The sequence below is a fragment of the Chiloscyllium punctatum genome, chromosome 35, assembly GCF_047496795.1.
Source record: "Chiloscyllium punctatum isolate Juve2018m chromosome 35, sChiPun1.3, whole genome shotgun sequence".
NCBI classification, from domain to species: Eukaryota; Metazoa; Chordata; class Chondrichthyes; order Orectolobiformes; family Hemiscylliidae; genus Chiloscyllium; species Chiloscyllium punctatum.
The window spans coordinates 67,355,040-67,427,128 of NC_092773.1; positions in this window are offsets into that span (position 1 = coordinate 67,355,040).

Below are 72,089 nucleotides of genomic sequence, written 5' to 3' on the forward strand. Positions count from 1 at the left end.
ATCAGGTGTCGATATAATAGATCAAGTGAATCCTCAGAAGAGTATAAACGCAGTGGGCGTATACTTAAGAGAGAAATCAGGTGGCAAAAAAGTGGATATGAGAATAACTTTGGCAAATAGATTTAAGGAGAATCCAGCAGGTTTTTACAAATACATAGAGGGCAAAAGGGCAACTTGGGAGAGAATAGGGCCCTTCAAAGATGAGCAAGGCGGCCATTGTGTCGAGGCATAGGAAAAGAGGAAGATACTAAACGAGTACTTTGTATCAGTGTTGGCTGTGGAGATGGAAATGGAAGAAAGAGAATTTAGGGAAACAGATGGCGACATCGTGAGAAATGTCCATATTACAGAGGAGGAAATGATGGATATGTTGAAACGCATTTAAGTTAATAAATCCCCAGGGTCTGATCAGTCGTACCCGATAACTCAGTGGGAAGCTATGGAAATGATTGCTAGGCCTCTTGCTGAGATATTTGCATAATTATTAGCCGCAGGTGAAGTGTTGGACGACTGGAGGTTTGCTAACGTCGTGCTAGTATTTAAGAAAATTAGTAAGGAGAGGACAGGGAACCTTCGATCTGTGAAACTGACGTCAGTGATGGGCAAGTCGTTTGAGGGAATTCTCAGGGAGAGCATGTACATGTGTTTGGAAAGTCAATGATTGACTAGGGATAGTCAACTTGGCTTTGCCCGTGGGAAATCATGTCTCACAAACATAATTGCGTATTTTGAAGAAGTAAAAAAAGTGGATTGATGAGGGAAGAGTGATAGACAAGATGTATACGGACTTCAGTAAGGCGTTCAACAAGGATCACCATGGGAGACGAGTCAGCTAGCATATCGGCAGAATATCGGGATTATCGGGAGAACGAGCTATTTGGAAACAGAACTAGCTCATGGGAAAAAGCCAGAGGATGGGCGTAGAGGATTGTATTCTGACTGGAGGTCTCTGCCTAATGGAGTGCCGCAGGGATCGGTGCTAATAGTTCGCTTAAGTGATTAGAATGTGATATTGGAAAAAAACGGTGGTGTGTTTAGTGGCAAGTCTGGCAATAAAGGAGAGTCCCAATAGATATGTACAGAGGGAAGAGAGGATGAGCAATAGAGAATGCAGGAAGTAAAGCTAAAAAGAAAGTTATGAATCACAGTGCCTTTACAATCTGTCCTTACAATACACAAAATTATATCCAGATAGTTATAAAGTACTTAATCTGTAAACGAAAGGTTATTGCTGGATATGTACGCTATGATAAGCTTGAGCATTGCACCAGCCAAGGATTGAAGAGTGGGCATGTGAACAGGATGTTGTGATAAAATAACTGTCTGTGGGAAGGCCGAGGTCATTCTTGTGCATGGACCGCAGTTGTTCTGCAATGTGGTCACCCAGTCTGTACTTGTCTGTCCTTGACATGCTACAATGCTCCAGCGAATCGCAGTACAAAGTGAAGGAACTACATCTCACCTTCAGACTGGGCATTTTGCAGTCATCTGGACTTAATACTGAGTTCTGAACCTTCAGAAAGTGAAACCACTCCCATTCCCACCCAACATAATTCAAAATACCTGCGGATACTAGAAATATGCAATAAAACAGAAGTTGCTGAAAAAGCTAAGGAGGTCTGGCAGCCAATGTGAAGAACTGACGTTGTCAGGAAATGTCACTCCATCAGAAATATTACCTCTCATTTCCAATTTGTTCACTTTCTTTTTGCTTAACTGTTTGCAATTTCTGTCAAAATGCGCTCTCTCACCCTCACCTCCACTATTGCACTAGGGCAGTCTGTTCTTCCCAGCCTAGCAGTTCGACACACATTCTGCCATTCTCACAGTTCAGTGACTTAATCTGTTCCATCAACACATTTTCTCCCTGAACAATCCAACCCCACCTATTACTGAAACATGACCCTCTCAACACGAACACGTCAGCTCTGATTATGAGCCAGCTGGACTCAAACCGTTAGCTTGCTCTCGCTTCATAGATGCTGCCTGACCTTCAACATTTGTTGTTTTGTGACCCTGCCCAGCGTGTACTATGTGCCCCTGGAAGCTGAACGTGGGCCTCAGTGATACCGAACCTCAGCGGCTCCCAGAGCCCAAATTAGTGTTATCAGCACCAGCGGACAAGCGGGGAGCGTTCCTGGAATAAGAAGCACGTTGTGCGGCAGTATATTGAAGAGCGAAGGTCAGTAAGTTGTAATTCTTTCTCTCTCTCTCTCTCTCTCACTCTCTCTCTCTCTCTCTCTCTCTCTCTCTCTCCCTCTCTGTCTGCCCCTCTCCATCCATCTCCCCGGGGATGCTGCCTGAGATATTGAAGATATGCAGCATTTTTACTTTCTTGGTGAAAGTGAGGAGTGCAGATGCTGATGATCAGTGTCGAGAGTGTGGTGCTGGATAAACACTGCAGGGCAGGCAGTCTCCGAGGAGCAGGAGGATCGGGGCATCAGGGGTTACGTCTAAACGCTCGATTTCCTGCTTCTGCGTATTTTGTGTCTATTCTACGAACTGAACATCAGTGGCTTTAGTGAAAGTGCTGCTTCACATCAGGATGCGTAGTTGAATGCGGAGGTCTATCCTTGGCATTCTGCGTGGGTCCCTTTCTTCATGTTTCATTTCCATCTGCAGTGGAGGGCGACGAGAAACCAAGTATTGCTGAGATTGACTAACTGCAATGGGAAGCTGTGACCATAACTATTCCAAGGGTGTAATTATTAAGCTGAAGGACTCGTACCAAGTTCAGCCATTAATTGTAGGATAAAGCCATATTCGGAATGTGATTTCCATCTAATGTTATGACTGGGACAGGAGCAAGAGTAAAAAGGTCAACTTCACTGCTGTGTTGTTGTGCCAGTTCTCCCACAGCGCAGTTCACTGAGGAGTTGCAGGATTGTCAGGCAGCAGCTGTAATGAAACAGCGGCGTATATCCACAAGAGTGCAGTGTGTGTCTAGGCGGAGACGACATATGTGATGGTCAGAAAAAAAGAACACTGGTCTTAAAGAAAGTATCTGTCGTAGCTCGTGTGATGGAGATGGTGAAAACCATGTCCTGAAGTATCTCACCACACTCACTGTCTCTCTTACCGTTGTGGGACTGAAGGTGGGAGGCTTCCCCGCAGATTAATCGTGAAACGGTTGAGTATTTATGACAATCCAGTAACTTTTCGTGGTGAATATTTCTGAATGTGTATAATGTAAATTACCGGAATCAATGAACCCAATTTCACAACTTACGTCAGCGTTACAAGCAGTTCTAAAGCCATAAGACGTTGGAGCAGCAATTCAGCAACTCAGCCCAAAGAGTCTGCTCCAGCATTCAATCATGTGTACAAGTCAGGAGGCTAGAAGAACACTACAAGCCAGGCAGCTTCAGGAGGTGTAGAATTCGACATTTCGGGCGTAACTATTCTTCAGGACTGAAATAACTTTACACCAAAATGTCGTCCTGAAATAGGGTTACACCAGATACGTCGACTTCTACACCGCCTGATACTGCCTGGCTTGCTATGTTCATCCCAGCCTCCTGCCTGTGCACTCCACTTTGAACTCCAGCATCTGCAGTTCTGTTTTTCTCTGTCCAACATTCAATCATACCTGATAATCTTCTCATTCTCTTTCTCCTGCCTTCTCCCAGAAATCCTTGATTCCCCCAACAATCAAGACCACAAATACCTTATTCTTAATTACACTCAATGAATTAACCTCCACAGCCTCTTATATGCCAATGCTTTCCAAAGTGTAACAACTCTCTGACTAACGATGTTTCATCTTATTTCTGTTGTAAAAGATCTTCCCTTTATTCTCAGGCTTGTGCCACTTGTCCTAGTCTCTCTTACCAAAAAGAAATCCTCCCAACATCCACTCTGTGCAGATCATTTAGTTTTCCGTATTTAGGATTCCGGATGAAGGGCTGTTGCGCGAAACCTCGATTCTCCTGCTCCTCGGATGCTACCAGAACTGCTGTGTTTTTTTCCTGAACTGCAAACTCAGACACATCCAGTATTCTGTAAGTTTCCATTAGATCACTCCTCATTCCTCTAAATTCCATACAATATAGAACATTACAGCACAGTCCAGGCCCGTTGGCCCAAGATGTTGCGCTGATCTGTGGAATCAAAATTAAGCCTATCTAACCTACACTCTTCCATTTTCGTCCATATAAATATCAAATGAACATTTAAATGCCCGTTAAAGTCGGCGAGTCTAGTGCTGTTGCAGGCAGGGCATTCCATGCCCTGTCTACTCTCTGCGTAAAGAACCTACCTCTGACGATGTCCCTCTATCTATTTTCCCTGAAGTTAAAGCTATGCCCCCTCGTGCTAGCCATCAACATCCAAGTAAAAACGCTCTCACTGTCTACCCTATCTAATCGTCTAATTCTTTTATCTGTCTCAATTAGGTCACCTCCCAAACGTCTTCACTCTAAGAAGGACAGTCTCAAGTCACTCAGCCTTTTCCCGGAAGACCTTCCCTCCATACCATGTAACATTATAGGAAATCGACACTGAACCCTTTCCAAATCTTCCATGACTTTCCTAAAATGAGATGACCAGAACTGTGTACAATACTCCAAGTGCGCCCTCACCAGACTTTTGTGCAGCTGCAAAACTCCCCCTCCCTATCAGCTTCTTACTCTCGGAATGACTCACTGCTCTGTTTCTTGAATTACCTGACCAGGGCCATTGCTTTTTACTGTCGTTCCTCGTCGGCTCCTCTCACAGCTAATTGGACCCAGCTTCTCCCTCATACCCTGTAGTTGCATTGAAACAGCTGTAATGCCATTACTTCTGATTCACACTTCTTTCTCTCAAATTGCACTGTAAGAGCCTATAAACGCATTACCTCTTAAAGTTTCCTTGTCCTTAAGCTCCTTAAGCTCCCTTTTCAAGCCTCACTGCAAAAAAAAGTAAATTCAGTTTTACCAATTCTCAGTGGGTATGACAAATCTGCTCCAAAAATCCAACTGACAGACATTCCAATTCCGACCAGATTTTCTAAGCCTTCTGTATGTTAAGATCTCCAATTATCACTTTAACTTTGTCATTCCTGCACATCTTTTGTATCTCGTGGGGTATCTTGCGACCGACGTCCTGACTGCTGATTGACATTCTATACATATTTCCAACAACGCTTCTCACACCTTTGCTGTTCCTGAATTCCACCCAGTCAGATTCTACAATTCTACACCGTCTGACCCTACTTCGTTTACTACTACTAGTTTTATTTAGTTTCTTAATCAGAAGGCAACCCCATCCCCTTGTCCCCGCCTATCTGTGTTGCAGGATGTGTGTCCTTGAATATTTAGTTGACAAGTCTGACCAGCTAGCAGCCATATTCACTTTTTCCTCATTAGAACTTGCTTTGCAGAGAATCATGGAGGTATATTTCACACCAAGCGTTCAAATTAGACATCCTATCATGAAATGAGATTGAGTCAATTCATCAGGTCTTGAAAAGTATCAATATTTGAACGTTTGCCTATTCTGTCTACCGAAATGTTATCAGACATCAGTGTGACCAAGAGAGATCCACTCAGGTGACTGTTCCAGTGAACTGACTGTGGAGGGAGCATTAGACAGTTCCACAGCCTGAAAAACGTCACACCATTCGCAGTGGGGAGAAAGCTTATTCCAGATCTGTGTCGAGGCAAGAAGTCAGCTGATCATTCAATATCTGGATTAGTGGTGCTGGAAGAGCACAGCAGTTCAAGCAGTATCCAAGTAGCTTCGAAATCGACGTTTCGGGCAAAAGCCCTTCATCAGAAATAAGGTCAGTGAGCCTGAAGCATGGACAGATAAGCTAGAGGAGGGTGGGGGTGGGGAGAAAGTAGCATAGAGTACAATGGGTGAGTGGGGAAGGGGATGAAGGTGATAGGTCAGGGAGGAGAAGGTGGAGTGGATAGGTGGAAAAGAAGATAGGCAGGTAGGACAAGTCCAGGCAAGTCTTGGGGACAGTTACTGAGCTGGAAGTTTAGAACTAGGGTGAGGTGGGGGAAGGGGAAATGAGGAAACTTTTGAAGTCCACATTGATGTCCTGGGGTTGAAGTGTTCTGAGGCGGAAGATGAGGCGTTCTTCCTCCAGGCGTCTGGTGGTGAGGGAGTGGCGGTGAAGGAGGCCCAGGACCTCCATGTCCTCGGCATAGTGGGCTGGGAGAGATGAAATGTTGGGCCACGGGGCGGTGTGGTTGATTGGTGCTCCCTAAAGAGCTCTGCTAGGAGGCGCCCAGTCTCCCCAGTGTAGAGGAGACCGCATCGGCAGCAACGGATAGAATAAATGATATTAGTGGATGTGCAAGTAAAACTTTGATGGATGTGGAAGACTCCTTTAGGGCCTTGGATAGATGAGAGGGAGGAGGTGTGGGCGCAGGTTTTACAGTTCCTGCGGTGGCAGGGGAAAGTGCCAGGATTGGAGGATGGGTTGTTTGGGTGCGTGGACCTCACCAGGTAGTCACGGAGGGAACGGTCTTTGCAGAAGGCGGAAAGGGGTGGGGACGGAAATATATCCCTGGTCGTGGGGTCTGTTTGGATGTGGCGGACATGTCGGCGGATGATTTGGTTTATGCGAAGGTTGGTAGGGTGGAAGGTGAGCACCAGGGGCGTTGTGTCCTTGTTGCGGTTGGAGGGGTGGGGTCTGAGGGCGGAGGAGCGGGATGTAGACGAGATGCGTTCGAGGGCATTTTTAACCACGTGGGAAGGGAAATTGCGGTCTCTAAAGAAGGAGGCCATCTGGTGTATTCTGTAGTGGAACTGGTCCTCCTGGGAGCAGATCTGGCGGAGGCGGAGGAATTCGGAATATGGGATGTCATTTTTGCAAGAGGTAGGGTTGTAAGAGGTGTAATCCAGGTAGCTGTGGGAGTTGGTGGGTTTGTAAAAAATGTCAGTGTCGGTGTGTTTGTAAAAAATGTCAGTGTCAAGTCGGTCGTCATTAATGGAGATAGAGAGGTCCAAGAAGGGGAGGGAGGTGTCAGAGATGGTCCAGGTAAATTTAAGGTCAGGGTGGAATGAGACATGAGAACACCTGCACCAAGGAGAAGCCATGGAAATGTGCGGAATCTGGGAAGAGATTCAAGCACCCATACAAGCTGGAAACTCACCGACACACACACACTGGGCAGAGACCATTCAGCTGCCCCAAGTTTAGCAACAGATTCAACGATAAATTCTCCCAATGCAAGCACCAGCAAGTTTCCACTAGGGAGAGACTACTCCCCTGTTCTGAGTGTGTCAATGCATTATCTTGGTTAACAAGCCTCCTTGTACACTAAATGTTTCACACTGATGCGATACCTATCAAATGTTCACAATGTGAGAAGAGGTTGAAAAGCTGACAGCACGTGCAGAGTCAGAAATACATTCACACAGGAGAGAGGTTCTTCCCCTGCACTGAGTGAGGGGAACGAGATGTCTTTTACAACATCATCTGAGACACCATCTAGTTCACACTGGTGACAAGTTGTTCAACTGCTTCCTCTGTGGGAATGGACTTACTCAGTCCTCCCATGTGTTAAGACACTGGCGTGTTCACCAGTGACTGTTGCTGTTTTTGTTCTTTTAAAAAAATTATTATTCCAGATCCCTGGCTGATTGAGAGATTAATGTGATGGAGTTTTGATCCAGCATTCTTTAGAAGCAGGAACCAGATGCAGTGGAACAGAGAAATATGTAGTGCTTTTGATGTAATATGGAAAGGCCAGCAGAGGGTGGTATTTTGTCACAATCGATACCAGAGGAACTGAGCATGAGAGAGGGAGTCTGACATTTGATTAATTATTTCTCCCGTTGCAGGCAGAGCTGAGCACTCACACATGCGCGTGGATACATACACATGCATATCATCATGGTTGATCTTTTTAATTAACTCACGTTCAATTTATAAAATAAACCTGTGTTAGTTAATACAATAGAGCAGCGTTATCTCTGTTTGCATAATGGGTTGACTCATTTGTAAAATTCTCAAAAACTCATTAAAACACACCTGCTGACTTGTTCATTTCTATCCAACTCACACCTTTATTAATCAGTGTGAAAATCGCGTATTCCACTGTTGTATAAGATTGCAAACATTGGGTGCAGGAGCCTGTGTTCCATTGTCGAAATTCACTTGTTTTCCGGCTGCTATTGATGTGTAACGGCAGCTTTGTCCCTGAATGGATTTTACATCTGGGGACAGAATGTGTGAGGTGAGGAGGTGGGAGAGGAGGGGGGACTGACAGATGCGGTCTGAAAAATATAATTGCGCTATTGATTCCTCTGACACCTGCTTTCTCACCCAATATCACGAAGATACTTGTTAGTGTGCTCCATAGCTGGGGGAGGTTTGCCACAGTTAGAGAGAGCTGGGAACTGGCTGGATAAACTGGGACATAGGCCGACTGGGTGTTAGGTTTGCCGGTACTTAAAGTAAGCCTGGCAGCCATATTTTGAACATAAAAGGGAAAGCGTATTATGTGGCAAAAGGAAGGGGGAAACCATAGGATTTTGAAGCTTACAAAGACAAACAGAGGGCGACGAGAATAGATATAAGGAAGGAAAAATCTAAATAAGAGGATAACGTAGCTAGTAATTTAAAGGAAGAATGTAAGAGATTATTTAGATATATAAAGGCATTCGGCAAGCGAAAGTGGACATTGAACCACTGGTAAATGACACTAGAGAGATAGTCATAGGGAACAGGAAAAGGCTGAGGAACTGAACATTGAGATTGTGTCAGTCTTCATGTCGGAACACTCGAACAATATCCCAACAATTCACGAGAGCGAGGGGTCAGGGTTAAGTATGGTACCAATTACGAAAGAGAAGATGCTAGAAAGTCTGAGTGGCCTGAAGGTGGATAAAACATCTGGACCAAATGGATTGTACCCCAGAGTTGTGAGGATGATAGCTGACGAGATGAGGGAAACGTTGTTGGTGATCTCTTAGAATTGCTGGAGGCAGGGCGGGTCCCAATGGCCTGGAACACCGTTAATCTGACACTCCTGTTTAAAAAGGCCTACGTCAAAATGACAGCAAATAACAAACTGATTATCATAAACTCGGTCATGTGTAGATCTTTGGAATCCAATTGTGAAGGATGAGATTTTTGAATACTTGAAAGTGCATGGTACAGCTGGACAAAGTCAGTATGATTTCAGTTAGGGGGGTCATGTCTGACAAATCTGCCAGAATCCTCTGATAAGTAAAACGCAGATTGGACCAAGGATATCTACCTCGGCAGCAAGAAGGCCTTTGCCAAGCTGTCACACAGACGACTGCTAAGTAAGGTAAGAGTCCATGGTATTAGTAGAAATTTGCTATCACGGATAGAAACTTAGCCGGTTTTTGCAACAACCGAGCAATAGTATCATGGTCACCATCAATGCTTCATAGTGCAACGTTTTATTCATTTGAAATGAAATCCACCCAGATGTCTGGCAAACATGGAAAATAGGAATCGAAGTAGACCATTTAGCCCTTCCAGCCCTCTCCTTACTCAATATTATTAGAATAGATCATCCATTCAGATCCCTGTTTCCACTTTCTGCTCATATGTTTCTTCCCTTCATACCTAAGATCTGTGTACAAAATGGTGAGACATTCACCAGTGTCCAAAGACTGTTAGCCTGGGCCTCTGAAGGACCAATCCAGTGACATCCACATGAGATTGCTGAATTTCCTCACTTCTGAAACGCAAAAATATGAACATTAACAAGTGTAGGCCACACGGCCGCTCAAGGTGTTCTGTCATTCGCTAAGATTGTGGCTGATCTGATTTGAACCTCACCTCTACAGTTCTGCATCTTTCATCCCCTTGGTAATCAAGAATCTATCGACATCTGTCCTCAAAAAAAAGAAGAAATATCCACTGACTTTTGAGGAAGACAATTCCAAATTCTCCCAACCCACTTCGAGAGAAATTCTGTTTCCCCATCTCAACATATGGCAACTGAAGGGCGATACTTTCTCTCTATGACACCCCCTCTGTGTATTTGGAACTCACCATAAACTAGTAAGAACACGACCAATGCATAATTAAACTTGCCTAACAACTATATGGGCAGCCAAATGAAATGGCCATATCCTTTGCTGTTGGCTTTTTGGAGTGTTGAAGGCGTGGTGGCATTATTGCTGGATGATTAATCTAGAAAACGAGATGTCCTGCAGACCCAGGTTCAATCCTTGCCGTGGTAGGTGGTCGGATTTGAATTGCGAGATTAATGATGGCTATGTAACTATTTCCGATTTTCGGAAAAACCTACCAGGTTCACTGATGTCTTTCAGAGAAGGAAACCGCGATCCTCGACTGGTCTGGCCTACATGCGACATCAGACCCACATCAATGGTTTCTCTTAACTGCCCTCTGGGCAATTAAGGATTGTCTACAAATGCTGCCAAGTCAGCAACGCTCACATTCGATGGATGAATTAAAAAAAAACAAGGCACTGCACCCACTTATACAACCATGGCACTGCGGAGGTATAAGGGAGCAGCTGGGTCAAATTTACTGGGAGAGGAGCATAGCAGGAAATACAGTAGAACAGAAATTGCAGGATTTTCTGGGACTAATTCAGGAGACTCAGTAGAGATTTATTCCGAGAGAAAAGGACCATGATACAAGAAGGATGAGACAGTCACGGTGGAAGACATGACTTATATCCCAAACATTTAATAGATTGAGCAGGAAGAACTGAGTGTGGTGGCTATCACTAAGGAGAAGATTCTAGATAAAAAAAGAATGGCCGAAGGTGGATAAATTAGCTGAAGCAGTGTTCCAAGGGACGAAGGTGAAGAGATAGTGCAGGCGATATTGGCGATCTTCTCGGAATTGCAAGATTCAGGGAGGTTACAAGTGGACTGGAAAATTGTTAAGGCGACACCCCTGTTGAAAAAGGGAGTAAGGCAAAGATGGAAAATTACAGGCCGATTAACCTCGCATCAGTTGTGGGTACAATTCTGGAATCCATTGTGAACGATGACCTTCCTAAATACTTGGGCGTGTAGGGTAAAATGAAGTAAATTCAGAATGGTTTCAGGCCTGATAAATCTGTTAGACATCTTTGAGGAAGTAATGACTATGTTAAAACAAGGCGAGCCAATGGACGTTATCTACCGAGAATTCAAGAAGGCCTTTGACAAGGTGTCGCACACAAGGCTTCTGAGTAAGATAAGGGGATGTTTTAGAGGCAACAGAGAAGATCGATAAAAACTTGGATGACTGGCTGAAATCAGAGAGTGTTGATGTAGGGGCTTTTGCAGGATCGCAGGCAGTAACAAGTGGTGTTCATCACGTCTCCGTATTGGGAACACCATGTTTCACTTGATACATTAACGATGCAGATTAAGGAACTGAGGGCAGCCTGGCTAAGTTTGCAGATACTACAAAGATAGGTAGAGGGGCAGGCAGCATTGAGGAAGTGGGAACACTGCTGAAGGATTTTGGTAGCTTGACTGAGTGGGCAAAGAAGTGGCAGATGAAGTGCAACGTATGAAAGTATGAGGCCATGCACTTTGGTTGGAAGATCAGAGGGATGGGCTATTTTCTAAATGGGGAGAAGATTCCGAAGTATCAAGTGCAAAGAGACTTGAGAGTTGTAATCAAGGATTCTCTCAAGGTAAACTTGCAGGTATGGTCAGAGTTAGGAATGCAAATGCAATTACAACATTTATTTTCAGACGACTTGAGCATAAAAGTGAGGATATATTTCTGAGGCTCTAAGACTCTCATGAGGCCATAGTTTGAATATGGTGAGCACCAATGGGCGGCATACCTGAGGAAGCATGCATTGGCCCTTCTCCGTGTTCAAAGGGAGTTCACAAGAACCGTCCAAAACGGTCCGAAATGGAATGAAACACTTAACATATGAAGAAAGTTTGAAGATTCTGGTTTATCGTTATTGGAGATTAGAAGGATGGAGGGGTATCAAGTTGAAACATACAGAATACTAACTGGCCTACACAAATGGAATGTTGTGGAGAGATTTCCATTGGTAGGAGAGACCAGGACTAGATGCAACAACTGACAGTGGACAGAAGATCTTTTCGAACAGATATAAGAAGCAACATTTTCAGTCAGAAAGTGGTGAATCTATGGAATTCGTTGCAACAGATGGCTGTAGGGTACAGATCATTGAATGTATTTTAGACGGTGATCGATAGGTTATTGTTATCAAGGGGATCTAGGGTTATAGGGAGAAAGTGGGAGAATTGGCTTTCAAACCTTATCAACCATGATTGAATAGCTAAGCAAAGTCGTTGGGCTGAATGGTCTAATATCTGCTTCTGTGACTTTTGTTTCACTTTTTACCACGTGGACTGCGCAGAAGGTACATATCAGATAACTTATGTCTGTTTCTCAGTGTGAGAGAGAAAGTGGATACTGATTAAATTTTAATTCATCTATCTTGAACCATACATGTAGCATCCCCTTTTATCAGCATCTGCCGTTCATCGAAGACAGCGAGCGCGAAAAACTATCTCGAAAGATATGAACCACTGGAGGGCGAGTATCCACTCCTCAGTCTCCATGTCTTCCGTGAACTCTTCTCTGACAGCCTCTGACTGATTTTTCCATTTTCCATCTCTCTTTGTCTCTATTTTAGTCACTCTCTCGTTATTCTCTTTCGCTTTTTTTCATTAGTTTGAATTTGAGACCCTTACCTCCTCTTTCTGCTTATGTTTTCTCCCCAGTTTGCATGTTTCTGCTTTTCTTACTTTCATCTGTTTCTGTTGTTTTTTTTCCACCCAAGATTTCTCTCTCTCTCTCTCTATTTCAGTCTCTTTCTTTTGTACTGTATTGACTCGTGAAATAGTGAAAAAAAATCTACTTTTTAAGTTTACATTGATGGCTTCGTCTATTATAAGCATATGACTTTTTAGGGGCTGACATAAAAAATGCTCAACTCAGTATGGTAATTCTGGAGGCCCGGAGTTTAGATTCGAAGCCGAAATTGGAATGCAACGCCTGCTGGATTGGATGACCAGGCGGACGACTGGCTGTTAACAAATGTTCACCTGTTCTTTGTGAAGAACTATCGTCGACTAATACACTGCATATATGGAATATTCCAGATATATTTGGTCAAAAATTGGGTTTCGCATTTTACATGACGTCGAGTATTACTTCAATATATGTAAAACTGACCTCGTCTTCATGTCTTGTTATCTATTGAATTTCACTCTTATTCTTCCTTCCATTTTGTGATCAGTGCATTCCCCCTGCCGTGCCATGTTCCCTGCCTTCCTACAGTTCCCCAGCCTTGTTTTGCAGCCTGTACAAATATTAAGGAGTCCTCACCCACATCGACATTTGAAAATATTGCACACCCAAGCATCTGTGCTCCCATGCCATTGGTTCCTCCCCCTCCCCAGCCAGATTTGAATGCCCCCTTCTATTTTACAACCTCGAAATATTGCTGTTCTCCGAGCTGCACGTTTTGCATTTCCACCAAAACTGGATCCAAAATTGTGTCCCCTAGAACTGGACAAGTCATGGGCAAGTCATGAGGCGTTGGACAGGACCATGATTATCGAATGAGGAACTGAAATAACACCTCTGGTGCAGCGAACCTTCTGTAATCCTGTAACTATCATCTTGCTGTGCATTAACGCAGTCGGACACAGACTAATGAGTCGATGCAGACTTATTTACCACTGCCCCAGGGAGTGGGATTTAGTGCAATTTTAGACGCATCAAAACATTTGTTCGGGATGCACAATTGAGGCAGCAAATGCTTGGAAGTGCATTACATTTGGTGTAGAGCGTAAATTTGGGGGGTCTGTGTAAATGGGGGCAAAGTATTTTTCGAAAATGCGAGCAGTTAAGTGATCATGTTGTGGCTGTCCACGAAATGGGTTAGGCAACTGCATGCAACTCTTTGCTCCTTGCTATCGGAAGAATGTTGTGAAAGTTGAAAGAGTTCCAAACAAAATTACAATGAAATTGCTGTAGATGGAAGGGTTGAGCTCTACGCAGATACTGAATAGTTTGTGGCTATCGGGGCATGAGGGGTGATTTTATGGAGGTATAGAAACTCATTAATGGCATGGAAAAGCTGAATAGCAAATGTCTTTTCCATGGGGTGGGGATTCTCAAACGAGAGGCCACAGGTTCCAGATTAGATGAGAGTTATTTTTAAGGGAGCTGAGGCCAACATTTTCATACATAGTTTCGTAACTGGAGCGACTGCCAATGGAAGTGCGGGATGTTCTTACAATGAAACATTTAAAAGGCATCTCGATGGGAATACGAACATGAAGAGTTTGAATGGATATGGGGGAAATGCTGGCAAATAGGACTACATTATTTTAGGATATTTGCTCGTCATGGACGAGTTGGACAGAAGTGTCTGTTTATGTGTTGTACAACAATGACTCTGTGACAAACATAAAAATGCGTTGATATATTTCCAGGTAGAAGCAAACCCCAGCAGAGAAGGACTGTGATAAAATAACGAGATAGATGGGAACAACTAGAATGCTGAGGATCACCCCTTCAGTCTATACATGCTTAACTTTTGTTTGTATCTGTTTGACTTATCCTTACTCTCTCTCCTTCTCAATGTGTGTCCTACTTTCTCCTATATCTCTGTCCCTATTTCTCCATCTCCACTCTTCACTTCTCGTTCTCTTTGTGTCGCTTTTTACCTCTTTGTCTTTCTCTCTCACGGTACCTTTGTCCTGATCCCTTTTTTCTCTCTTGCAGACTTGTGTGGTTCTCCATGTCCCTGTCCCTGTCAATGGGGTCTCTTGTTTTAGGACTGAATCCTGATTGTCACTTTCGGTTCTTTTTCTGTCCATCTCGGTGTTTAATATGATGAAATGCCTTCCTGGACTGGATGCCCCACATCACTGCATACGCAGCAAATCTTGGAGGATGAAACATGAAAAGCTGTGTATCTCTCGCAATGCAAAATTTAAAAAAAACTGGAAGAACTGTGGATGTTGTAAATCAGAAACAAAATGGAAGATGCTGAAAAAGCTCACCAGGCCTGGCAGCATCTGTGAACTAAGCTCAGAGTTAGCATTTCGAGTCAGGTGCATTGGAAAGACTTCATTTAATATGTGTAACGTCAGGAATATTGTGCAAAGGCAATTCATTTCCACATAGAAGGAGGAGCACAATACTTATCCATATGAGTATGTTCCACACCAATGAGTCTCAGTCCAATTGCAACCTTTTTCACAAAAGCCTTGCATGTGTGTTTGTGTGTGTTTCTGAGTGTGTCTGCATATCTGTGTTGATGGTGCTCTTAGTTTCAATGTCTCTGTGAGCTGCTGCCCTTCCCCTCTCCGTCTTTGACTGTATCCTTGAGGGTTCTCTCCCTTCAACATCCCCTGCACAGTGTTGTGTTGAGGCCAGGAGAGATTGTGTCCCTTTCAAAACAAGTTAAATTCGTTGCACCAGTTTGCCTCTTCACTCCATAACAGGAAATTTCGAATAAGACTGCATTAGTGTAGCAGCCAATCGGGAAGCTTGATGATGGAAAATCGGGAGCCCAGACATTAGTTATCATTTATTTGGTGGGTGTATTCTGATAATACCATGTATTCGCCTGCCATAATTTCTCACGTCGAAACGGCTTATATGACTGTTTGTGACATTAGCATTGCTTCTGTAGAATTCTTCGTGAGAAGTGAGACCATGTCTTTAACAGTAAAACATTTTCTTATTAACGTTGCATTTAGCTTCAACCCTCCGAATGGTTTGATTTTAATGGAGACATATAAACTGAAAGGAACCCCCCAGCGGGAAATTATAATCTGTTAGCACAACCCAAAGAAATTGTGCATGTTTGAGAAGCCGCAGGCTTCCAAGCTCACCTCACTCCATGCACTCAAATCATACATCTCTGTCAGGATATGATGAAATACTCCGTACATTCCTGCATTAGTGCAGCTACAGCAAATCCTCGAAGCTTGACAACATTCCACTGGTTGCCACCACATTCGAGTATTCCTCCTACACCCGACCCTGATTAGCAGCAGGACCTACTGTCTACAAGATGCATTGCTGAAGTTTACCCATGATCCTGAGACATCACCTTCAATACACATGTACATTTCCATCCTGGAGGACAAGTAGAGCAGATGCGTGGAAACACCAACATTTACGAGTTCCCTCGAACCCTATCATCCTTATAACTTGGAAATATATCATGTCGTCTTTAGCGTTGCTGCATCCAAATCCTGGAATTCCCTCCTTCACAACATTGTACGTCAGTGTATAGCACATGGGCTATGGCATTTCAAGAAGGCATCTAACGGCCACGTCCTTACAAAGCAAGTAGTGTTGGATAATAAATGTTGGACCCAGCGAGTAATGCCATCATCCTACGAGTGTTTAAATAAAAACTGGACTGGAATTAGTGGGTGACCTCTGTGGGTTGCTCTGAGGAGTTTTATTTTGTTCATAATGCAAGGAATTCAGATACCAGTTAGTTTACTGTGTTTCTGATATTCGCTGTGAAACGATCCCTGTATGTGTTTGTGCAACATCTTGCGGTTTGCAGCATGAATCCAACTGTAATGAGATTTGTGGAATAGGCAGGTAATCATCAAGACTAAATCCTTGAATGACATAATATAAGAAATGTAGAACATAGATTAAACAGAGGAAGATGAAGCTCCCAGAACCGGTAAGGAGTCAAACCACAGACTTCCTTCTGCTTTACATATCTGGGTCTCTGTAATTTTACCCTTGCTATCACACTTTCAGTCTCATCCGAAATTGACTGGTCACTACAATGTGTGTGATTGATCGAGCATTGAGCAACAGATTTAAGGCGAATGTCAGTAAAGGAGTTAAAACTGAATCAAGTCAATTTGAAGTCACGCACTAAGTCTCAGTGAAGTGTTTGTTGTTATGTTGGGGAGGGAGCGTAAGTCGAGGGTTTAGGATTTGAAATGTGTGCTCTTCCAGGTAGGGTCATTACAGGTGTCCAGGACGGAAGGTCTCACCTGAAAGTTTTGAAACTGATGAAGGGCTTTTGCTGGAAACGTCGATTTCCCTGCCCTTCGGATGCTGCCTGACCTGCTGTCACCTGTGTCACCTGAAAGGCAGGGTGAATAAAACTTTCAGGGATGGGAACACCCTGCCAGTGAGTGTGGTAAAGCATAGGTACATTGGACGTTTAGGATTAGAAACACAATGTCAGGGAGTGTGGGGGATGCAAGTTCATATAGTTATAGAGTCCGACAACATGCAGTCAGGCCCTTCAGCCCTAATCAGTCCATGCAAACCAAAATGTCCATTCACGCAAACCTGATTTCACTGAACTTGACCGATATCCTTCTGAACCTTTCCATCCATATGTTTGTGCATGTGTTTTTTTTTCCTAACGTTGTCAATCTAGGGGTTAGGGTAATCTACACTTGTTGTGAAAGTGAGGGCTGCAGATCAGAGTCTAGATTATAGTGGTGCTGGGAAAGCAAAACAGTCCAGGGAACATCCGAGGTGCAGGAAAGTCGAAGATTTTGGCAAAAGCCCTTCATCAGGAATGTCGATTTTCCTGCTTCTCGGACCTTGCCTGGGCTCGTGTGGTTTTCCAGCACCTATCTTATCGAGTCTCTTGAACGTCATGCCTAAGAAGGCGGGCGATGTATGGTTTGTCGTGAATTTGGCGTCTAACATGCTGCCTCAGAGTTTGATTTTTTTTAGCATCTGGAACACACTGCCAGCTAGTGTGAGGAAGGCGGGGTCAATCAAAGGGGTTAGGGTCTGGGCACTGCCTGAGAATGTTGAGCGGCAGGTTTGAGGGGTAAGGGATTGAACGTGCTGCCAGAGAGTGTCGGTCAGACAGGGTCACTCGAGGGGTTATAATCGAGACATGCTGCCTGAGAATGAGTTTGTGACAGGGATGATCGAGAGGAGAAGGTCTGAACGTGCTGCCTGAGAATGGGACGGAGGCAAGATAGATTAAGATGTTCGACTCTGGACCATCCTGCTTGAAAGACCAGTTGGAAGGAATTCAATCAGGAGCGTACGTAGTGGAATGTCGAGAAAAAAATGCAAAAGGACACTCCAAAGGCAATCACTCAGCAGAAATCTCTGACAATTCTTGATGAAGGGCTTTTGCTAGAAACGTTGATTTTCCTGCCCTTCGGATGCTGCCTGACCTGCTGTGCTTTTCCAGCATACTCTAATCTAGTCTCTGGTTTCCAGCATTGGCAGTCCTCACTTTTGCCTAGAAACCTCTGATCGTGCGGTACACCATCTGTACTGACCTCTGACAATTCTGCACACAATCTGTATGGAACCTCCTACATTAGAGCTCTCCCTCGGTCGTGATCCTTCTACAGTGCAGCACTCCATCAATGCTGTACATCTGATAGTGCGGCTGTCTCAATGTACTGACCATCTAACAGTGCGATTCTCCCTCAGTATGTACCCTACGAAATTCTGGCACTAATTCAATATCGAACTTCAGTTACTGTCTTCATCTTAACCGATCTGCGCTGTTCATATTCGCTGATCTGACACAACTTTAATTCTAATCATTTTTATATAAGTTAAAAATGGTTCATTCTGGCCCAAATTACGCACTCCCAAGTGAACTTAATATTGTTACAAGTTATAATTGCGAATTCCTAGATACCTCACACAAAAGTCCTCCATTAAAGCCTCCCCATTCCTATATTCAGATGCAGCATAAACCATAATAAGAACATAAGGCACACTCGCAGGAGTAGGAATAGGCCTTTTGAACCGTTCTGCCATTCAGAAAGATGGCTGACCTTTTCATGGCTTCAGGCCCATTCACCCGACCTCTCACCATAAACCTTAGTTTCTCTACTGTTCTAAACGCTATTTATATTAGCTTTGCAAACGTTCAACGAGAATGTCGCAACTTTTTCAGTGGGCAGGGATTTCCACAGATTCACAAGCATCTGAGTGAAGAAGTTCCTTCTCAATTCGCTCCTATATCTGCTCTCCCTAATTTTGAGGTTGTGCCCTTTTGCTCCAGTTTTACTTGCCAGTAGAAATATCCTCTTAGCTCTGTCCCATTCATTCCATTCATAATTTGATATGTTTCTAAAGGATGCCTACTCATTCTTCTAAATTCCAATGAATTTAACCTCTGACAAATCAGAGTCTCCACATACGTGAACACCCTCACCTCCAGAATAAAGCTAATGCACCTGATCTGCACCACGTCTATAGCCAGTACATCTTTTACCAAGTATAGATACCAAAACTGCATGCTTTACTCGAGGCGGGGCCTCACTATCACACCGTAAAGAAATGAGACATAACTTCATGCTTTTAAACTTGAACACTTTAGCCAGGAAACACAGACTTCTTAAAGCCCTACTGTACCTGCAAACCAACCTTCTGTGAATCCTGCACAATGATACGCAGGTTCTCGTGCACAGCAGCATAATGCAATATTTTTTCAACATTTTAATAGCTTACTAACATGAGTACCTTCACAGTTATTAACACTGCACTCCTTTTGGCAGACCTTTGCGCACTCACATAAATAATCTAAGTCCCTTCGCAAAATTTCACAGTCCTCTGCATATATTCTCTAACACGTATTGTAATGTCATCCTCACATTTTCACACACTACATGTGGCCCCAACTTCAATTCATCCATGTAAATTGTGAATAAGTGCAGTCGCCACACTGACTCCTCAGGCACCTCACCAATCACTGATCACCAACCAAAAAAGAGCTCATTTATCTTCCATATTTGCTTGCTGTTGGTTAACCAATCCCCTATCCATGCTTATTGCTTGCCTTCAATGCCAAGCTCTTTACCTTATCCAGCATCATTTTGTGTCCCACCTTGTCCAATATCTTTTGTAAATCTAGATAAACCACATATCCTGGATCTCCGTTGTCCACAGCGCTCGTAATCTCTGCAGAATTCAAGAAAATTAGTTTTGGATGACCTGCCATTCATGAACACACGGTGCTTCTGTCTAATGGAACAATTTCTATCCAGGTATTTTTCTAATTCATACTTGATCATATATTCAAGTATTTTCCCCACAACAGAAGTTAAGTTAACCTATCTATGATTATCCAACGTCTGTCATAATCCTTTTTTAAAACAGTGTATCACATTTTTTGTTTTGCAAACAGCCAGAACTGCCGTCGAGTCCTTTGAATTTTGGAAAGCTACCACAACTGCAGTTGATATTTCTCTCCCGATCTCTTTTAATACTGTGAGATGCATTCAATTCGGATCAGGAGACCTGTCAACCATTAACTGGCCAACCGCTATCTTTTTCGTGAATATGATCGTTTCTTGGTCATCACCAACCTTAGTTTCCTTGTCAATTGCTGCCACATATTTCGTGGCTGCCACTGTGAAGACTGACAAAACAGTTGTTGAATGTTTCAGACATTTCCTCAAATCCCATTATTAAATCCCCGCTCTCATCCTCCAAATGACTGATATTGACCATAATCACTCATTATGTATTTTAGAATCCTTTGTTTTCTGTCTTTATATTCTGAGCTAATTTATTCTCATACTCTATCATGCTTTTCGTGACAGCTTTTCTTGTCTTTATGTTGACATTTGACGTTTTTCCAATCTTCACGATTCCCGCTGGTCTTGGCCAATTGGTATGTATTGTCTTTCAGTTTGGTGAGAGAAAATAAAACTGCAGATTCTGGATTCTAGTATAGATAGGCAAGAGGAGGAGGCCAAGGCTGGTCATATCAGAAAGGGAGTGATTTGGAAGAATTGAATTGGTTGGTGACTGGATGGTCTGTTTGGCCCCTGCGGACCCAGGTATGATGCTTCATAAACAATTCCTTAACTTTACATTTAGTCTTCCTGATGTAGAAAAGGGAACAAAGAGAGCACCTGATGCAGTAACTAGGTTGGAAGAGAAACTGTTGAAACTCTGTCTCAGCTAAAAAGACTGTTGGGACGCTGAATGGCGGTGAAGGAGGTGATGTACTGGCAAGTTTTGCATATTTCCTGGCTACAGGCGAAGTTACCTGAGGGATGGCCGGGGGTGGTGGGGGCATCTGTGGGGAGAATGGCATCCAAACAACATCAGATAGAGTTGTCGAGATTTCGGGGGTAACCAGTCTTCACGACTGGAGGTGGGTGTGAGGTCAATTGCAGATAAAGGGGATGGTGGGGTATTGAGGTAAATTGTCTGCCTTTGCATTGCCTTGAGAAACGGTATCATTATTTTTTGCGTTTACACGCAGTTAAGCAATTTGACCACTTCCAAGATGTCAGAAATAAAGCCACGGTGTATGATGGACTTTCCAGTGGAGGTCAAACAGCCCCTGTGTCTCCACAGGGTTGCAAAATCATGTACAACTTCGAATGCATCTCGACTGTCGATGTAAATATTCATTGCCTTTCCCTTAGTCAACTTCCAGGCTTCAGTCAAGACAATCAGCTCCGCTGTTTGCGCTGACAAATGAGAGGGGAGTGATCCCACATTGACTATCTCGTAGGTAGTCAATACAGCATACCCAACACAATTCTTGTCTGTCTCCATGACCCTAAGTGCTGACCCGTCCACAAAAAAAAACAGCTCCACAACCGAATTCAGAAGCGGCGAATTCTGCAAGTCTGGTCCAGTGCTGCAAATTTCATTCATTACAGCGACACAATTCTGTGGGTCTCCGTCTCCTTTTGTGGGGAGAAGGCTAGCTGTGTTGAGGAGGTTGCATCGCTTTATTGTAATGTTTTGCATCTCTAATAACACAGTATTGTATCTGAGCCAACATGCTGCCGACATGTGCGGTGTCTTCTGCTCGGAAATCAGTAGGGATACCGCATGTGGGACCAGTCGGGTTAATTCATCATAGCCAATTATTTCCTTACCTCCTCCAAGAGCTTTTTTCAGCTACGCCACGGCTCGCAGGCATTTCGGCAATCCTGCCGCTACGGGGTCTACGTTAGCCAAAATATAAGCTACCAGTCTCAATTCCGCACCCCCACCCCCGCCCCCCCGCCATGATCCTGCAATAGCACATATATCATGCATCCAAGCTTCTCATCTACCATTGTACAAAAGGCTTGTTTGGTTCCGGAATCTTCAGTACATGTGTAGCTTGGAGTGCCGTTTTCAATTCAACAAAGGCACCCACGACCTCTGGGGTCTACTGCAATGGACTCTGGTTCTGCAATCCTTTGCCATGGGCTGTCAATTAGGGACGCCTGAAGCGTTGCGTAACGTGGGATAAACATTCTACAGTGGGCGCACATGCCCAAAAAGGATGACAATTGTTTTTTGGTGTGAGGTTTTGGAATTTGCCGAGTTGCTTGAACTCTGTCATGACCAATGACCTTCCCATGCTTAGATATTAAGTGACTTAAGAACTTCACCTATTGCTGCATAAATTGTATTTTTCCATGACTAGCTTCGTGCTGTTCCGAGCGAGATGACAGGGCAACGAAAGGGCATCTCTCTCAAATTGTTCCTCTGTTGGTGCTGCTATTAAGCAATCGTCTACATACTGCAGAAACACTGAGCACGGGTTTAAAACAAGAGTCTCCAGACTCATGCGTAGAACCTCATTATATATGGTGGGGGGGACTCACTGTAACCTTCATAAAGTGGCGTGCAGGTATACGTAATTCCTTTGAATGAAAAAAAAAATGAACCTGAATTGACTATCTGCATGTCGCAGTACACAAACAAGGCATTTGCTAAATCCACAACAGAGAATCATTTGCTCTCCGTGGAATTTAAGCCCATATACTACTAGAGTTGGGAACATTTGTGGCGTGTGGGGCAACAGCGTTATTAACTACCTGCAGGTCTTGAACAAACCTCCATTCTCCCAGTTCACCTGGAATGTTCGCCTTTTTGACCGGAAAAATGGGGGTCCTCACCGGTGAGTTTTCACACTTTATTATCAATTCCGCCTTTAGTAGGGTTTCAAATACTGTAGTAATTAACACAGAACAATACAACGCGGTACAGGCCCTTTGGCCCTCGATGTTGCGCCGATCCAAGCCCACCTAACCTTCACGAGCCCACATTCCTACATATGCCTAAATAATGCCCGTTTAAATGCTCATAAAGAGGGAGAGTCCACCACTGCTACTGGCAGGGCATTCCATGAACTCACGACTCGCTGAGTAAAGAATCTACCCCTAACATCTGTCCAATACCTACCACGCCTTTATTGAAACCTATGCCCCCTCGTAATAGCTGATTCCATACGCGGAAAAAGGTTCTCATGGTCAACCCTATCAAAACCCCTAATTATCTTGTACACCTCTATCAAGTCACCCCTCAACCTTCTTTTCTCCAATGAAAACAGCCCCAAGTGCCTCAGCCTTTCCTCATTCGATCTTCCTACCATACCAGGCAACATCCTGGTAAACGTCGTCTGCACCCGTTCCAGTGCCTCCACATCCTTCTGAGAGTATGGCGACCAAGACTGCACACAATTCTCCAGATGGGGCCGCACCAGAGTCTTATACAACTGCAACATGACCTCAGGACTCCGGAACTCAATTCCTCTACCAATAAAAGCCAGTACGCCGTATGCCTTCTTCACAGCACTATTTACCTGGGTGGGAATTTTCAGAGATCTGTGTACATGGACACGAAGATCCCTCTGCTCATCCACACTACCAAGTATCCGACCATTAGCCCATTACCCGATCTTTTTGTTACTCATACCAAAGTGAATCACCTCACACTTAGCTACATTGAACTCCATTTGCCAACTTTCTGCCCAGCTCTGCAGCTTATCTATATCCCACTGTAACCGGACACATCCTTCCTCACTGTCAACAACTCCACTGACTCTCGTATGATCCGCAAACTTGCTCACCCAACCTTCTAGACCCTCCTCCAGGTCATTTATAAAAATGACAAACAGCAATGCTCCCAATACAGATCCTTGGGGAACACCGCTCGTAACTGCACTCCAAGATGAAACTTTACCATCAACTACTACTCTCTGTCTCCTTCCAGCCAGACAATTCCTAATCCAAACGTCCAACTCACCCTCAATGCCATACCTCCGTATTTTTTGGAGTAGCCTACCATGGGAACCTTATCAAACGCCTTACTAGAATCCATATACACTACATCTACCGCTTTCCCCTCGTCCACCTCCTTATTCACCTTCTCAAATAATTCAATCAGATTTGTGAGGCACGATCTGCCCTTCACAAAAATATGCTGATTACCCTTGATCACATTATTCCTACCCAGGTGTTCATAAATCCTATCCCTTACTCTCTAAGACTTTGGCCAAAACAGAAGTGAGGCTCATCGGCCTATAGTTACTAGGGTTATCCCTACTCCCCTTCTTGAAGAAGGGAATCACATTTGCTATCCTCCAGTCTTCTGGCACTGTTCCTGTCGACAACGAGGACATAAAAATCAAGGCCAATGGCTCTGCAATCTCCTCCCTTGCTTCCCAGAGAATCCTAGGATAAATGTCAAAAGGCCCAGGGGACTTATCTATTTTCAGCCTTTCCAGAATTTCCAACACCTCTTCCCTAATTACCTCAAAGCTGTCCATTCTAATTAATTTTGACTCAGTATTCACATCGGCAACAATGTCCTGTTCCTGAGTGAATATTGACGAAAACTATTCATTCAGTGTCTCCCCAATCTCTTCAGCCTCCACACGCAACTCCCCACTACTCTCCTTGACTTGACCTATTCCTACCCGAGTCATTCTTTTATGCCTGACATACCTATAGAAAGCCTTTGGGTTTTCCCTAATCCTACCAACTAAGTACTTTTCATGTCCCCTCCTTGCTGCTCTTAGCTCTCTCTTCAGATCCTTCCTGGCTACCTTATAACTCTCAATCGCCCCAATTGAACCTTCACGCCTCATCTTTACATAGGCCACCCTCTTCACTTTAACAAGGGATTCCAATTCCTTATTAAAGCATGGCTCCCTCACACGACACTTTCCTCCCTGCTTGACAGGTACATACTCATCAAGGACAGTCAATATTTGCTCCTTGAACAAGCTCCACATATGAATTGCGCCCTTGCCTTGAAGCCTACTTTTCCAAGCCACGCATCCTAAGTCGTGCCTCACCGCTTCATAATTTCCCTGCCCCCAGCTATAACTCTTGCCCTGCAGTGCACACTTATCCCTCTCCATCACTCGAGTAAAAGTCACCGAACTGTGGTCACTGTCCCCAAAGTGCTCATCTACCTCCAATTCTAACACCTGGACTGGTTCGTTCCCAGAACCAAATACAGTATGGTCTCACCTCTTGTTAGCCTGTCTACATATTGTGTCAGGAAACCCTGCTGCACACATTGGACAATCACCGACCCATCTTGCGAACTCGAGCTATACCTTTCCCAGTCGATATCAGGAAAGTTAAAGACCCCCATAACAACCAACCTATTACTTTCACACTTGTCCTGAATCATCCTCGCAATCCTTTCTTCTACGTCTCTCGGACTATTAGGAGGCCCGTAGAAAACTCCTTATAGGGTGACCTCACTTTTCTTATTGCTAACCTCAGCCAAAACTACCTCAGATGGCCAGTCTTCATCAATCTTCCTTCCACCGCTGTAATATTGTCTTTGACATGTAATGCCACACCTCCCCCTCTTTTACATCCACCTCTGACCCTACGAAAACATTTAAATCCTGGAACCTGCAACAGCCAATCCTGTCCCTGTTCTACCCATGTGTCCATAATAGCCACAACATCGAAATCCCAGGTACCAACCCACGCTGCAAGTTCACCTACCTTATTTCTTATACTTCTTGCATTGAATTATACACACTTCAGGCCATTTTGCTGTTTACAGGCACCCTCCTTTGAGATTGATGCCATGTTGCTAACCTCCCTACACTCCAGGTCCTGCACCCTAAAGCTACAGTCTAGGTTCCTATGCCTCTGCAGATTAGTTTAATCCCCCCCCAGCCAAGAGCACTAGCAAACCTCCCCCCAAAGATACTGGTGCGCCTCAGGTTCAGGTGTAGACCATCCTGTTTATAGAGGCCCCAACTTCCCCAGAAAGAACGCCAGTTATCCACATACCGGAATCCCTCCCTCCTGCACCATCCCTGTAGCCATGCATTTAACTGTTCTCTCTCCCTATTCCTCGACTCTCTATCACTTGGCACGGGTAACAAACCAGAGACAACAATTCTGTATGTTCTAACTACGAGCTTCCAACCTAGCTCCCTGAAAGCCTGCCTAACATCCTCAGCCCTCCTCCTACCTATGTCGTTGGTGCCAATGTGGACCACGAATTCGGGCTGCTGCTCCTCCCCCTTAAGGACCCGGAAAACACGATCAGAGACGTCACGTACCCTTGCACCTGTGAGGCAACATACCAAACGTGAGTCTCTCGCGCCCCCACAAAACCGCCTATCTGTGCCCCGAATTATCGAGTCCCCAATAACTATTGCTCTGCTCTTCACCACACTTCCTTTCTGAGCAACGGGGACAGGCTCCGCGCCAGACGCCTGAACCCCATTGCTGACCACTGATAAGTCGTCCCCCACCCCCCCCCCCCTCCGACAGGTATCCAAAACGGTATACTTGTTCTTGAGGGGAATGGCTGCAGGGGGTCCCTGCATTGGCTGCTTCTTCCCAGTCCCCCTCACTGTCACCCATCTGTCTGCAATCTTTGGAGTTACTCCTTCCCTAAAGCTCCAATCTATGACCCCCTCTGCCTCCCGAATGATCTAAAGTTCATTGAACTCCAGCTCAAATTCCCTAACACGGTCTTGGAGGAGCTAGAGATGGGTGCACTTCCTGCAAGTGTAATCAACAGGGACGACCATGGCATCCCTCACCTCAAACATGTTGCAAGAGGAACATTGCACTGCCTACACTGCCATCCCTCTAAAAGTAAACTTTAAAAAAGCAAACTAGGTCTAAAGAATAGAACAAGCAAAACGCAGCACTTACCTCCTTATCACAACGGGTCTTCTTAGTACGTTAGAGGAGGAGGGTGGGTGCGAGACACTAGATTACTTACAGTGTGGAAACAGGCCCTTCGGCCCAACAAGTCCACACCGACCCGCCAAAGCGTATACCACCCAAACCCATACTCCTACATTCACCTAACACAAACACGGCGAACAATTTAGCATAGGTCAATTCACCTAACCTGCACATTTTTGGGTTTTTTAGGAAAACGGAGCACGCGGAGGAAACCCACGCAGACACGGGGAGAATGTGCAAACTCCACACAGAGAGTCGCCTGAAGCAGGAATTGAACCCGGGTCTCTGGCGCTGTGAGGCAGCAGTGCGAGCCACGGTGCCACCATGCCGCCCACTACCTCTGTAGTGCCTCGGGTTCCTCTCCTGTGCACTTTTATTGGAAAAAAAACCTACCCAGGTAAGCTTGCGCTCCACCAGCTTCTGAGTCCTGGCTGCCCCTCTGGTCGTCGTCACTTCCTCCTGCTGCTCCCGCTCTTTCTGCGAAGAGAATAAAAAACACCGCTGCCCGCTACTGGTAAGTAATTTTAAAACAAACTGTCTTGCCTTAGCTGTAGCCTTCCGGGTTCGTTTAAACTCAGCTGCTGCTCGCAATTCCTTCTCTAACCTCGAGTTTTAATGGGTATTGTGCTCTGCAAGGACGAGACTCGGAGTTATTCTTATGGATTCACAGCCTCGTATGAGCTCACCATCGTTTTTGCCTTTTGCCTTTTCTCCAGGTACTCCGGTTTCCTCCCACAGTCCAAAGATGCTCAGGTTAGGTGAATTGGCCGTGCTAAATTGGCCGTAGTGTTTGCTGCATTAGTCAGAGGGACATGGGTCTGGGTGGATTACTCTTTGGAGGGTCGGTGTGGACTTGTTGGGCCCGAAGGACCTGCTTAACGAAAGTGATCGGCAAGGTGGCACAGTGGTTAGCACTGCTGCCTCACAGCCTCAGAGACCTGTATTCCATTCCCGCCTCTAGCGACTCTTTGCGTGTGTACTTTGCACATTCTCCCTGTGTCTGCGTGGGTTTCTTCTGAGTGCTCCGGTTTCATTCCCCAATCCAAAAATATGCAGCTTAGGTGAATTGTTCCGTCGTGTTAGGTGTAAGGGAATGGTTCTGGGTGGGTTGCGCTTTATGCAGGTCAGTGTGGCCTTGTTGGGTCGAAGGTCATGTTTCAACACTGTAAGTAATCTAATTTAAAAATTTTGGGTGTGTGACTTCGATGGTAGGAAAACGCCATGTTACATTCCTCGGCTCTTCAGGGTTAGAGTGGTTTACCTGGACAGCCCTAACTGCCTGGGTTAGCCAATTTAGTTTCTTTATATATGTCCACAAATCTGCATTGAGCCAGATTCCCACATCATGTCTCAAAGCCCAATCTTTCGTATTTTGTGCCTTCAGTACCCATGGTCCCAAGTCCACTGGACTCCTTCGCCAGTGACACGTGACGTAAAGAGCCTTCCACATCAAAACATTGGGTGTATTTGCCATCGCAGATACTTTAGATATGTTCACGCTGACGGCAAATCTGTGGTCATTCCATAAAATTTCCACAATAACAACTGACCTGGTAAAACCAATCCGCTGAACGAATCTTTCTCATGTGATTAGTCAGGGCCATCACGGTGTATGTGTGCTGTGTTGTGCAGCATATCCCGAGCAAGAAAATTCGGTGTTAACAGGATTAACATATTTACTTGCTTCCAGGGCAAGTGAATAGCTCACTGAACTTATCGCTCTCTGGCTCAATCACCACTCTTAGACATACATCAGGTAGTTTGAACCATATTTTACCGCCTGCACTGATAAATCATCTTTTTGTATTACCTACAAGCCCGTCGGTTACTTAGCAAATCCAACCTCAGTCTCACTATAAGATCCTGAGGCATCAGATTTAGGTCAGATAATTTACAGTGTGGAAACAGGCCGTTCGGCCCAACAAGTCCATACTGAACCGACGAAGAGCAACCCACCCAGACCCATTCGTCTCCATTCATCCCTTAACCAGACACTAAGGACAATTCAGCGTTGCCAATTCACCTAATCTGCACACTTCTGGACTGGAGGAAACCCACACAGACAGGGTTGAGAATTGCGTGAACTCCACACAGACCGTTGCTGGAGGTGGGAATTGAACACGGGTCTCTGGCTCTGTGAGGCAGCAGTGCTAACCACTGCGCCACAGTGCCGCCCATTTAAAAGACTGAATTCCGATAACAGAAATGAGAATTAAAATGTTGCGCCCTTACTGGTTTTGCACAACGGGGATGCGGTAAATCTCTCTCGTATCACGGCTCCTGATACACCCATAGATTTGAGGACCCTTCCACTCATCTTTACTTGTGTCGAATCTCTGAACTGGCTTTATTTAAGGACTGAATATATTGCCACTGTATCTACCAAAACGGTAACTAGCGTACCTTCCACATATAACGTAGAGATCGGCATTGACATATACGCATCATCGTTTTTTTGAACATATAGTCCAAAGTTGGCAATCTTAGCACTCGATATAGAGATGGGACATGCAAAAGTAGCCATAAGATTAGTAGAAGTGGTTAGCATAAAAGAGTCCTCGTTGCCAAGCATAAAGGAAAGAGGCTTCCCTGTACCTTGTGAGCTTCCCAACTCTCCCTCTGTCTTCCCACGTCGATCACCCTGCTGCCCAGTCTCGATGGCCGATTGAGGCTATTTGTGCGGGTATTGTCTCGCCCAGTGGTGTTTTGCTCCCCATCAAAGCATCCACCAGATCTAGCTCTGCCAACTCCCATGACCTCTTCCTCGTCCGCAACCTCCACCTTTGTCTCTCTCTTTTCCCGCATCACCACGCTTCAAGAGCTGGGCGACCATTTCCACATCCCTCCAAGGGCTGGGGGACCATTTGTGGACTGTCGGTCTCCGAGAGCAGTCATCAAGACCAGGATCTGAAACAGACTAAAGGTACTGCACAGCTTCTTAGGTTGTTATCTGCACGTGTCTGCATGTGCGCTGGTGTTTGTCCACGTATTTGATCTATCTTTTACTTGTGATTTCCTTTCCCTGATATCAGCCTCAGCCTTCCACATGTTATAAGCACTCCAATTCAAAGGTTCTATTTTTGGCTTCCGTTCCTCCTCCTCTCTCTCCTCCAACCGTGACCTCAGTATTTCTAACGGCTTTTTACTAATACTTCCTCCCTCCGGAAAAGCACGTTCCTTGATCCACAATTCAAACTGATTTCCAGACTCTAGGCCATAATTATTTAGCATGTACTGTATTTTTGGTTGGTCATTCCAAGTCCTCTGTGGACCCTCTTTTTGTTTGCTCTTGCTGGAACCCATTTTCAGCTCACTCTCTCTCTCTCTCACAGTACCGTTATATTTTCCCTTTGACTTGCTTTTCACCTCCGGCCGTCCCCTCTCACATTGTGCCCATCCACCTCAATGTCTTGGTTTTCGTAAACCAAGAAACCACGGACCCAATATGTCTTTGGCGTGTCAAACTAAGTCAGTGGTGGCTTCAAGTTAAAACAACCCTTAAACTTCCTTCTCTTAATCATGCTAGAGACGGCAATCCCTTCCCTCGAGGTTTATTAGAATACTGCACAAGAGTTCACTGGACTATCTTCCTGATTTATTTATTCTAGTAAAACGAGTCTCTACATAGGATTACATCAGCCACGACTCTTATCCCGACCCTATTCATTTCGGACCCCAGCGCCGGCTCGATATACAGATTCCCAGTCCTTTCACGCAAAGGGGCTAATTTAGCGCTTGAGATGAAGTGAAAGTGCTTCAAGACGCTGGCGCCTACGCTTGCTGGTGAGCTTCAGAATTTTCCCCAGTCGCGAGGTCCCCATTGGAACTTAAAGCGACTCGACTCAAATGCTGACAAGAGTAAAGAAAAAGGTTATTTCAGACTCTGCAGAGTCGACCCAATACATTTGGCAAAACGCCTCATATAAGGGGAGCCTGAATAGCTTCCACATATTCCCTTTATACTAACCTTTGCTTATCCTTATCAAGGCCAAGAGCTTGGAACATTCGAACTCCTTTCCACATGTACAATTGTTTTTTTTTCTCATTCCTTGACTGTTGATATGATAGTTCACTGGCATAGAGAGACGACAGTGAGTCTGGTTTAACTTTACATTTTTCCCTGACTTTGCTTTTCTGCCCACCTGCAAGACTTTGCAAAGTAATCTTTTACAGGTTTCACAATAAATGTTAATTCTCATTAAAATTTAATGGTTACCTGATACACGTCTTCCACGTTCTGGCACCGTGTTTAGTTTTTTTTTCGTTTATTGGTGAGCTGAACCGAATCCCCAATTTACACATGCTAGAAACATTTCTCTTTTTTATTGATTCAAACCCATTCTCCCACTTAGATATACTCTGTTCCAGTTCTCTAATATATTGGCACTCCCACCAAATTTCACATATGTTTTCATGGCAGTGTCCAACCAATGTCTCACTTTCTGGCGCCCAGAAATTCACCAATTACTGCTATCCTAGTCCAATTCTAACTTTTTTGAAGTGCCTGACTCTAATTCTCCGACTTAGTAGTTCCATGCCTCACTTCTCTGCTGTGCACGTATTCTTCCATTTAGTATTGCTCTACAACAATTCTCCCATCTAGAGATCCGCTGCAAGATTCCTCGAATTTTGAAGTGCCTTCCATCAAATCTACAAATGAACATTCCCACACCAATAGCGCTGAACTGCAAAAACTTTCCCATTTAATTTGCTCCAAACTCTTTAATTAATTTGCAATTTGTGAAAAAAAATTCTTCTAATTTAGCGTCACCGTGTTTCAAATCTACCATTTAATGATGCTCACCAATTCGTCCAATTACTGATACCATGACAAGAAATCTCGCAATAACTGAAGCCGTAGTTCAAATCTACCATTTAACATGCCTAACATCAATTATCATCGTTAGAATATATAACATCGTATTCAGAATATACAATCCCTATCCAGAGCAGAAATAGGCATTTCGGTCCAACATGTCCCCACCGACTCTCCGAAAAGGAATATATGCAGATCCATTTTCCTACCCAATTACTTCTGCTGTATTATAGATGGGATATTATCAGGAGCAGGGTATCTGCTTCCTCCTGTATCATAGAAAGCAAAGTCGCAGAAACAGTGGATTTCATTCCTTTTGTGGATAGGAAAGTAGCACGACCGACTTCTCTGCTTCCTCCTGCATTTCAGAAAGTGAAGGAACAGGAGCAGCGTCTATGATTCCTCGTGCATTATCGAAGTAAGCGGCAGTGGCGTCAGAGGAATTGGCTCAGTATAGTGCTGCATTGTGATATAGTCAAACTGAGACGGTGCAACGTAAGTATAGGATCAGCCGTGAGTATTGAAACTCTTTCAGATGGCATGAGTAATTTCTGTTATATCAGAGTTTCAGTCCTAAGAGTGTGCTACATTGTTCGTGCGTCAGTTCAGTGGTGAAGCCATAATTCCTTGTAATTGGGTCAGAATTGAGGGCGAGCCACACAATTAGAATGTCTGCAGTGCGGCATCAGAACTGAGAGATATCTTAGAAGCATCTGTAAAATGGAGATTAGAGTCTGCATACCATACAATGAAAAATAAACAAATTGAGCAGGATGAAGCTGGGATCGTAATCATGTCACTTTACTTTCTATAAAACAGGAAGAAGCAGAGACGCTCCTCCTCCTACTTTACTCTCCTCGTGTATTACATAAAGTGCAGTAGCAGGAGCAGCGTGTTTGCTTCCTTTTGTATGGTGGAAAGTAAAGTAGTAGGAGAAGTGACTCTGGTTCCCCCTCTATAAGAGAAACAGAGAAGCTGCTCCTGCCGTTTTAATTTCGAGGATTCAGGAGGACGCAGAGACGTTGCTGCTGCTGCTACATTACGTTCGACAACCCAGGAGGAAGCAGAGTCGCTCTTCATGCTACTTTGCTTCATATGATACAGCCAGAAGCAGACGTTGTTCCTGCTACTTTACTTTCTATAATACAATAGAAAGCAGAGACGATGATCCTGCTATGTTCCCTTCTAACAATCAGGAGGAAGCAGAGACGCTGCTCAATTTACTTTACGTTCAATGATATAAGAGGACGAAGAGACGGTGCTGCTGGTACTTTATATTCAATGACACACAGGAAGCAGAGACGGGGCTCCTGCTCTTTTACTTTCTACAACACAGGAAGAAGCAGAGTCCATACACCAGCCACTTTACTTACCTTGACAGAGGAGGACGCAGAGGCGGTGCTCCTGCGACTTTTACGTTTCACAATATAGGAAGGGTATGAGATGGTGCATTAACCAATTTATTTTCCGAGATAAAGGAGGAAGCACAGACGCTGATGGTGTTTCTTTACTTTCTATAAGACAGGAGAAAGCGGCAACAAAGCTCCTGCATCTTTACTATTCATGATACGTGAGGAAGCAGAGACGTTGCTCCTGCTCTTTTACTTTATATAATTCTGGAGGAATCAGAGATGTCGAAATATTCACTTTACTTTCTATGATATAGCAGAAAGCAGAGACGCTTTTCCTGCTAACTAAACTTTCTGTATTGCAGGCAGACGCAGAGACCCTGCAACTGTGACTATCGTTTCCCTGATATTACGGAAAGCAGAGACTCTGCTCCTTCCACTTTAATTTCGACAATTTCGGAACGTAGCTGTGTCGCTATTCCGATAACATTCCTTTCAATGATTCAGGAGAAGCAGAGTCGCTTCTCCCGCTACTTTACTTTCTATCGTACAGGAGCAAGCAGATACGCAATCTCTCCAACTTCCCGTCCTATGATTAAAGAGGAAGTATTGACGCTGCTCTTGCCACTTTTCATTCTAAAACAAAGAAGGATACAGAGACGCTGTTGCTGCTCCATTACTTTCTGTGATACAGAGGAAGCAGAGTCTCTTGGCCCTGCTACCTTACTTTGGATCAGACAGGAAGAAAGCAGACATTCTGCTCCTGCTCCTTCACGTTATGTAAAATTGGAGGAATCATAGACATTGAAATATTCAATTTACTTTCTTTGATACAGCAGGAAGCAAAGGCGCTGCGCCTGAGACTGTAATTTGGATGATGCAAGATGAAGCCGATGCATTGCTCCTACTACTCTACTTTGGATAAATCCAGAAAGAAGCAGCGTCGCTGTTCGTGCAACATTACGTTTTACGATTCCAGAGGAATTGTGTTACCTCTCCTGCTCCTTTTCTGTCGATCATTCAGTATGAAGCAGAGACACTTCTCCTTTTAACATACATTATATCATATAGAACCCAAGCAGAGAAGCTGCTCCTTCCACTTTACTTTCTGCAACACAGCTGGGAGCAGAAAAGATGCCCATGTTACACTATTTTCAATATTACAGGAAAAAGCAGAAACGCTGCTCCTGCTGCTTTAGTTTCTGTAGTTCAGGAGAACGTTGAGCCGCTGCTCCTTCTAATTTGTTTTCTCTCATATATGATGAAGCAGAGGCGCTGCTCCTGCTATGTTAATTTCTATAATTTTGGAAAAAAAACAAAGTCGCTACTCCTGCTGCTTTACTTTCTCTGGTGCAGAACTATGCAGAGATGCTGTTCCTGTTACTGAATTGAATTGAAGTAATTGAATTGAGTGAATTAAATTGAATTGAACTGAATGGAACTCAAACAAATTGAATTGAATTGAATTGAATTGAGTTTATTTTCACGTGCACCGAGGCAAAGTGAAAATCTTTGTGAGTGATACAGACAGATCACGTCGTTAAATCGCATAGATCGAAAGTAATAGTAAAACAGGGGCACAAACAAAACCCAGGTACAGGCGAATGTTATGTTTGTGAGTCCATTCACTATTCTAACAGCAATCAGGTAGAAACTGTTGCCAAACCGGCTGGTGCTTGCGTTTAGGTTTCTGTACATTCTCTCTGATGGGATAGGTTGTAGAACAATGTTGCCAGGGTCGGATGGATGCATACGAATGCTGGTGGCTTTTCCTTGATAGCAGGCCTTGTAGATTGAATCTATGGATAGGACGCTGGACTTTGTTATTCTCCAGGCCGAGTTCACCACTCTCTGTAACCGTCTGCGATCTTGAATGTTACACTTGCGCTACCAGGTAGTGATACATCCATACAGAATGCTCCGGATGGCTCATGTATGAAAGTTGACAAGGGTATTGGCTGTCATGCCAAATTTCCTCAGCTGCCTTCGGAAGAAGAGACGTTGTTGGGCATTTAAAACCAGTGCGTCCACACGAAGAGTCCAAGAAAGCTTGTTGTGGATGACCACTCCCAGGAGCTTGACACTCTCCACTCGTTCCACCTCTGTGGTATTAACGTGAAGGCAGGCATGAGTAACATCGCGCTGAAAGTCAATCATGAGTTCATTGGGTTTGCTGGCATAGAAAGTTAGCTTGTCCTCAGTGCACCATTTTTCAAGTTCTTCCACCTCCCATCTGTAGTCTGTTCCGTCTCCATCTGAGATTCGATTGACTATCGTGGAATCATCAGCGAACTTGTAAATGGCAGTAGTCTGCTTTACATTCTATCACAGAGGACGAAGCAGAGACGGTTCTCCAACTACTTTACGTTCATTGATACTGGAAGAAGCAGAGACTGTGCTCCTGTTTCTTTAAAGCCTAGAATATTTCATGAAGCTGAAACGCTGCTCCTGCTACATTATTATCTATGTAACAGATTGAAACATGGGCGCTGGTCCTGCTAATTTACATTGTGTAATACATTAGTTAGCAGAGACGTTCCTCCTGGTAATATGGTGGGCGGCACGGTGGCACAATGGTTACCAGTGCTGCCTCACAGCGCCACAAAGCCAGGTTTAATTCCCGACTCAGGCGACTAACTGTGTGGAGTTTGCACGTTCTCCCTGTGTCTGCGTGGGTTTCCTCCAGGTGCTCCGGTTTCTTCCCACCGTCCAAAGATGTGCAGGTCAGGTAAAGTGACCATGCGAAATTGCCCGTAGTGTTAGGTATAGGGGTAAATGTAGGGGAATGAGTGGTTGGCAGTTGGTGTGGACTTGTTGGGCCGAAGGGCCTGTTTCCACACTGTAAGTAATCTAATTTATACAATATCGGTGAATGCATAGATGCTGCTCCTAGTACTTTAATTTCTATAATACAGGAGGAAGCAGAGACACTGATTCTGCTGCATTTTTTTTCTGTGCTACAAGAGAAAGGAGAGACACCATTTCTGCTACTTTTGTTTTTATCATCCAGGAGATATTTCAGCTCTGAATGGGAAAATTAGTGGAGTTTATCACGAAATTGAGGCACGACAATTCTAAATGGGAGAACTGCTGAGATGTAGCAATAAATGGGCGAATTGAGTCTGGACAATGTTGAATGGGCAGGTTAGATTAGAGCGCTCTTGAATGGGAGAATTGGTAAATAGGAGAACTAGCATCGCGCAACACTTTCTGCAGAAACTGTTCAGAACATCAGCAAATTGGGGAATTGATGTATTGCAAAACTGAATTTGAGAATTGGTGAAGGGTGGCAGGAAATGTGAGAATCTCTGCAGGGTGTTAATTACATTGAGAAATTGGAGGTGCGCTTGTGTAAATAAGCAAGCAATGAGCAAGATACGTTGTACAAAGGAGAAATATTTGGAGATTTGATAGAATTAACTGAAAAAAACATGAATAGTGCTACATTTCCTGTAAGGTGTGCATCAGGTTGCAACTAAACGGGAGAACTGTAGCTCACTATATTCACTCAGAGTGTTGGTGAAGAAAGTAGGGATTGTGAAGGATTGGTCACATGGATTTTTCGTACAGGTCACGTCCAAATTAGAGAATTCTGGCACGGGATCATGAAATGGGAGCTAGTTCAGGAAATTGTGAATGGATGAACCGATGCACAGTGGAACTAAATGAGCGAATTGCGATATGGCACTATCAATTGGGAGAATTAGAGTAGGCAGTGCTCAAGTAGTAGGTTTGTTCGACGGCATCAGGAAATGGACGAAGTCGAAAATTGATATCAATACTTGGGAGAATTGTTTGGCGTCAGTAAATGAGAGATTTGGTGCAGTGTACGATTATACTCGAAACTTGATGGGAGTGCCAAGAAATTAGAGAATTGGAGCAGAGTGTGTCTCAATGGGAGAGTCAATGGACCAAGAGCTGGCCCCGGTCACTCCGTTTATTCTTATGCATTCCCGTATCACTGACTCTCTGACTAGTCGCTGACTCATCTCGCTGCCTCACGACTTTTCATTGACAATGAGGCATTGCCTCTGTCAGAGGGTCAGTACTCTGGGATTGATAATTGTCAGAGGGTGAATACTGAGACAGTGCCCCGTCATTGTACTGTCAGATTTGAGAGAGTGCCACATTGTCATGAAGTAATTTTGAGGTAACACGTCTTTGCCAGTTTTAAGTGCGTTGGTACAATGGGGTCATTATATAGTTATAACAGAGAATAAATGACTAACCGCTATTTGCAATTTCGTTCTCTAACCTCTCTTTTCCCTTCCCTTCTATAATACTTGTCCGATAAAACTCGCAATTAAGATTGACAAAGCAACATTTCTTATCACAAAACCAACCTGCCGGAGGTTCTTGTCTTCAGATGTTCCTGTGTTTTCTTTTTCCTTGTTAGGAATTTCTACATGTGGAGTTACAAATCGAAAAGTTACTTTTAGGAGAGTTTTTTTTCGAGCAGTCTGGTAAATGTTAAGCATAGTCAATCCATTGTATGTGGGTGTTTTAGTGTACTAAGAAGTTTTTTGAGGGGTGTTAAAAATGAAACCATCTATGGATATTCATGGTTCATTTTTTTTTTAAGTGAGGAGGTGTCACGAAGCTGGTCGTCTATGTTTTTCAAAAACGAAGTTCCTTTTCTCAAGAATACTGTGCCCTTGTTTATTTTTCTCGGAGGTGTGTTAAAATAGTCCCGGGCTTCACATCGCCTGCAGTGATACAGAGATGATAGGGTTTACTGAGAGGTCTTTTGTTTATACATAACCAAGATAGACATTAGGACAAAACTTTTATGCATGAGAAGGATACTGAGTAATGAAAGGGAAATGGTCAATCCAGTATGCTGAATTCCTCTATTTAGTCAGTTCAGCACAGGTGTGCGTGAGGAACGGCTACTGGAGTCAGTCAGTTGAGACTGGAACATCTCGCTCTCCTCCAGCCCTTTTAACTAAGACCAGTAAGCGTGTGTTTCATTCTTACTCTGTGGTTCAGGGGTCTGTTTATTGCAACTGTTATGTATTTTCCCAGCAACATATTAAGGTTAGTTAGGATAGACTGAGGTCAGTAGACATTCTGTCTTCTGCTCTTTGTGTTTCATTTCGCAATTTTGTGAATACATTTTTGTCTGTCTTGAAACCTTTTTGTCAAACCAGCTAAATTACTCCACGTAATTTTCATTGTACACTTACCGAAACAAGTAGCAAAGTTATGGTCAGGACGGCCAGCTTAAGAATGTTTGAGTGGCCTGGCAGAGTCCTTTTAAGGGTTGCTTTTCTTGAAGCAGGGGAGATTCTGAGGGACATGATTGACCTGAACAAAATAATGACGGTTATGAAAAGTGGATCCTGAAAGAAACGTTTCCTCCTGAGAGATCACTGAGCGCATATATTTAAGTTAAGTGTCAGAATGATTGATGCGATTTGCAGGAAAACTTTATCAGCCATCAGGTCGACGAATCCGGAGATCACCTTTATGATCGCAGAGGCAAAAAAAAAAACACGTTACGTTCGGAAATATTCAGATGTGAATTTGTGATGCGAAGGCATACAAAGCTAAGTTATGGAAGATGGGATGAGGTTAGTCAAGCGGCTGCTTCTTGTAAAGGAACGTCGAAGCAGTTTGTGGGTTGTTACTCCATCCGTGCGTCCGATTCGTGCAGTCATCCCTGGTGTTCTAATTCTTAGGACTTATTGCTTTTACCGCTGTGGCCTGGATTCAATTCCCGGACATGTAAACTGGGCATTCTGTTCCTGACAGCGACAATAGCAAAATGTGAGTCATTTCAATGCCTCAGTTCAATTAATGCTCCAAGAGAGCTTTACTGTTAATTCCCAGCCTCTCCAAGAAGGGGATTGTGCATCGGCTGTTCCTGCTCAATGGGTCAGTACATCCTTCATCCTTCTTTGATTCCGATTCTCAAAGCTGAGTTCGTATGATTCGTTATCATTGACAAGCCGTTCTGATTGTGTGGGAATATTTGGGAAATGGAACGTCGCCCATGGGCAGCGTGTGAGTCTATTTCATCTGCTCTTCCTGTGTTGACGTTGGTACATGGTCCCCGGTGGCATATCCTGGAGGGTCTTTCGTTCCTGCAGGTCAGGAATTCAAACGTCAGTTGTGCCACACAGCGATTGGTTCCTAAGTATAAGAAAAGCCTGCATTGCTCTCCTGCAGGGTAGTTGTCAGACCGACAGTCTCTTGAATTGTAGTCAGGTGTGGTATACTTTGCACCAATGGCCCTGTGCACGTTTTTCACTTGCATGCTGCAGAGTTGTGATGTTAATGCTGACATGATCAATAGCAGTCATGCTCACCAGTTCAATAACTAGTAAAGATAATCACCATCACAGCTTCACTCCAGTGCACCTCATCTTTGAATCAGCGAGTTTTGCAAAGAGAAAACATTTGTCTTCATGAAGCTGCCATTCACTCACTGTCACCTCAGACGTTCAATGGGATCATCGGAGATCTGATAAATTTCAACTCCCTATTCCTGTTTTTCCTCCATAACTTCAGATCCATCACAGCATCTTGTATTCCTGTTAATTTTCAATGGTGTAGATTACTTGAATAGATTGTGCAACATCCCAATGATCGCTCCTCGATGTCGATTTAATCTGCTCCAGGTGATGTTGGAGATCCCAGTCTGATATCCCAATGCTCCCTGCTCCATGTCATTCGAAGGTGCTCCAAGTGATGTTGGAGTTCCTTGCCTGATGTTCGAATGTTCACTGATTCTTGTCAACCTCGAAGCTGCTCAGGTGCTGTTGGGGCTCTCTGTCTTGGGACTTCACGCGCCTCTGTGCCATCTAAGAAATATGTTGTGCTCAATGATTGCATTATTGGGGCCTCACCCATGCGATCATTCCCAACCTCACCTTCAATTGGATCTTCGGGAATTGAGCATTCACTTTCACTGAATTCGGGCCTAACAACTGGGAACTGAGTCCAGCTATTTATTGTTTCCTTGCTATTCCCAGGACCTGCAGTGTTTGGGATCACTGGTGCGGCATTGATTAAATTTAAAAGCAAGAAAGGTTTGAGTAGAGGTGCCGAAAAACATTATCAACCAGCGCGGAGTTGGAATCTAGAACTCACTGTCTGTCAGGGTTGGAAAGGCAAAAATCCACATATACTTCAGAGGTATTCCGATGTAAGTTATTGATGCTAACACATAGAAAGTCAAGTAGTCGAAAATGAAATGAGGATAGTCAAACGGTTGTTTTTGACACGATGGCGTACAAGGAGCTTGAGGGCTGCATCCAGTTTAGCTATTTTCCGTAGTATAGTTGTTAGTATCCCTACTTATAGCGCCAGGGGATCAGAGTTCACTTCATCGGCGGGAAAGTCCTGAGTGCTGTAGGGTTTCTTCTTTTTTAGCAATGATTTGTATTCCGAGTTTAGGTGTTTAGTGGATGTTTGCTGTATGTGGGAAGTTGGGTGAAAGCCGTCTCCTCCCTTTTCTCGTTGACATCATCAATGCTGCAGTAATTTGGTGGATTGAATTGATTTGGTTTCGTTCCAGCTACTTCTGGTTGTTCATTGCAATGATTATAATATTGGATCTCGATCAATGCATTTGAAGTTGGAATCTGTGGTTGAGTTCTGTGCTTCTGGAAATGTTCTGACTGACCCCTGTATGGCTTGTCCTATGAGTTCTGTGGTGTTTGAGTCAAAATTGTGGTCTTTGTCATCGGTGAATTGGTTCAGTGGCTTGTCCACAAATTCTTCACCAGGAATGTATGTCTCCTCAACTTCATCAGCAGATACCAAGCAGAAAAACAATGTAACGAGTTCTCTCGGCGGAGCAGGTATCGGCTGTCTGATAGTGTTTATTTTAAGTCGCGGTATAGTCCAGTTATTGTTTTTTAACGGTTAAACTTTAAAGATTCTTTAATCGCCTAGCGGACCCGGAAGCTGGTATCGCGCTAGTTTACCTGGGAAGGTTTTGTTTCTCTATAAAAGCGTGCAGGCGAGGAACCCGAGGCACTACAGGGGTAGAGCTTCCCACCCGCCCTCCTCCTCTAACCTAACAGTAAGACCCGTTGTGGTAAGCAGGCAAGTGCTGCATTTTGCTTGTTTGTTTCTTTAGATCCAGTTTTCATTTTAAAGTTTACCTTTCAGAGGGATGGCAGCGAAGGCAGTGCAATGTTCCTCTTGCAAGATGTTGAGGTGAGGGAAGTCATTAGCGTCCCTGCTGATTACACTTGCTGGAAGTGCACCCATCTCCAGCTCCTCCAAGACCGTGTAAGGGAACTGGAGCTGGAGTTGGATGAACTAAGGGTCATTCGGGAGGCAGAGGTGGTCATAGATCAGAGCTTTAGGGAAGTAGTTACTCCGAAAGTTATAGACAGATGGGTGACAGTGAGGGGGACTGGGAGGAAGCAGCCAGTGCAGGCACCCCCTGCGGTCGTTCCCCTCAATAACAAGTATACCGATTTGGATACTTGTGGGGGGGACGACTTACCAGGGGTAAGCAACGAGGTACAGGCCTCTGACACAGAGCCTTTGCCCTTTGCTCAGAAGGGAAGGGCGGAGAATGGTAGAGCGATAGTTATTGCGGACTCAATCGTGAGGGGCACAGATAGGCCGTTTTGCGGTGGCGACAGAGACTCAAGTTTGGTATGTTGCCTCCCAGATGCAAGGGTACGTCCTGTCTCTGATCGTGTTTTCCGGGTCCTTAAGGGGGAGGGGGAGCAGCCCCAGGTCGTGGTCCACGTTGGCAGCAACGACATAGGTAAGAAAAGGAGTGATGATGTTAGGCAGGCTTTCAGGGAGCGAGGTTGGAAGCTCAGAGCAAGAACGAACAGAGTTGTTGTCTCTGGTCTGTTACACGTGCCACGTGATAAAGAGTCGAGGAATAGGGAGAGAGAACAGTTAAATGCGTGGCTACAGGGATGGTGCAGGAGGGGGGGATTCTGGTTTCTGGACAACTGGGGTTCTTTCTGGGGAAGGTGGGACCTCTATGAACAGGATGGTCTCCACCTGAACTTGAGGGGCACCAGCATCTTGGGGAGAGGTTTGCTAGTGCTCTTTGGGAGGGTTTGAACTAACTCTGCAGGGGCATGGGAACCTGGACTGTAGCTTTAGGGTGCAGGACCTTGAGTGTAGGGAGGTTAAGAACAAGGCATCGATCTCGAAGGAGGGTGCCGGTAAACAGGATGGTGGCTTGAAGTGTGTATACTTCAATGCCAGAAGTATAAGAAATAAGGTAGGCGAACTTGCAGCGTGGGTTGGTACCTGGGACTTTGATGTTGTGGCCATTCCAGAGACGTGGGTAGAACAGGGACAGGAATGGCTATTGCAGGTTCAAGGGTTTAAATGTTTTAGTAGTGTCATAAGTTGGGGTAAAAGAGGGGGAGGTGTTCCATTGCTTGTCAAGGATAGTATTACAGTGGTGGAAAGGATGATGGAGGAAGACTTGCCACCTGAGGTAGTTTGGGCTGAGGTTAGAAATAGGAATGGTGAGGTCGCCCTGTTAGGAGTTTTCTACAGGCCTCCTAATAGTCCGAGAGACGTAGAGGAAAGTATTCCAAGGATGATTCAGGAGAAGAGTGAAAGTAGTAGGGTGGTTGTTATGGGGGACTTTAACTTCCCAGATATTGACTGGGAAAGCTGTAGCTCGAGTTCGTTAGATGGGACGGTGTTTGTCCAATGTGTGCAGGAGGGTTTCCTGACACAATATGTAGACAGCCCAACAAGAGGTGAGGCCATGCTGGATTTGGTTCTCGGTAATAAGCCAGGCCAGGTGTTAGACTTGGAGGTAGGTTTGCACTTCGGGGACAGTGACCACAACTCGGTGACTTTTACTCGAGTGATGGAGAGGGATAAGTGTGCACTGCAGGGCAGGAGTTATCGCTGGGGGCAGGGAAATTATGATGCGGTGAGGCATGACTTAGGATGTGTGGATTGGAAAAATACGCTTCAAGGGAAGGACACAAATGATATGTGGAGCTTGTTCATGGATCAGCTGTTGGGTGTCCTTGATAAGTATGTACCAGTCAGGCAGGGAGGAAAGGGTCTTGTGAGGGAGCCGTGGTTTAATAAGGAATTGGAATCCCTTGTAAAAGCGAAGAGGGCGGCCTATGTAAAGATGAGGCGTGAATGTTCAGTTGGGCCGATTGAGAGTTATAAGGTAGCCAGGCAGGATCGAAAGAGAGATCTATGAGCAGCGGGAAGGGGATGTGAAAAGTCCTTGGTTGGTAGGATTCGGGGAAACCCTAAGGCTTTCTATCGGTATGACAGGAATAAAAGGATGACTTGGGTAGGTATCGGTCCAGTCAAGGATAGTAGTGGGAAGTTGTGCGTGGAGGCAGAGGAGATTGGAGAGACACTAAGTCAATACATTTCGTCAGTATTCACTCAGGAACAGGGCATTGTCGCTGAAGTGAATATTGAGTCACAAGTGATTAGAATGGATGGCTTTGAGGTATGTAGGGAAGCGGTCGGGGGAATACTGGAAAGGGTGAAAATAAATACGTCCCCTGGGCCTGATGGCATTTATCCTAGGATCCTCTGGGAATCTCGGGAGGAGGTAACTGAGCCATTGGCCTTGATTTTTATGTCGTCGTTGTCTACAGGAATAGTGCCAGAAGACTGGAGAATAGTGAATGTGGTCCCCTTGTTCAAGAAGGGGAGTAGGGACAGCTCTAGTGCCTATAGGCCAGTGATTCTCACTTCTGTTGTGGGCAAAGTCTTAGAGAGAATTGTAAGGGATAGGATTTATGAACATCTGGATAGGAATAATGTGATCAAGGATAGTCAGCATGGTTTTGTGAAGAGCAGGTCGTGCCTCACAAACCATATTGAGTTGTTCGAGAAGGTGGCCAAGGAAGTGGACGAGGGTAAAGCAGTAGATGTGGTGTATATGGATTTTAGCAAGGCGTTCGATAAGGTACCCCATGGTAGGCTACTGCAACAATTACGGAGGTATGGCATTGAGGGTGCATTAGAGGTTTGGATTAGGAATTGGCTGGCTGGAAGGAGACAGAGGGTAGGAGTTGATGGTAAAGGTTCATCTTGGAGTGCAGTTACTAGCGGTGTTCCACAAGGATCTGTTTTGGGACCATTGCTGTTTGCCATTTTTATAAATGACCTGGAGGAGGGGCTTGACGGCTGGGTGAGCAAGTTTGCGGATAATACGAAAGTCGGTGGAGTGGTGGACAACGAAGAAGGATGTGGCAGGTTACAGCGGGATATAGATAAGTTGCAGAGCTGGGCAGAAAGGTGGCAAATGGAGTTCAATATAGCTAAGTGTGAAGTCATTCACTTTGGTAGGAGTAATAAGAAGTTGGATTACTGGGCTAGTGGTAGGCTACTTGGTAGTGTTGATGAGCAGAGGGATCTTGGTGTCCATGTACACAGACCTCTGAAAGTTGCCACCCAAGTAAATAGTGCTGTGAAGAAGGCATATGGCGTACTGGGCTTTATTGATAGAGGAATTGAGTTCCGGAGTCCTGGGGTCATGTTGCAGTTGTATAAAACTCTGGTGCGGCCTTATCTGGAGTATTGTGTACAGTTTTGGTCGCCATACTATAGGAAGGATGTGGAGGCACTGGAACAGGTGCAGAGGAGGTTTACCAGGATGTTGCCTGGCATGGTAGGATGATCGTATGAGGAAAGGCTGAGGCACTTGGCGGTGTTCTCATTGGAGAAAAAAAGGTTTAGGGGAGATTTGATAAAGGTGTACAAGATGATTAGGGGGTTAGATAGGGTTGACAGTGAGAACCTTTTTCCGCGTATGAAGTCAGCTGTTACTAGGGGACACAGCTTTAAATTAAGGGGAGTTTTGTATAGGACAGATGTTAGGAGTAGATTCTTTACTCAGCGGGTTGTGAGGTCATGGAATGCCCTGCCAGTATCAGTGGTGGACTCTCCCTCTTTATGGTCATTCAAGCGGGCATTGGATAAGCATATGGAGGTTATTGGGCTAGTGTAGGTTCGGTAGGCTTCATTCGGCGCAACATCGAGGGCCGAAGGGCCTACTGCGCTGTATTTTTCTATGTTCTAAAGCACGACCCAAAACACTAACTACTCTACCTTATGTAAAATGAATTATCGGAACTGACAGACAGACTCCACCACAACCCCTTGCATTCATGACAGCACATAAACGGACAGCCACGCTCAGACAACAATTCACCAGAACAAATGCCCCCAATGCCCATCATGTGCAGAACAAACATGTAGACGATATTCCATGCAAGGTTTACATGGTGCACTATCTCGGATAAACAGGCAGACAACGAACGATCGGCGTTTATGAACACCAACTGGACAGGAAATGCCATGGCCAGATTGTCCTCGTAGCTGTATTCAGGGCAGTGAATGTCTTTGATTCCGGGACTGGGAACTGGGATTATGGCCGTCTGCAGCAGTTTTCATTTTCGTATTTTGAGAAACTGGTGAAGCAATCGATGTAAAACTCAATTGCTGATTGAGAAATAAGTAAATCGAATATGGTAGCCCCAAAAAAAACTTCTGATGTATTTCTAATGCTGATCCTGCATGCACTCTGGCATTGTACTCAGTTTGATGTTCGAGACAGTTCAGTCTGTACTTCTGTGATTGGATTGGGGGCAGTACGCTGCACTGTCGCTGAACTAATCTGCGTGCGAAATCCAATCCCACTAGTTTCAATTGCTGCTGTTTTGTTTTTCGCTTAATATGTGCAGCAGGATCACAGTAAAAGATGAACTAACAATGCAACACAACCCTCAGAGGCATGTGAAATGCTGAGGTTGTTGTGACATTTGTGCAATTTTTGGACATTAGCTTTAGTGAGGAGCTAAGAATGTTGAAGCTATTTGAGTAAAGATGAGGAAGAGTGGGTGAATAAGTCACCAGTCGGTCTAGATTACAAGCTCGGTAAACGTAACCACAACATAAAATTGTAAGTACAGGAAAACAACATCGTGCGTGTGAACTAAAGGTTGGCAATAATCATGTGTGAACTTAATATCCCCTCGCCCACTGCTGACTCCCCTGCTTAGAGAACCGGACACTTTATTACAGCTAGGTCTCATAGGAAAACATGAGGCATATCTTTATCTTCGATTCATTTACAGGCTCCTTAGTTTCAGTCTATATCTAGGAAACCACCCCTTTCATGGTGTGCATTAGAAAAGGTCATCCTTTTTGCAAGAAACTTCAATTTGTCACTAAACCTTGTTTGCTTCATGCGCAAGAAAATCCATAATCCTCTGCTCTTTTTGGAGCTCCTCTCGATTTTAATAGCAGTCTGCTTTGTGACTTTTCCTACAAAAGTTCATGACATCACATTCCCGACATGACATGGCACCTGCCAAGCTTTTAGCCACTTCGTTGACCTACCTGTATCCCTTTGCAGATTCCACTGCATTCATGACAACATGCCCCCCCCACCTATTGTTTATCGTCAGAAAAGATGGGAACATTTCACTCTGCCCCTCCCTACACGTTATCCATTGAGAGAGAAAGCATTGATGCCTGATGACTGACCATTCTGGAGCCTCATTAATTGTATCTTCCCAACATGGGAATTCTCAGAAAGTCATTGGGAAGGAGAATCAGAGGGGAATGAAGGGTGCACTGTCTGACGAAGCAGAGACAGTCAAGACAGCTTCCCCTTCTCAAAGGGGCTGGGACCTTGATTTTAATGTGCGATAAACTTGAAATGACCTGAAACATTGTAAGGATACTCGTTCCTGTACATCGGGAAATCAAATCTCATCTAGCTCCAGGGTAATTAGAAAAGTCATGAACGAAGAAGCCACTGACAAGATCGAAGGAAGACCGTCTTGTTTGTCTGAGAGCTTGTTCCGGCTGACATGAATGTGTCTGCAAATGGTGAGATCAGATTGTCCCAATGTGTTGAACAAAAGTGAATCTTATGTCGAATCGTTTCACATAAAATAGTCAAGAGAGTAGACCTCAATTTAATGGCTTTTATTGATGCCCATGTGGAATACCTCTTCATTCGAAGAAGTCTGACATATTCCAATTAAGTACAGAATAATTCAAGTTATATAGTAAAACACAAGCCCAATGCCCTTTAAATACGCAACCACAACCAAGTGGCAGTCCTGAAGTTCACATACATTGTCCAGACCTGCATATCTTAATGTCTGCAAAACTGAATGTTATCTTATGCTACAGGTTGAGCTCGACTAGAACAACCGATTCGGCAGAGCAGAACAGTACATCAATCTATGAAGCAGAACTATCTTATGGCCTGAGAAACAGTGACAGGCTGCATCTGCAAAATCAAGGCTGAAAAAATCGAATTCCTCGGCCAGAACTCAAATAGCACTTTACTGGCAGGCTGCATTTTATGCACATTTTTCTTTTTGTCACAAAAAGGCTTCCACCGAGGTTTGTGTACATTTTCGTCAAATTTCCCCCACACATTGTCTCCGTAATGAATACCCTATGCTTTCCTTTGGAAAAGGAAATCTGATTTAGGACAATTGTCATTCCGGGAGCGGAAGGCTGAAGCTTGAATTCACTAACAGCCTGCATTGTGGGCTCGTACAAGGTATATGTCGTCAGATTCTATCGCGCAGTGGCTGAGTGCGTTTGATTGTTAACAGCGGATTTCGTTGGCTCGGGGCCATTCAAAGACAGCGCTGTCACTGCTCTTTTTCATCTGTTTTATTTCCTATACAGTTCCAGGTTTTTCCTTGGGTCAGGATAATGTTCCAAAACAGAAATCGTATCTGGAACCACAAAGGGGTTTTTGTATTATTTTAATGGTGGACGTAAAATACCGTCGATGTTAGAAATTTGAAACAAAAACAGAAACTACTGGGGAGACTCAGCAGGTTTGGCGCTATCTGTGGGAGAAAAAGGAGTTCAGATAAAGTTCTAAAGTTGTTTTGAACCTTGTTTCTGATTCTGTCCCTACAGATAGACCTGCTGACATTTTCCTACAATTTCTGTTTTTAGTTTTACCTGAATGCCCATTCCATCTATCAGGATGTAAAAGCCAGCCTGACCATGTATCGACATTCAACTCTTTCGAAAACATAGTGATTCAATTGAAATAATTACAACACTGAATCATTGTCGCTCAGATCCACAGAGAAAAAGGCCTGGAATGGCATAGGTGCAGGGTGGTTCTGTTGGCTTGGTCAAGTGGTTAAGGCGATTGACTTGAAATCTATTAGGGTTTCCCCACGCGGATTGGAAATCCTGCCGGGCAAAACAGGAGGGCATTTGTTTCCCAACTTTTCGTTTCGAATTAAAATCATGGTAGGAGGAAGCACTTCATCCAGCCCATGAATGGTGCAAACCTCCAACGTACTCACCGAAGAGCTAAGGTGCACACTTGCATTGCCAAATTCGTTTGAAAGTATGAACCAAGTGTTGGCAAATGAGATGAGGACAACGCAAACTTAATAGGTCAAAATGCATTGTCTGTGCTGGAGTATACTGTGACCAACTTCGTCTGTGAAGTGACAGGACAATGTTTGCAAAATGTACCCGAGTCAGGCAAGGGTGGAACCGAGTCTGCCCTGATCTGTCTGTCAGACGTGGTATCCATTCGGATTGGAGATATCGGGCACAGTGCACATTTCTGGAGACATTCTCCTGGAGAATTCGGAAAATACAATCCTATTGCTTCCTTCACAGGCGTATGCAAGTCTATTTTCTTCTCAATTCTCTGTCTTGCATTGCCTGTCCCTGCTTTCTGGAAAATATTGGCTTTACGATCTGTCCGCGTTTGCATTAAGCAGCTCATTGGTCACGAAGCTGCATTGTCAGAGGAAGCTGGAGATCAGAGGAAGACAGAAACAAAAAGCGATGCTGCATGAAAGTGTTGAGAGTTTGCTATGTGTCAATTGTTTTTAGTGAGAAATGTCTGCCAAAGGCTGTCCCGTCAGATTCCCAGGCGCCGTCGGGATTGTGTTGGTTACCTTTTGAAGATTAGATATTCCCTACAGTATGGAAACAGGCCCTTTGGCTCAAGAAGTCTACACCCACCCTCCGAAGAATATCCACGCAGTCGCATTCCGCTAGCCAATATTTACCCTTGACTCATGCACCTATCACTATGGGCAATTTAGCATGGCCAATTCACTTGACTAGCAAATCTTTGGACTGCGGGTGGAAACCGGAGCACCCAAAGGGAACACACACAGATACTAGGAGAATGTGCAACCTCCACAGAGACTCTTGCTCGAGGCTGCAATCGAACCTTGGTCCCTGATGCTGTGTGGCAGTACTACAGACTGAGCCAGCGTGCCAACCCACTTTTGGGAAATTAAAGGTTGCACGTGAGCATCGTGTGGGACTCTTTCGGCCTACTGTCCACTTCATATCACAGCTCACCTCAACAATTCTCATTGTCTAGAGAAGTGGCGTACGTTCCACCTAAAACTGTCTTTTGTTTCAGAAACTTGCAGATCAAGCACATGGAGTGCATATTGTCCTTAGGCCTCTGCTCCCCTCGGGGTATGGGTCTGTGTGTGTGTCCCTCTGTTGGTGGAAATGACGATGAGAAACTCAGGGGGATTTCAACACATTATGACCATGCAAATTTTTCCCATTGTTTTATCATATCGGATCATAGTGATAACCTCATTGACATTTGCGATGGAAAAACAGAACACACAAGGTTATTTCCAAATGAAAAATGGGGGTAGAATAGGTGGACGTCTGATGAACCGCACTGCATAATGGACCAAAGAGTCTTCTATGCTGTAAAAAAATACTGGAAGACAGGGAGAAATTGATCAGTAGCGAAAAAGATCGGAAATGAAATTGGTGTCATTTAGAAAAGAGATGGCATTACCAGCCTCCCCCCGGGCCTGGTGGTCACGTGGCGCGGATTTGGTGCTTTTACAACTGTGGCTCGGGTTCCATCCCTGGTTAGCCCCTGCGAGATTTCCTTTTATCAGTTATCGTGACATTTCTGAAGCAGAAAATGGAGTGCAAAAACTAAAAGGTGATCAATTTATTGTCCTAAATATGATTCAAGTGAACATAAAACAACGAACTGCAGAATTTGGAAATCTGAAACAAAAATAGAATATGATCCCAAAACTCAAACGCCAGGCAGTATCTGTTGGGACAAATACAGTTAATAATTCAAAATAAACAGAACCCGGTTAGTTATGTAATTCTGTGTTATAATACTATGGAAATTATCAGCTTTATATGTGGATTTACCATAATTACTCAAATTTATTAGTAGCTGACAACCGTTACCTTTACAAATTTAAAGGACATTAGTGGCTGCTTCTGTTGTCCTGACCTGGTGGAAGGCTATGCTTTAATGATTCCATTCTCTTTTCCTTTCTGTCAGTTAGCAGCCATGTCGAATGGAGTCTTTTTTTTCTTTCAGTGTCTACTCCAATATGAGTCTTTATTTGGTTCTCTTTGTTGATGTGTATCCATCTCACCTTCTTTTCCACCACCAGGGGGACAAATGCAATTAAACTACAACCAAAGGAGAAACAAATATGTTTACAGCTGTTGTAAAATGAATAAACGGTGACATCAGAGAATGAGGGCGATTATCTAGTGGTGTCTGTGCCGTTACCACGATATTCCTCGGGCATTTTGCAGTGTTTTTGCCTCACATCGTTATTGCTAAAAACTGGGAATGAATGAGGGAGAATGAAAGAGGAGGAGGAGTGACAGTGCATATGGAACAGTGGAAAGAACCTTCAGGTTGGATTAATAGTTAGAAAGAAGCAGCATTCACTATTGGAATTAAACAAGGAACCAGAAGTGGGATCACCCAATCACAACAGTCTGAATCTTAAGGAGTTCGCTGAATTGCTTGATCAGCAAAACGAGTTTCATGAGAAGGTGAAGGAAAGACCTTTCGTTACAACTTTTCGGCACCACGGTGATTTAAATACTGTGCCTTCTGTTTACTGGGGAGGCACTTTACCAACTAAGTCATGGCGCCACACAGCAAGCAGGTTTACTTCTCCACACGTGCAGTGCATTAACCATTTGATCACAGTAATTCGGAAATGTATTTTCTGAATCAATTTTGCTCAGTCAGAATTGTAATTAACACTGTTTTGGCAAAAACAGTAATTTCATGGCTGTACATTCCTGACAGAAAATGCAGGGAAAAAGGACTATCTCCGCTTGTATTTGCTTCAAACTGATACGTTGATCTTTTAAACTGACAGGATAAAGAGGAAGTGTTCATTCCCGCAGGGGTCAATAACCACTTCAATAAAATCAGAGGGATCTCACAAAAAGAAGAACAGGGTCATTGTGGTGCATTGACCAGGAGTGGTGTGTGAGTCTAGGTAAACATTGGGCAGTAAAGGTTGACCGCTTGTCACCGACTCTGTGCCTTGCACCTTCAGCGCCACCCACACTTCCTGCCTCATGCCTCCCAGTCATCAAAACCTTTCCATTTTATTTCACTCCCCTGACCCAATTCTCAACTAATTCTCGACTAATTGCAGGTGTTCGAGTAGAACCTGCAACTTTGAGAAACGCATTTCTGGTGTTTAGATGTTACCCAATAGAATAAGATTCATTGTCCATTCCTAATTACCCAGAGATGGAGCTATGAGTTCCTGTCCTGAAAGCTTGAACTCAGTAGCACTGATGTACAGCCATGATGCCACGAGGAAGGGAGATCTGTGATTTACTCCAAGCGATACTGAACCAACAACGAGATATTTCCATCTCAGAAAGGTGAGATGTTTAGAGGGGGGATTTGCAGTGGTAGTTTTCCCTTGTCTCTGCTGTCATTGTCCTTCACGTTGAATGCAAACAATCATTGGACTGATTCCAGCAGGCTCCGGGTGTGTACGCTGTGTATAACCCAGAAACTCGTTTTCATGCAGACAATTCACCGTTCGCGAAATTACTCTTGATTTCCTGACGGGGAGTTGTATCCAGGTCTGGTCGATGCAAACTCAGACTCCAAAGTAGTCGCGCCCAACCCCAGTGATGCTGACAGCCATCTGACATGGACACGCTCTTGAGTCTTTCCTTTGCGTCACAACTGCATTTTGGCATCAATTCCTCTCTCTCTAGATTTCCAGTTTGTTTTATCGCTCTGGTTTTCAGTATAAAGAAAGGAGAGCTGTGATTATCTGATGTTGTTCAGCAGATCCCAGCATGAATGTACAGAACACGCTGATGCTCGTTCACAAAACAGGCTCTTGTTTTGAGGAGATGGGTTACGGTGAAGGGGCGGCATGTAGAAAGGTATCGTTCAATTCGTCTGATTCTAGATGCTTGTCTATAAATGACCAAAGCGTTCTCATCAAATTTGTTCAGGGTCTTGATTGGAAGAACCCATGACGCAAAGTACGTGAGTAAATCTTATTGGGTCGATCGTGAAATCACGTCGTTACAGTGTTGAAAGCTTTGGAACCTTCCAGCAGACGAGCAGGCGATCCTGAAGCAGGCACCTCAGGACAAGTATGCTTGTCAATGAAAGGAACCACTTCAGAAAGTATAACTTTGAAGTGAAGCAGTGGGGATGATTAACCTGGCTGGTCGTTCACGTTGTGAACGGTGTTTCCCCCGATGACACTGTTTACATTACATATCGACAACGTGTCGCACCCCTAGCTGTGCATTTGACCTGTGATTTAATGGATAACGCATCTGATTTCGAATCAGATTTTTGCAGGTTTAAATCCTACCTGGCTCGAGTGCAATGTCGTACGTTGACCCCGCTTTGTCAGGACCTGCAGGGTTTAAATCAATGGATTTTGAAAGTTATATTGGATTCCATTGTCCATTTTAAATCGTAGTTCAACACAGCCGCTCTCATTGGCTGCACAATAGGCTTGTTTGCCACCTAAAGCTGCCTTTTGTGGGAGAAACTTGTGTGTGGGTGCGGACAGAGGAAGTAAAGCACAAGGAGATGACACAATCCTGAGACCATTACCCCTCTTGGGGTATGTGTCTCTGTCTCACACTGCATGTGGACATGAGGATGATTGCCTCAACTTGCAAAACAGTGCAACAATGTCAAGCTTCAGTCGAATTGTTGTGACACCTGAAGATGATAAGGACAATCTCGTTAACATTTAACTTGGAAAGATGAGAACACATAAGGTTGTGGGCTAAAGCTGGAAAATGTGCCTAGAATTGATGCAGGATGAGCCGCGTGCACCAACGTCTGAGTGTTCCTTCCCCAGTACGTAATAACAGTTTCTGCAGCGAAACGGATCCGAAATAAAAAGGAAACAGTAATTTCATTGACAATGCATACAACTGCTTTTATCACGTTCCCTTCTAATCTAGTCTTTCGGGTTCGGCACTCTCACTGCCGTGGCACGGGTTCTACTCCCGGTCAGGGAATGGGTGTTTTGTTCTTCAAAGATTTCTTTGTTGAAAAGTGTAATGCTGGAAAAATACAGCAGGCCAGGCAGCATCCGAGGAGCAGGAGAATCGACGTTTCGGGCATAAGCCCTTCTTCAGGAATGTGGCTGGTGTGCCAGGCGGGCTGAGATAAAAGGTAGGGGGAGGGGATAAGGGGGAGGGGCGCTTGGAATTCAATAAGTGGAAGGAGGTGAGGGTGAGGATGATAGTCCAGAGAGGGGGTGGGGCGGAGATGTCGGGAAGAAGATTGAAGGTCAAGAGGGCGGTGCTGAGTCCAGGGGTTGGGACTGAGATAAGGTGGGGGAGGAGACATGAGGAAGCTGGAGATATCTTCGAGGAGGTGACCAAGCATGTGGATGAGGGTAGAGCAGTGGATGTAGTGTACATGGATTTTAGTAAGGCATTTGATAAGGTTCCCCATGGTAGGCTTATGCGGAAAATCAGGAGGCATGGGATAGAGGGAAATTTGGCCAATTGGATAGAAAACTGGCTAACCGGTCGAAGTCAGAGAGTGGTGGTAGATGGTAAATATTCAGCATGGAGTCCAGTTACAAGTGGAGTTCCGCAGGGATCAGTTCTGGGTCCTCTGCTGTTTGTAATTTTTATTAATGACTTCGATGAGGGAGTCGAAGGGTGGGTCAGTAAATTTGCAGATGATACAAAGATAGGTGGAGTTGTGGACAGTGAGGAGGGCTGTTGTCGGCTGCAGAGGGACTTAGATAGGATGCAGAGCTGGGCTGAGGAGTGGCAGATGGAGTTCAACCCTGCCAAGTGTGAGATTGTCCATTTTGGAAGAACAAAAAAGAATGCGGAATACAGGGTTAATGGTAGGGTTCTTGGTCAGGTGGAGGAACAGAGGGATCTTGGGGTCTATGTACATAGATCTTTGAAGGTTGCCACTCAGGTGGATAGAGTTTGTAAGAAGGCCTATGGAGTATTATCGTTCATTAGCAGAGGGATTGAATTCAAGAGTCGTGAGGTGATGTTGCAGCTGTACAGGACTTTGGTTAGGCCACATTTGGAGTACTGTGTGCAGTTCTGGTCGCCTCACTTTAGGAAAGATGTGGAAGCTTTGGAGAGGGTGCAGAGAAGATTTACCAGGATGTTGCCTGGAATGGAGAGTAGGTCGTACGAGGATAGGTTGAGAGTTCTCGGCCTTTTCTCGTTGGAACGGCGAAGGATGAGGGGTGACTTGATAGAGGTTTATAAGATGATCAGAGGAATAGATAGAGTAGACAGTCAGAAACTTTTTCCCCGGGTACAACAGAGTGTTACAAGGGGACATAAATTTAAGGTGAAGGGTGGAAGGTATAGGGGAGATGTCAGGGGTGGGTTCTTTACCCAGAGAGTGGTGGGGGCATGGAATGCGCTGCCCGAGGGAGTGGTAGAGTCAGATTCATTGGCGACCTTTAAGCGGCATTTGGATAGGTACATGGATGGGTGCTTAATCTAGGATAGAAGTTCGGCACAACATCGTGGGCCGAAGGGCCTGTTCTGTGCTGTATTGTTCTATGTTCTATGTTCTATGTTCTATCTATATTCATCCTGGGTGGTTGGAGGGCTCCTAGGTGGAAGATGAGGCACTCTTCCTCCAGGCGTCGTGTGGTCAGTGTCTGGCGATGGAGGAGGACAAGGACCGACATGTCCTTGTCAGAGTGGGAGGGGAGTTAAAGTGTCCAGCCACGGGACGGTTGGGTAGGTTTGTGCGGGTGTCCCAGAGGTGTTCCCTGAAACGTTCTGCAAGTAGGCGGCCTGTCTCCCCAATGTAGAGGAGACCAGATTGGGTGCAACGGATACAGTAAATTATGTGTGTGGAGGTGCAGGTGAATTTGCGATGGATATGGAAGGATCCATTGGGGTCGAGGAGGGAGGTGAAGGGGAATTGTGGGCATAGGTTTTGCACTTCTTGTGGTTGCAGAGGAAGATGCCCGAGAGTGGAGTTTGGGTTTGTGGGGTGTGTGGACCTGACGAGGGAGTCGCGGAGGGAGTGGTCTCACCGGAACACTGATAGGGGTGAGGAGGGGAATATATCCCTGGTGGTGGGGTCTGTTTGGAGGTGGCAGAAATGACGGAGGATGATATGATATATGCGGCGGTTGGTGGGGTGTAAGGTGAGAACCAGTGGGGTTTTGTCCTGGTGGCGATTGGTGGGGCGGGTTCCAAGGGCGGAGTTGCGGGAAGTGGAGGAGATGCGGTGGAGAGCTTCGTCGACCACGTCTGAGGGGAAATTGCGGTCTTTGTAGAAGGAGACCCTTTGGGTTGTTCAGTAGGGAAATTGGTCCTCCTGGGAGCAGATGTGGCGGAGGCAAAGGAATTGGGAATATGGGATGGCGTTTTTACAGGGGGCAGGGTGTGAGGAGGTGTAATCTAGGTAGCTGTGGGAATCGGTCGGTTTGTAGTAAGTGTCTGTGTTGAGTCGTTCTTTGTGTTAGTATTTTGGACTGATTTTCCAAAGATGGCAGTTCATTGGTTTTGTCCCAAATGTTATTAAGGTTAACGTAAAATAAGAGCTGCAGACGTTGGAAATCTGAACCAAAAGCAAGAATTGACAGAGAAACTCAGCAGGCCTGGCACCATCAGTGGAAAGAAACAGAGTGAATGTTGCAGCTCGACAGCACCTGGTTAATTATACATTTCAGTATTATAATGCCGGGTAATGATCAGTTTTATCTGTCAAATCAAGAAATTATCAAAATCTCTCATTGCCTTACAACCGTCAACGTTACAAATTCAAAATGACTTTACTGGCTGAAATGTCCTGAGCTGGTGAACGGCTGTGCTTCAAGGGTTACATTTCTGTTTTCCTTTCCATCAGTGAGCAGAAATGTCAAATGAAGAATTGGTCTTTCGGTGACTGCCTCAATACATATCTCTACATTTTTCTATCTATACACCTAAGCTTATTTCACATTCCCGACTCTCTGACTGTCCACATCCGTTATTTGCCATTTCTGTTCTTTTAAAAGCCTGACATTTGCAGATAGTTTGCGAGTAGAGTTGCTGAGAGGATTGTTCTCCCCGGCTGGAGTGTGTAGAACTGTGCTCACATTCTCCAGATAATGTGTACGTCACATCAGCCTGAGATTAGGAGACATCTCTTTCTCAAAATATTGATTCATTCGAAGTCAAAATAAAATTGCGCATCAACCAGAAAAAAAACGCAATCTCGCAACTATCATATTCCAATAATATATCACTGTTTGTGTAAAATGAATGCACCGTGAAAGCACATAATGAAGGTTATCAGATCGAACTCATGTTGCTTGTCATCTGCTGTGTGGCTACTGAGGATAGCAACATGAGTTCGACTGGGACAACACTACAATTATAGTACAAGCCAAACACAGCACAGCCAGGAAATTCCGAGAGGCATGGCACTAATCCACAGATTAAATCAATAAGCACATCGACCTGGACCCAATACACCGACTACTGCAACGGACAGCTAGAACTGACAACCGGAAGCGGCAGATTCAAATCACTATAAATGCCGGAGGAAACATCACAGACGCGCTTCACATGAAGGTCCCAAGCACTGAGGATGTCACCGAGACAGGCGACGAAACGTCTGCAACACAAGATCCCAGCTCGGTGAACTGAACCATGACAACGAGCACCCGAGCTACAAATCTTCTCACAAGCTTTGAATCCAATTAGACCTGTTGGACTATAACTTGGTGTTGTATGATTTTTAACTATTGGAAGGACGTGGTGAAACGTGAAGCGTTCAGAAAAGATTTACGTGGATGTTGCCAGGGTTGTAGAATTTGAGAAATAGGTAGAGGCTGAAGAGCCTAAGGTTGTTTCGCCCCAAAACGTTTGAGGCTGAGGATTGACCTCATAATATTTTATGAAATTATGTGGGGCATGGAGAGGGTAAGCATATGAGGTATTTCCCCTTGTTTGGGGGAGTCCAGAACTAGTGACCATGCGGTTAGAGTGATAGAGAAACACATAAAAGGGACCTAAGGAACAACTTTAATACGCAGAGGATGTTGCATGAACGGAATGGGCTCGTCATAGAAGTGGCGGAGGCTGCAACAATTACAACATTTAAAAGGCATCTGGATGGGTATTTGAATAGGAAAGGTAAAAAATGTTATGGGCTACGTGTTGGCATATTGGGAAGACATTAGGTTAGGATATATGGCCGGCATGTCGAGTTGGGCCGAAGGGTCAGTTTCTGTACTGTACGTCTCGATGACTGTATAATTAGATTGATGAAGGAGGGATGACAGATAGAGTTTAATTTGAATAAATATGACGTATTACATTTGACAAAACAAACAGAGTTGGCAGGACATACTCAATTAAAAGTAGAGCCTTAGGAAGTGCTGTAGAACAGAGAGGCTTCACGTTTCAGTTACCTAATTCTTTGAAGTTTGTGTCACAAGTAGACAGGGTGGTTAAGGCATTCAGTTCACTTACTTTCACTGCTCAGACTGTTGTGTACAGGAGTTGGTACGTCATGTTGAGGGTGTACCAAATGTTAGTGTGGCTTCTTCTGGAGTACCATGTCCAGTTCTGATCGCCCTGTCATAGGAAAGATATTAAGCTGGAGAGGATTCATAAAGTATTTACCAGGATGTTGCTGACAATGGAAGGTTTGAGATAAAGGGAGAGGCTGGATACGCTTGAACTTCTTTCAGAGGAGACTACGAGAGTGGTGTTGACTTTATAGAGGTTTATGAAATCCTAAGAGCTATATATAGGGAGAAATAACAGGTGTAGTTTCCCTGGGGTGGAGACCTCAAGACTCGGGGTTATATCTTTAATTGAATGAATTAGCTTTAATGTCACATGTACTCAAGTGAGGACAGTGAAAGCCTTAAATGTCGCTATTACAACATTAGCTTAGGTGCAAAGGTACCGAGGTAAACGCCACCCAGGACCCTAACATTACCTGCATAAGTTCAGCCGTTGAGTGGGATACAGATAAGGCAGGTGGTAGATGTATTCTCACTAATGTGGGAAATTTAATGTGGGAGCAGAGTTTGCACACGGAGTCTGCTTCCGTGCTGTCTGATTCTGCATGTGATTGAAATTTACTGTCTACTGAGAGGCCTGGATAAGTGGACATGGAGAAGCTATTTCAATTAGTGGGAGAGACAAGAGCCCCAGGATACAACTTCATAATAAAAGGATGACCCTTCAGAGCTGAGACGAGGAGGCATTCCTTCAGACAGTGTGTGGTGATTCTGTGGAATTCGTTGCAATATAGCGGACTATGCAGACCAAGTCATTCAGTGTTTTCATGACAGAAATAGATTGAGTCTTGATTGATAAGCGGATCAACAGTTTTGCGAGATTGCAGGAAAATGGGTACGAGAAATATATATTTCATGATCAAATGGCAGAGCAGACTCGCTGGGTCGAAGAGCCTAATTCTGTTCTAATATCTTGTGTTCTTATGGTCATTATGAGCGACTTCACTCGGCACATATGTCCAGGAAATGATATCAGTAACAACACTATTTAGGGCACATTCCTGGGGTGTGTATGAAATAGTCTTATGCACCAATAAGTTACTGATCCGAATGGAGGCCAGGCCAGCCTCAACTCAATATCATTTAGTGGCGAGGTGTCGGTTAGCTCAGGTAGCTGGATGGCTTGTTTCTAATACGCATGCTCAATCCCTGAAACATTTGCACTCACCTTGAAGGTCGAACATTCTTAACCTTGCCTCTTGCCTGAGGCCCAGTGACCCCATCAGCGATTTCTCTATCTCTCTCAAGTGAAACAACAGTCCGATGGTCTCTGCAGCTACAGAAACTTTAATTTCATAATTATATTTGTGTGATTATAAAACGAATAATTGGTAATCTAACTGTGTGAGGCCCCTTGTGGGAGGGTGAAGAATGCAGTGATGGAACTCTTCGTTAATTTAGAGAGGGACCGTTGAATCTGAGAATAGTGGACGAATTATTAAAAATAAGAAATTACGAGGGTATGAGGCGCGAGCAGGTTACAAAAAAAACTAGGCAACACAACCTGAATGGATGGCAAGCATTTATAGATTCTTTGGAAGAACTTCAACTATGTTCATTCCTATCTGGTACACATAAAATGGGAAAGGTGACTCTACTATGTCCAGTTATGGATATTCGAGATCGTACTGGATCCAAGGGAGAGGCATCAAGGGAGAGGCATAAAAATTAGTTAAATAAAGAGCAGCTGATATGAAGACTGGGAGTAATTCAGATTTCAGGACAAGACGACTAAGAGATTGATTCAGAGGGAAAACAAAGTATAAGAGGAAGATGTTGAAATAGAAGCTAATTGTGAGAGCTCCGAAAGGTATATGAAGAGACAAAAAGATCAATTAAAATAAATCGCTTACTATTAGAAGAGTGGAAGCTATAATGTGCAATAAACGGATGGCAAACCAAATTACCGGGAGATGTTGGTTATTTTATGACAAAGGACGGAAAATAATGTGCCTAAAGTGCTGGGGAGCACAGGTGAGGAAGGAACAGAAGAATATCCGTATTAGTAGGGAGGTGGCACTGGAAGATTGATGGGATTAAAAGCAAACAAAGCAGAGCACATGGTCATCTCCACGCAAGATTAAAATACAAATTGAACCAAGAGTTAGTGGATGTTATCTGAAACGAGAAGCTTGAATTTTCAAAAGTAATTTGAACATCATTTAAATTTCCATAGCCTCTGGAATACCTTTATATGAATTGGAAGGAAGTTAATTTGACGGCAGTATTCAAAAAAGGATTTGGAGTTGCAACATGGAATGATTGACGAGTTAGTCTATCTTTGTAAAACGGTGGCAGGATTGGACAGAGGCAGTCAGTATTCATTTACGAATGGGAAATGAGAAACAATTTCGGATGACTCTGAACACAAATCACAGATCGTGAGCATGCAGGTGAAGCAGGAGGTAAAGTGGAGGAATGTTAATTGACCTTCGTATTCATAGGACTTGAATACAAGAACAGGAATATGTTGCTGAAATTGTACAGTGTCTTGTTGAGGCCAAACCTGGAGTGCTGTGTGCCGTATTGACTAAGGAGACCGCACGGCAAAAGTTTACAATGCCAATTCCTCGAATGGCAGGACTGACCGATTTTGGCAGAATGGATAAGTTAGGATGAAATCCACTGGTGTTTAGAAGAATTAAATCGGCTGTCACAGAAACTAATAAAATTCTGACAAGGTAGACAAAAAAAATGTAGGAAGAGTGCCCTCAATGACCAGGGAGTCCAGAAGCCGGGGTATTGATCACAATTTACAAATATGAGTCAATTCCAATGACACGCAGAAACTGATGACTCTGTCCAATTTTCTGTCATAGAAAGCTGTTAAAGCCAAAACATGGTATGTTTCCAAGACTAACATCGAATTCTGAGGGATAAAGGAATCAAACGGCATGAGTCTAAATTCGTAGCAGGCTACTGAATAGTGTGACCAGCCTTCTACACATTGAATATCAGAGCAGGATCTCACACAGCGACAACCTACTTCTGTTTATATTTTAAATGTTCGTATTTGGGTAAATTTGATATGCAAAACAATGATTGCAATTGACACAGATATCAGCACTACCTTATCTAGACTGGATAAAATTCCTGTAATTCCTCACTGAATAGCAATCTGTGAGCAGCTTTACCACAACGGCTGCAGCAGTTCAAGGTGATCAAAAACATACAGTCACTTTCAAAGCTTTTGGACTGTTAACATTGTCTCTTGTTTCGAAACAATTTTCAAGTTGTACATTATTGTGACAAAAGTAACATTGTGTGTAAGTAATATATATATATATATATATATATAAACTTTGAACATTTTCTAAGGGAAGGGTAGGGGGGACAGATGGGGGAAGAGTGTTGTGAAGGGCGGCAATGAGATTAAAAACAAGGCAGAAATTTGTGCTGGGTTGGCGGGTGAAGAACGCCTTCAGTTACCAACACCAACAGACCAATCCTGCTCATTTCTCTCCCGTCAATTCTTCCTCCATGTTCTTAGCTTCTGACACGTTGCCAGCAATCTCGTAGTACATAGAACAATGAACCATACAGCGCAGAACGATCCCTTTGGCCCTCGATGTCCTGCCAACCTGTGAACTAATCTGAGCCCATCCCCCACACTATTCCATCATCATCCATCTGCTTATCCAAGGATTGTTGAAATCCCCTTAATGTTGGTGCGTTAACGATATTGACAGGCAGGGCATCCCACTGCATTACCACTCTCTGAGTGATGAACCTGCCTCTGACATCAGTCTTAAATCTATCAAACTCATTTTGTCGCTTTGGGTCCTCTACAAGCTGAAGTCAATTTCCTTTGGAAAAGCCCGTCACAGCCCACCCTATCTAAAACTCTTTTCGCCTTGTATGTCTTTACCAAATCCACCCTGAGCCTTCTTCTCTTCAGTGATAACAGACCCAAGTCTCTCAGCCTTTCCTTGTAAGACCTTCCCTTCAGACCAGGCAACATCCTGGCAAATCTCCGCATATTTTCCAATCTGTCCACAACTTTCTTGCAATGGGTTGACTAGAAGTGTACACAATATTCTAAATGTGGCCGAACTAGCGTTTTGTGTAGTTGCAGCTTGTCCTTACAGCTGCAGAAATCAATCCCTCTACCGATAAAACCGAACACACCGTTTGCCTTCTGAACAGCACAATTGAGCTGTGTGGCAACTTTTAGGGTTCGACATTCAAGGTTTCAAAGAAACCTCTGTACATAAACACAACGAAGAATTATTCCATTGATTCAGTATTCTACCTTCCTCTTATTCTTACAAATTGAATCGCCTCATATTTTTCTGCTTTGAATTCCATTTGCCACGATCAGCCCATTTCTGCAGTTTGTTCAAGTCCTCCTGCAAACTGTAATATTCTTCAAAACTGTCCACTACTCTGTCGACTTCAGTGTCATCTGTCAACTTAATGACCCATCCATCTATGCCTCCGTCCAAGTCAAGTATAAAAATGACAAACTGCAGTGGTCCCAAAGCAGACCCTTGTGCCACACTGCTTCTCAAAGTACTCCAGTCTGAATATTTTCCATCAACCACCACTCGCTGTATTCTTACAGAAAGCCAGTTCCGAATCCAAATTGCTAAATCACCCTCAATCCCATGCCTCTGGATTTTCATCAAAAAAACCCCTATCTAGTGGAACCTTGTCAACGGCTTTACTGCAGTCCAAGTACACCCCCAATACCTCAATGAGGTTTGTGAGACATGACCTGCACTTGACAAAACCATGGTGACTATCTAAAATCAAAATATTGCTTGTTAGATTATTATAAATCCTATCTCTTATCATTCTTTCCAAAGCTTTTCCTAAAACAGATGCAAGTTTTACTGATGTATAATTACCTGTGTCATCTATAATTCCATTCTTGAGCAAGAGCACAACATTTGCAATCCACCAGTCCTCTGGTACTAAAGCTGCAAACAATGACGACACAAAGATCCAGGCCAAAGGCTTTAACATCTCCTCCACTAGCTGTCGAGAGAATTCTGGGATAATTTTCATTCAGACCAGGGGACCTGCCTACTTTCACTCCTTCCCGAATTGATAGCACCTCTTATTTACTCATCTCCAAGCTTTCTCATCTAATATCCCGTATCTCATTCTTCTCCTCTATAATATTCTCATTTTTCTGAGTGAAATCAGATGTGAAATTTTCGTGTATCATCTCTCCAATCTCCGCAGGGTCGACACACAAATTTCAAATTCTGTTTGTTCTATTCCTTTTCTCGTGATCCTTTTATTTCTCACATACCAACAGAAACTTTTCGTGTTCTCTTTTATTCTACCCACTAAAGATTGCTCGTGTCCTTTCCTTGTTGTGATAAACCTTCTCTTTAAATCCTTCCTAGCTAATCTGTAACACTTCATAGATTCATCTGAACGATTTCGTCTCAACTTCACGAAAGTCTCCTTCTTCTGCGTAATAAGAGATGCAATTCCTTTGGTAAATAATGGTTAACTTACCGTATCACTTCGTCCCCTGCCTGACAGGGATATACGGTTCAAAGACTCGCAATAGCTGTTCCGTAAACAAGCTCCACATTTTGATTGCCCCATCCCACGCATTTTGCTACCTCATTGTATGTTTCCTAAGTTTTGCCCAATCGCCTTGTAATTGCTCTGCCCCATCTACAACTCTTGCCCTGTGGCATGCAACTATCCCTTTCCATCGCTTAATTAAATGTACCAGAAATAAGGTCACTCTCTCCAAAGTGCTAAACTACCACTAAAAGTGGGTCATGTTTCTACAGACTACAGTCTGCCAACAGCACATTCTCCTCAGGGAACATGATAAGGATTTATCCCAATTATCTTTGCTTTCAGCCCATTCACACCAAAGACAGATGAAAAAACAGTGAAGCACAAAATAAAAGAAAAAAACAAAATAAAACTGAATGAACAATACCAGTCCCTGGCAAGGACCTTTTTCTGGGAAGAAACTTGAAGCTCTCTGTGGCTTAAACCACAACCCCAGCAACAACATGTTTGGGTCCCAAACCCTGCACTGATCAAACTTGAAATATCAAACCAGAATTAGCTTCTGGCGCCGCTTTCGATGCAACCACCTATCACTGGATATAAACTCTTGGTGATGCCCTCGCCATGAGGAAAGATGTGGAAGCTTTGGAGAGGGTGCAGAGAAGATTTACCGGGATGTTGCCTGGAATGGAGAGTAGGTCGTACGAGCATAGGTTGGGAGTTCTCGGCCTTTTCTCGTTGGAACGGCGAAGGATGAGGGGTGACTTGATAGAGGTTTATAAGATGATCAGAGGAATAGACAGAGTAGACACTCAGAAACTTTCTCCCCGGGTACAACAGAGTGTTACAAGGGGACATAAATTTAAGGTGAAGGGTGGAAGGTATAGGGGAGATGTCAGGGGTGGGTTCTTTACCCAGAGAGTGGTGGGGGCATGGAATGCGCTGCCCGAGGGAGTGGTAGAGTCAGATTCATTGGCGACCTTTAAGCGGCATTTGGATAGGTACATGGATGGGTGCTAAATCTAGGATAGAAGTTCGGCACAACATCGTTGACCGAAGGGCCTGTTCTGTGCTGTATTGTTCTATGTTCTATGTTCTATCTATTAATACTTGCTCACCGAAATGAAAATCCTGGGTCTGCCCACACTTTTAAATATCACTCAATGGAATAGAGCTCGTGGTGCTGCTCTCCCCTTTAACACTCACTGACCGGAATATAGGTGGTGGTTCTGCCCTCCCCTTTATCAATCACTTACCGGAATATAGCATCTGGCGCTGCCCACCTCTTTATAGAGTATAGATCCTGACCCTGCCCTCCCCTTCAAATTTCACTCACTAAAATAGAGCTACTGGCACTGCCCTCCCCTCAAACCCTCACTCGCAGGAATATAGTTCCTATCGCTACTCTCCCCTTTAGCTCTCTCTCAGCGGAATATCATTCCTGATGCTGCCCTCCCCTTTACCACTTCACTCACCCGAATATAGCTCCAGGTGCTTCCCTCCCCTTCAATTCTCATTCACCGGAATACAGCTACTGACACTTTCCTCCCCTCTCACCTTCACTCACCGGAATTAACCTGCTGCAAATCATGTCACATTATTATATGTGATTTATTTTTTCTTATAAATAGGGCTGCACTATCTCTTAAAAAAACATACATATATTGTGTAATTGTCGAATGTAATTGCGCTATTTCTCTGTCGAACACTGAAGCTTCTAACCTCTGTGTTGCTGGACACATCTGCACCAGGCTGCCTTGGTTTATTAAACTGGTAATCTTGCTTTAAACAGACCATATTCCTAATGATTCTTTTAGCCTATCCCGAGACAGAGTGACCCTGCAAGTGGGTATAGACCTTCATTTGATGCCGTGACTCTTGGTTCAGAACAGACAGATTGCAGAAAACGGTGTGAGAGACTTGAGTCCTTCACTGTTGCGGGCTGAGGAATGCGGCGGCCAGACGTGTGTACTTCATATTCGTTTGGTTCTCCTCCTCATTCCCCTCGCTGTCTATTTCCAAGTCCAGCTCGAGAGAATCGCTCTTGGCAAGGGAAGGGATAAGCGAAATCTATACATTTAAAACAAAAAAAATGGAGAGATTAATTGAAGTCTTGTTACTGGTGGTCAAGCTGTAAATTAAAGTAAGTTTTACGTCGAGTTTATTTCGTTCATATCTGTTCGATTTGGCTTCGCTTCCTTTGCTGGTTTTTTTCTGCTCGTGTTTGTTCTCTGTTCCTGAAATACGGAGAGTATTTGATGTCAGAGAAGCTGGCCGGGGACACAAAAAAAAGTCCTTTTCGAAATGCTGATACAATTCTTGTTGCTTTGGCACAACATACGAGTGTAAGTACTCAACGGGGTCCTAGTGCCCAGACAGAAAGTTCTGCTGAAAGATTCTTAACATTTATAAAATTAGTAACAGAACTTTTGCTTGCCCCAAGGTCGTGCCGGGTGAAACCTCATTTGATCAGCCCTGGACCAACACTGATGTCTGTTTTATATTTCAACATGACGCCGATTCGTTTGATTCCCCCATAATAATTTTAATTGTCTCGTACAAATCTGTTGTCGACTTTAATGCATTTGGCAAACAGGACACATTGAATAACTATGAACGATTCCAATGCATTTCCGCTGAGTTGTGGGTGAATGCAAAGGCACGAAAAAACTTGCCTTGAAAATATTGTTTAGTTCAAAAATGAAACGACTGAGAGGTATTTAGACTTTGGACACTTGGTTAAACAACGATGTTTCGCAGCCAATAATAATGACACTAAACTCCCAATCCAAAAACTAAGATGTGGTGTGTGAGAGAGACAGAGAGGGAGAAACAGAGAGAAAGAACAATACAGCAAGTAGAAAGCTCGAGATCCGGGACTGTTTTGAATCTGATTTGCGTTTTGGAAATTTAACATTATTTCTATTGAGGTGAAGTATTTTTCAGTGATTCCGTAAAAAAAAAACAACTCCTGTTCATTTTACAGAGCATGACTGCCTTACTGTCACTTTCTAACTATTCTCTTTTATCCTTACATGAAAGCTAACGTTTTTCGACTTCAATTCAGTTTCATACGGAGGAAGATGATATTACAACCTTTTTATTGTTTCAGACTCGTTTGTTTCCACTTAATTTTAAGGCTACTATGTTTCATTGATGCTTATTGGTAAGGCCAGTTGTAGTCTAATTGAGGGAGTTGCATCACTAATTGACAATTGACGTTTAACTTTAACATCAGGTTGTGATAAATCATGTAACAAAATTAATATCCTATGGTAACTATCTCTCTCTTTAAATTTGGCCATTATTCGTGCAGTGGAGGTATTTTTAAAAAAATTCATTTGAATAGATAAGACCTTTTAAAACAGCTCCAGTTATTCTACGATCTATAGCATTGTGAATGAGCAATGACTGGTCAGGACCACTTTATAAATATAATCTTGGATTTAAATTAAGGGACTAAAACCGGGAAATTAAGTGGATTTCAAAGTTGGGAACTGTATACATTCTTAGGTTATAAATAATAAATACGGACTAAGTGAATTTCCAATTTATACTGATGACTGTAAGAAAATAGAATGTTGCTTGGTATTCAGGTATGTATTGAAAACATAATGACCATATTATCACAGAGGAGATCTGCCCTCATGCAAGGCAAAGAAAACTAAACTCTGTTGATTCTCCAATGTCCACAAAATAAGCGAAAACGCTTCTTCAGCTGGATCACCACTCAGTAATGCATAAAGTATGCTTGGTACCACGCCACTCAGTGTTCTCCCCACAATCCAAACTGAAGTTTATCAAATCATTGGGTGTCCCGAAACAAACGAAAAAAGGACTATGCCTGACTTCTGCAGGCACTGCTCTCACCCAGCATTGCACCCTTTGGACAATACGGGCAGCCAGACATATCGAGGAATGGGGTGGTAAATCAATCACTATTTCTTTTGGAGCAAGTCTGCCCCATTGTCATGGAGTGAGCAGGCTCCATAATGTCACAGCCATGTGATACAATGACGAGGACAAGTGATCGAGACAAATTGCCGATTTAGTTATTCTCCTCTTTCAATTTTTGATTAGCTAAAATATCATAACCTAACACTAAATTTAAATTATGACAATCAGGATTCCAAAAGGTACAGTTAGGAACAGGCTTTAAAGTCAGACAAACATAAATTGATAAATTAGTTAAATAAGTTAAAAATTAAAATAGAGGCAAGGAGTTCAATTGCAGAAGGGAAGAGGATGATGTTATAAGAAGAAAGCAGCAGAGTACAATTTTTAAAATATTTTACTCACTTGCTGGGTTCCCCGCCTGAATTACAGATAATGACTCTTTTATTTATTATTTTATAATAACATTTTAAAATATTTATCATAATGAATTGCATTAGCCCGAATCAAAAATTAATTGGTAAACAGTAATCAAGAAACTCAATTTCCTTTATTTAACGTGATGCTTTTGCAATGTTTTCTGCCTGGAGTCACTTGCAGGATCCAGAACAGTACAAACCCGTCCAGGAAATTCCAGTCGCAAATAAGGTGAGTGGTGGTTTTCTATTGAGATAGCCAGAACCAGACTGAACAGCTATGCAAGTTACAAATAAAACAAAATATATCGAGCGATCTCTCGATTTCACATGCTGTATGCCAATCCTGATAGGGTTGATCGAAACCAGTATACCCACTGGGGGCGGAAACTATCTCATGTGCCCCCCTAACGAACACTGCTGACAATCTTTCCCAAGGGGATCCTGAAAATGGCCGCCAGCCGTGGTCCAGCATTTCACCTTTGAGAATGGCAGCATGACATGAAAAACCCCAGGGAAAAATGCCTGGCCCTTGCTCAACTGCTGAAATGTAGACAATGGAGTGTACTGTGTCTTTAACAATGATAGATCTCATGGAAAAAAGGGAGAACTAACCATTTGGATACAGAACTGCTCGATGGTTGAAGACAGAGGGTGGTGGTGGAAGGTTGTTTTTCAGACTGGAGGCCTGTGATCAGTGGAGTGCCACAAGGATCGATGCTGGGCCCTCTCCATTTTGTCATTTACATAAATGATTTGGATGCGAGCATGAGAGATACAGTTAGTAAGTTTGCAGATGACACCAAAATTGGAGATGTAGTGGACAGCGAGAGAATTACCTCAAGTTACAACAGGATCTGGACCAGATGGGCGAATGGGCTGAGAAGTGGCATATGGATTTCATTCAGATAAATGAAAGGTGCTGGATTTTGGGAAAGCAAATCTTAGCAGGACTTATACACTTAATGATAAGGTCCTAGAGAGTGTTGTTGAACAAAGAGAGCTTTGAGTGCGGATTAATAGTTCCTTAAAAGTGGAGTCGAAGGTGGATAGAATAGTGAAGAAGGTGTTTGGTATGCTTTCCTTTATTGGTCAGAGTATTGAGTACAGGAGTTGGAAAGTCATATTGCGGCTGTACAGGACATTGATTAGGCCACTGTTGGAATAGTTCGTGCAATTCTGATCTTCTTCCTATCGGAAAGACGTTGTGAAACGTGAAAGGGTTCAGAAATGATTTACAAGGATGTTGCCAGGGCTGGAGGGTTTGATCTATAGGGAGGGGTTGAACAGGCTGGGGCTGTTTTCCCTGGAGGGTCGGAAGCTGAGGGGTGACATTATAGAGGTTTACAACATTATGAGAGGCATGGATATGATAAATAGACAACGTCTTTTCCCTGGGATCGGAGAGTCCAGAACTAGAGGGCATAGGTTTAGGGTGAGAGCAGAAAGATATAAAAGAGTCCTGAGGGGCAACTTTTTCACGCAGAGCGTGATGCGTGTATGGAATAATCTGCCAGAGGAAGGAGTGGAGGCTGGTACAACTGCAACATTTAAGAGGCATTTGAATGTGTATATGAATAGGAAGAGTTTGGAGGAATATGGGCTGGGTGTTGGCAGGTGGGACTCGATTGGGTTGGGATATCTTGTCGGCGTGGACAGGTTGGACCGAAGGGTCTGTTTCCATGCTGGACATCTCTATGACCCTATGACTCTATAATGCAAAGTCAGAGCTGATGGTTTGAATCAATATGCTTCCATCCTATCCAAATGAAAATCTACTAATACACATTGACTGTTCAGTGTGTTTTTAATACAATCCACGATTTTGGAGCCTTGTGGGAACATTGAAGATATTGAACCCCCAAGGGTGCGCATATTTGGAATGTTATTTTGTCCAATCAATGTGACAATTATCAAGATGATCGGCTCATGCTGATGAAACTGATATTGTTTCTAATGTTGTGGGAAAGCATACGCAACTGCCAAGCAGACAGCCTTCCACCCCAAACTTCAGATCCCATTGGCTCCCCTAGCAAAACCCGTTTGGACACAGTATAAGTACGGGTATGTCTGACCTGGATAAGGTGCAGAAAACAAGGGCGAAGGGGACTGTTTGTACAGTGCCAATTCACAATGTAGAATTTGATTTCTCTCTTGCTTACTGACTGTAATCATACAGGTTTAGTGTTTGGATTGTTTACCATTCTGTTTAGAAATTTGGAAGTAATGTGTAAAGTTCCATTTCTAAAGTAATTGCAGGTACTTTAGATTACAATGTACTACTAAGTTAATTACCAAGTGTGTCGCTTTCATACATAGACGTGAAACCTAAATGCTTTGCTTTGTGTATGGAACTTATAAGAATGCACACTGCTTGATTTGATTTAATTTTGGATTGGGTTGTTAGATCTTACAAGAAGTGTCTGGCTGATCTATTAACTTTACTTAGGTATTTGATACTACGCAATGATGGTTTATAATTTTAAGAAGGTACCAATATCTTAATTCGAAGCTTAGCTCAATATTCGAAAATGTCTTTGTGGTTTCAAAGCTTTGTGTCATGTTGCCATAATTTGGGGACAACATTGCCCTCCAGCCAATGTTCATCACCAATTTTTCTGCTCAAAATCACCATCTGATTTCTACCCTTAATTCTAAATACTGTTAGCTTCAGCTGTAGATCAGGTCATTTGACTGGGCAGAAGGTTATTCTATTTTTTTAAAATAATGCAATATATTGCAGAACTATTCTAAATGTTAGGTAATATTGATGGTTTTAGTAGCAAAACTTCGAAGAGTATTACATCCTAGCAAAGCTGGATTTATTTTTAAAAAGTTTGCTTAATTCTTCTATGTCTGGGCTCCTCCATATAATGTAAGACAATAATAGGTACGAAGGGAATCTCTGGTGCAGAGATTAAAATGAATTAGTCTTTTGCTAATGTGAGCAATATATTTACTCAAGTGGGCTAATTGAATTTGAGAATTATTTATTTCAAAATTTCTGTTCGTGTTTCTAGCCTGCTGAAGACCTCAAAATATGGCCTCGGTAGATTAATCCCTATATGTTCAAACTAGAATATGGTTGACCACTACTAATTTACTTTATGTTTCTTCTTTGCTGCTGCATATTTTAATTGATTAAATGTTTGTTGTATATATGTATATACAAGGAGGAAATGGTTTATACTTTATTACAATGGGCACTCCGCCCTCTACAACCTTGCAAGCGGGAAGATGATAAAGATGGAATTTGACCTGCTGTGTGGACTTGCCATTGCCAGCATTGGTGCACAAGAAGGGCCAGTTCACCTGTGCGATCCTGAGCAAACAGCGACTGTGTGCCAATTATGCCAGGAAGATGTCCTTATATATGGAGAGAAAGTGAGGAATGCAGGTGCTGGAGACAGACCCCACCACCAGGGATATATTCCCCTCCTCACCCCTCACAGCGTTCCTTATTTCCAGTCCCCCACCTTATCTCAGTACCAACCCCCGGTTTCAGTACCGCCCTCTTGACCTGCAATCTTCTTCCCGACCTCTCCGCCCCGACCCCCTCTCCAGCCTATCACCTTCACCCTCACCTCCTTCCACCTATCGTATTCCCAGCGCCCAACCCCCAAATCCCCTCCCCCGACATTTTATCTCAGCCCGCCTGGCACATCAGCCTCACTCCTGAAGAAGGGCTTATGCCCGATAATTCGATTCTCCTGCTCCTTGGATGCTGCTTGGCCTGCTGTGTTTTTCCAGCATCACATTTTTCAACTTATATACCGAGAGACTGAATGTTCCCAAGAATGACTCTTGCAGTGGTCAACTGCATCAAAAAGATAGAACAGTTCATTTAAAGAACAAGTCGACATGGTCTTTAACTTGTAAAGGTGTTGTTTGCCAGATTGATTTCATTTGTACTATGGTCATCCCTGTTACGCCTTGTCCCCTTTCAGATAGGTCACGTAGTATAAGAGAAAAAGAGGCGATGATATCCTTCAATAATAATTTGTTTCCAGAAACTCACAATAAAGTATTTGGAGAGGATGAAGTAGTTTGTTGTACCCTACATCAACAAGATACTCCCTCACCCCATTTATCCTTCCCAGTCCTAACATGGAGTTTTAAACTAGTTTTAAAGTATATGCAGGGTTATGGACTTCCTCGAATAAATTCGCAAAATGCGATCCAATTTGCTACAATGGTAATTGATGGGCGTGCTCTTATATAAAAGTGCCCAATCGTATTCCTTGTGCTGTGATTAAATGCACCAGGCATCACTGTTTAGCTGAATAACCTCGCATCTCATGCGTATGTCTTCAGGGGGAATGTGTCTCTGTTTCCACTGGTATGCAAACCCTTCGTGGGATAGATAATACACCCACTTCATTATGATACCTCTAATCGCTCTAATATTTTCACAGTTATTGGATGGGTCGAACCATTCTGGAATGTCAACCACGTCTCTTATCAAGAGACCTCATTCAGTGAAATAATTTTCAGC